The 71,839-nt window shown below is 44.3% G+C and overlaps 2 long non-coding RNA genes and 1 pseudogene across 5 annotated transcripts, besides 2 other annotated features; 1 reads left to right on the forward strand and 2 right to left on the reverse strand.

Annotated features, from left to right (window-relative positions):
• Positions 1 to 2,838: 2,838 nt before the first annotated feature.
• LOC105372661 (uncharacterized) lies at positions 2,839 to 28,471 on the forward strand. 4 transcript variants are annotated; one of them, XR_007067649.1, is made up of 4 exons: positions 2,839 to 2,927; positions 15,344 to 15,444; positions 21,474 to 21,704; positions 28,022 to 28,471. It is a non-coding gene; the product is annotated as an uncharacterized LOC105372661 (long non-coding RNA). The 4 variants fall into 4 exon arrangements; XR_001754665.2 differs by lacking the exon at positions 2,839 to 2,927 and adding an exon at positions 26,138 to 26,363 and having other exon boundaries at positions 15,158 to 15,444; XR_936845.3 differs by lacking the exon at positions 2,839 to 2,927 and having other exon boundaries at positions 15,158 to 15,444.
• Positions 4,402 to 5,237: an enhancer, noted in NCBI's record as "OCT4-NANOG-H3K4me1 hESC enhancer chr20:49735490-49736325 (GRCh37/hg19 assembly coordinates)". NCBI's record gives its function as "activates a minimal SCP1, AML or CMV promoter by ChIP-STARR-seq in naive and primed H9 embryonic stem cells {active_cell/tissue: H9 hESC(naive and primed)}" and the evidence as "EXISTENCE:reporter gene assay evidence [ECO:0000049][PMID:30033119]".
• On the reverse strand, positions 5,091 to 10,325 carry LOC105372662 (uncharacterized). Its single transcript, XR_001754668.2, has 3 exons — positions 10,242 to 10,325; positions 8,075 to 8,228; positions 5,091 to 5,383 (listed from the first exon to the last, which is right to left on the reverse strand). It is a non-coding gene; the product is annotated as an uncharacterized LOC105372662 (long non-coding RNA).
• Positions 6,419 to 6,924: an enhancer, noted in NCBI's record as "H3K4me1 hESC enhancer chr20:49737507-49738012 (GRCh37/hg19 assembly coordinates)". NCBI's record gives its function as "activates a minimal SCP1, AML or CMV promoter by ChIP-STARR-seq in primed H9 embryonic stem cells {active_cell/tissue: H9 hESC(primed)}" and the evidence as "EXISTENCE:reporter gene assay evidence [ECO:0000049][PMID:30033119]".
• RPSAP1 (ribosomal protein SA pseudogene 1) lies at positions 16,153 to 17,192 on the reverse strand (annotated as a pseudogene).
• Positions 28,472 to 71,839: the final 43,368 nt, after the last annotated feature.

Below are 71,839 nucleotides of genomic sequence, written 5' to 3' on the forward strand. Positions count from 1 at the left end.
GGACACTGTGCTAAACATAAACGTTCCCTGGGGAGCTTGTTAAGTGCATGCTCTCAGGTGCCTCCTGAGAATTCTAATTGGACGTGTCTGGGGGAGGCCCAGAAATCTGCATTTTATTTTATTTTATTTATTTTATTTTTTATTTTTTATTTTATTTTAATTTTATTTTTTCTGAGACGGAGTCTCACTCTGTCGCCCAGGCTGGAATGCAGTGGCACGATCTCAGCTCACTGCAACCTCCGCCTCCCGGGTTCAAGCGATTCCCCTGCCTCAGCCTCCCAAGTAGCTGGGATTACAGGTGCCTGCCACCACGCCCGGCTAATTTTTGTATTTTTAGTAGAGACAGGGTTTCCCCATGTTGGTCAGACTGGTCTCGAACTCCTGACCTCATGTGATCTGCCCGCCTTGGCCTCCCAAAGTGCTGGGATTAGTGGCGTGAGCCACCACGCCCAGCCAGAAATCTGCATTTTAAACAAGCACACCAGGTGATTCTGCTTCAGATGCAGGTGGTCTGAGAATGACAGGTGGAGAAATGCTGATGTTAGGGGGTGGGTGATGCATGTTTAATTACTAGACAGTGGTGGTGGAAAAAAATTCTGGCCTCATACTCCATTTGAGGCAGACACAATTGAAATAACTACATATACATTTGCAAGAAGTCTCAGGTTGGCCAGGTGTGGTGGGTCACACCTGTAATCCCAGCACTTTGGGAGGCTGAGGTGGAGGATCACTTGAGCCCAGGAGTTAGAGACCAGTCAGGGCACATGGTAAAACCCCATCTCTACAAAAAATACAAAAATTAGGCTGGGCACGGTGGCTCATGCCTGTAATCTCAGTACTTTGGGAGGCTGAGGTGGGCAGATCACTTGAGGTCAGGAGTTCGAGACCAGCCTGACCAACATGGTGAAACCCCGTCTCTACTAAAAGTACAAAACTTAGCTGGGCATGGTGGTGGGCACCTGTAATCCCAGCTACTCGGGAGGCTGAGGCAGGAAAATCACTTGAACCCAGGAGGCAGAGGTTGCAGTGAGCTGAGATTGTGTTCACTGTACTCCAGCCTGGGCAACAGAGTGAGACTCCATCTCAAAAACAAAACAAAACAAAAAAAACAAACAAAAAGTAGCCAAGCATGGTGACATGTGCCTGTAGCCCCAGCTACTTGGGAGGCTGAGGTAGGAGGATCACTTAAGCCTGGGAGGTCAAGGTTGCAGTGAGCCATGATTGTGCCACTGCACTCCAGCCTGGGCAACAGAGTGAGACCCTGTCTCATAAACAAACAAACAAATAAAGCTCCGGTTGCCTGGAATAATCTTGTACAATATGGAGCCCTCAACTGGCGGGATGAATCCTATGTAGGCTTCATAAGGTTGGAGAGGGCTTTGGGGAAGTGACCCAGTGCAGGCGCCCTGGGTTAGGAGTCTGAAACGCTCAGGCTCTCATTTCCACTCTCAGCTTACTGGACCTGGGGTCTTGGGCAGGCCACTCTGCTCTTTGAGCCTCAGCTTCCCCCTCTGTGAACAGGGTTGTCCGGATTTGCCTTACCCAGTTCACAAACATGCCTTGAAGGGTCATTGTCACTGTTTAGCAGTTACAAATCCCAAGAGTGTCTAGACTTTTCTCCTCTCTGAGAGCTGCTGAGTGAGGGTGAATGGGTGTTTTTCAAAGGCTGTCACATTGGTGGTATGCTGGAGGGGCCCCAAGACCACCCTCAGGATTTACGGTTCAGTAGGAAGCCTCACCAGGCCTCAGCATACGGTCATCCTCCTGGCTGTGACTTATGATGAAAAGATAACAACTGAAATCAGCAAAGGAAGAGGCTCATAGGTGAAGGCGGAAACCAGGCACAAGCTTCCAAGAGTCTCTCCCACTGCATCACACAGGATACCTAATTCCCCCGTCAATGAGTTGTGACCGCACTTGTGAGATGTTGTCCACCAGGGAAGCTCACTAGAGACTTGGGGCCTGGGATTTTTATTGGAGGCAGATCATGTGGCAACCTCAGCCTGGCAGGTACCAAAATTCCAGACTCCCAGAAGGAGCTCAGGTGTTCATCACAAACACTATTCTTTGTATAGGTATTTTAGGCACAGAAGCCACTCTTACCAGTTAACGGTGGGTAGGACCCTCATGAAATCTGAGTTCCCAGACTCTAGCCAAGGGTCAACCTCATAGGGACTTTTTCTTGCCTTCCAAAGGATGGTGGCCGGGTTTGCTGTGTTAACTCTGTTTGGCACAGGTGGTGCATGTAATGGTCGTCTCTCATTTTTTTTCTGACATTTGGGTATTCAACCTCCCTTCCCATGCCTGGGGAATCTCCCATATTTTGAGACAAAAATCTACCTCTCATGATAGAAGCTGAAAATGTCACTCGTTTTCCCAGCCAGCTTTGCAGCTAGAGGACAGTCACATGATCCCAGTCCTGCCAATCAGATGAAGCACTCAGATTTTGAATTAGAAGCTAGTAACATAAAGAAGGTGGAGCCTGGGCAACATGGCAAAACCCTGTCTCTATAGAAAACACAACGATTAGCCCAAGTGATGGCTCACGCCTGTAGTCCCAGCTACTTGGGAAGCTGAGGTGGGAGGATTCATTGAGCACAGGAGATCCAGGCTGCAGTGAGCCATGATTACATCACTGCACTCCAGCCTGGGCTACAAATCAAGACAATTGTCTCAAAAAAAAAAAAAAAAAAAAAAAAAGAAGTTGGGAGCACACTTGTAGTGAGGGGTTGCAGCAGCTACATTCTGTTTCTAGGGGTGGTGGCAATGGCAGCAGTTCTGCTGTCAGAGGCTGGTGAGCAGTCCTGATGGTGGTGGTGACACCTGTGCCCAGCACGAGCTTCCAGGAACCTTCCCTGGGCCAGTTCTGCAAGATGCTTTGAGCCCCACCCCTGAGTCTCTGGCCCTCCGGGAGTCTCGGAGTCTCGGTGAGCTCCCTGTTCACTTCTTTACAGCCTCTTGTCTTTCCTTAAGTCAGACAGGCTTGGGCTTTGTTTCATTTTGTTTGGGTTTAGGTTTTGTTTGGTTTTGTTAGGAAGATAATTTTAAGATATACTCATACATGATGTTAAACAAAATTGAGTCACGGGGTGAAATGGTCCTTTTTTCATTCTCTCTCAGACTTTCTTCTTATTTAGGAGAAAGTCTCTGTTTGCTTCTAGAGTCCTTAACTCCTTTAAGCCATTTCTAGCACTTGCAAATTTCCATTTTAAACAAAGACAGAGCACGCCTGAGGCTAGGATGCTATCTAGCTAGAATTTGATAACATGGATATTGCAGAATGTTTATTTCATGGTTACTTTGTATTTATGGCAAGTATTACATAGCAATGGTACAATGTTTCCCTTTAAAATAAGATCATTTAAGAAAAAGTCCTAATCCGATTCCTGACCCTGAAGTAAATAACAGCACAATAGTGTAAGGATAAGGCAGTATCAGGAACATGGTTCTTGAATGAGAGAAGTGGGGGGAATGATGTGGCTGGAACTCACATTTGGGGTCTGCAAAAAGTGGTAGCAGATTCTCAGAAAGAGTAGACAAGCTCCCTGAAAGCTGAGGGCTGTGCTGGGGAGCTGGGAACCCCTCAACCCCAGCATGGGAAGATATGGTGGCTGCCCCCTCCACCCCAGCATTGTATCCATAGCATGTGGACAAGAGAAACCCCCCAGGGCTGTCCCAACTTGGCTGCAGCTGGAAGGGATGGTGAACATTGTCCAGCCAGCCCTTCTCATTGCAGAGATCCCGCTGGGGAGGATCTGGGTTTCAGGACCAGCCTCAGGCCTTGCAGTGAATCTGGGCAAGGTCAGACCATGAGCTGGTGGGTAGGGGTTCTGGATCCTCCCCTCAAGCTGCACTGAATGGCCCCCTGCTTTGCTTAGGTCAGTGCCTTCTCACTCACTCTCCAAGCTGCAGCCACACTGACTCCTCCCTGTCCCTTCAGCTTAGCAAACACCCTCCTGCCCTAGGGACTCAGCCCTTGCTCTTCTCCTCCTGCCTGGAAGGTTCTCCCCACCCACCTCCCACCACTGCCTGGCTGCCTGGCTCCCTCTAGGCACCCGCTCAGGGAAGCCTTCCCTGACAGCCTTGGCCAGGCCACCCTCACTGGTTGGCACATACCACCTTGGTTCACTTTCTTCACAGCACTTCTCCTCTGCGGCTTGATGTTTAAGATTCACTGAGTGTCCGTTGTCTCCCAGTGGAATGTGAGCTCCCTGAGGGCAGGGACAGAGCAGCTATACAATCTGTGGGACCCAGCGCAGGATGAAAATCAGGGTCCTTGTCTAAAAACAGTTAAGAGTTTCCAGACAGCCACAGCAGAGCCTTAAAGCAAGCTCGGGCCCTCTTGAGGCCCGGCTGCTGTGCTTCTGCACGTCCCTACGGCCTGGCAACTGGCCCAGGCCAGGGACTTTGTCTTGCTGACCACTGTCCCCTGAACATCGGGGACACAGCCTGATGCATAGTGGGCCCTCAATGAATATTTGTTGACTGAATGAATCAATGAATGAATGAACTGATGGCTTCAGTTGCTACTTCATCTGCAAACCAGAAACAAAATACATGCATCTAACCATTGATGACTGAGATCAAGTTACCCATTAAGGTTGAAAGAGAGAGTCAGACGCCTAGGAGGGCCCTGCTGGGCTGGCTGTAAGAGCAGCTCTAAGGGCCTCAGGAGCCTTTGGGGCAAGGCCGTGACCAGTGGGGTTCTGCTGTACCATATCACCCGCGCAGCTTGTGTGCAGCACAGAGTGAAGGAGGTGCCAGAACAGAAGCAGGACCGGGAGCCAGGAGGCCTCCCCAGTGGTCTAATAAGCACAGTGGTGGCAGAGGAGGATGAGAGAGATGGGATGCGCTGATCCATGCTGGGAGGATCACGCCCAAATTGCACACATGCAGTGGGGGGAGATTGAAAGACTTCAGTGATGTTTTATGTCTCTAGGGTGATACCTTGTGGTGTAGGTTCCAATCATCTGGGTCTCAGAATCTGTCCTGGTGTTGTCACATGTGCACATGCTCCATGTTCCAGCCCTTCCCCTAGTCCTTTGGGACAGAGGAGATGGTTTATGCCGAGAGCACTGCATACCCCCATAAAAGTTAAGTGTATTTATATATAATAGGCAGGCCTAGAGAGCCCGCACTGGGATAGTTATGAGAAGAAATGTAGCCTTTGGAAGAAGCCTCTTAGAACCACTGACATGGAGCCACGGACTTCTACTGGAGGAAGACTTGCCCTCTCTGGAACCCAGCAGGTCACAGTCCAAGCTTGCGGTGGCTCTGAGGGGTGAGAGGAGATGGATATTTCAGATCCAGCTGGGGTCCTCGGTCATTAGTGGCAATGTCAGGCGGTCCAGAGAGCATCTTCCCACGGCAGAGATAGCTGGTTCTTTTGGAGATTACCAACATGTGAAGTGAGGAGAAAAACAATAATACCAGGAAAGACCTTGATGGAATTTTTTATATGCCAGGCACTGTTCCAAGGCATTTACATATACTCATTTGTTTACTTCTGATAGCAACCCTGGGAGGTATGTACTAATATTATGGCTGGGAAAACTAAGGCACAGAGAAGCTAATTACTTGCCCAAGGTCATGGGCCAGAAGGCAGCAGAGCCAGAGTTGGAACTGAACATCTGACTCCAAGTCCTTGCTCTTAACCACCGCTCAAGGTCAGGGACCAAGGGCGCCACTGTCTGGTATCCTGATGGCTGTGGCAATATAAAGTTGCTGCAATGGCCAAAATGCTTGGAGGCCTTTGCAGGCAGCCTAGACCTTATTTCATCCTTGAGGATGGACACCCAGAACCAGCCTGATGGTGGGATTTGGTGTGAATGATCACATTTGATTCTCATGCCCACCCTTTACAGCAAGGGCTGTGATTGTCCCCATTTTACAGATGAGGAAACAGGCACAGAGTGGTTATGCACCTTGTCCAAAGCCCCACAGCTACTAGGCTACCAAACTAGGCTGGACTCCGGGACTGACCAAAGCTGTTGCAGTTTCTTCACGTCAGCCACTGGGCTTTTCTGTTTTTCTGAAACCTTTAGGCTGTGGGGCTGTCTTTCTATGGCCTTCAAAGCCAGAGCATCCTTGTTCCTTCACTAGGCATTGAGACCAGAGAGGTTAAACACTCTGCCTGAGGTCACACAGCTGGTGAGTGGGAAAAGGGGATTCAAAACCAGGCTGGTGCATGTCCAGACTTCATGCTTGCTTTCCTTCCATGCTTCGTTTCTAAGCAGTTTAGACTGACCATGGTTTTAAATTCTAGGGCATCTTCCTTTTTAAAATGGACTTTCTCATGGGAGGGGGAGCTAGGGACCATCTATAGCCAGCCCAAAACTTGGACTGGGGAGTCAGAGAGGTCTGGGTTCCATTTCCAGATCTGCCTCTCACCAGCAGCATGGCCACAGCTGGTCATACTCCTCTCTCAGCCCCCGTAAGATGACAATAACAGCCCCACCCCAGGATGTCAAGATGAAGGCAGATAGTAACGAGGCTGCTAGAAGAGTTCAGACTCCACAATGTGCCTGCATGTTCCATTATCTAAATCAGTAGAACATCTCTGGAAGGAAGTGAGGGAAGGCGAGGAAGAGGGGAGGGAACCATTAACATGGTGGCTATTAATAGGCCCTCATCAATCTTCAGAACATCCTTCTAAAGTACAAAGAGCACAAAAAGCAAATCTAACCCCTTTGCAGGTGGAGAACTGAGAACCTGAATGTGCAAAGGGAAAGCCTTCCAGAACAAACTGTGCTCACTCACATAGATTTCTTTGCTTCTTTGTTCTTAATCATGATCTTTTAAAATTTCTTTCCACCATTAAAAATGTCAGAATTTCAAGATGACAAAGTTCAGGACAAACCCTGGGGAGGAGTGGCTCGGCTCACTCTGCCTCCCGCTGTGTCCTCCTGGCTGGGCTCCCCAGGACTGTCTGCCAAGATCCCCGCATCCTTGAGGCGGTGTGCCCTAGCACAGAACAGTCTCTCCAGGGCTGCCAGCAGCAATCCCCCGCAGATAACACGTTCTCTTCCTGAGTCCTGGGCTCACAGAACATGTAGCCCTCATAGGCTCAGGGGTTGATTCTGGAGGACTCTGCATCTCTTTGCAGAAATGCAAAATTGAAATGTCAGCCTGGACATCTTCCCAGGGAAGTCCAGGTCTTTGCAAGGGATGGGATACCTGTTGGACAAATTTCTAGCTAATTGATTTTCTTAAGTCTAGCCTTGCTTCCTAGAAGTTTAAAATCGAGTAGGGAGGCATCCTGAGGGGGCATGTGCTGTTTGGTTTTAATATTGCTGACAAATAGTGTCATCCTAAACCCCCAGAGTCCTCTGCCTCCACCCAGGCTGTTCACCTGGGATCCCTTGGACCTCACTGATATCCAGCAACTAAAGGGTTAATGCCTAGCCCAGCAGGGGATGCTGCCCAAAGCTGGAGTCACAGTTTGTTCTGATTTAGTCAATACTGGCCTCTCCCTCATGACACCGATGGTTAAATATTCAGAACATTACTCCAGAGGCAATGTATACAGTCATGAAACAAGCCACAGTAAAAAATGCTGCAGAATGTCTGTCATAAGGGCTAGAGCAAGTGGCAATGACCCCCCCACCACCCCATCTGATGGGCAGCAAGCTGCTTCTCTGGAAGATGTCCATCCTCTTTCTCAGGCCACCTCCACACTGAGCCAGTCCTCTTCCCGTCTCACCTGGATTCTTCCCTTAGCCTCCTCTCTGGCCTCCCTGCCTCTACCCTCACCCCTGAGCCAATCCATCCTCCATACAGCAGCCAGAAAAACAAGTTTGGTCACACCAACCCTCTGCTTAAAACCACCCCATGGTTTTCTGTGCTCACGGTCAGGCTAAAGCTCCCAGTTCCCTTTAGAGCAATCTCTGCAATGTGCAGTTATACATTTGTTTGTTTTGTTTATTTTTGGTCTCCATCCCGGAATGGCAGGCCCAACAAAGACTCTCTAGTGTTTATATCCAGTGTCTAGCGCAGTGTCTGGCACACAGTAGGTGCTCAATAGATGTTTGCTTAGTCAGAGAAAGAATAAATGAATGGATGACTGAGCACTCACCGTGAGGTCTGCAAGAGCCCAGAAGGAGCGGGATGTTTCCTCGGCAGGTTATAATTTGCAGAGGCAGAGAAGAGATTGCCATTCAAGGCAAAGGAACGGTCAGGGCAAAGGCTGGGAGGTGGTGTGTAGGTGGCTTCATCTGCCCTACAGGGCTCTGTCAGCAAGAAGACAATACAGGGAAGGGACTGAGAGCGTGGGGTTCTGAGTCAAAGGCCCTGGGTTCAAGTCCTGGCTCCACTATTATTAGCTGATGACCTTGGGAATGAGGTCACCTTTGTTTGACTCAGTTTTCTCATCTTACAAATGAGACGATGATGATCTCTACCTTATAGAACTGTTTTGAGGACTAAATGAGATAACATAAGTCTGGGTGAAAAAAAAAGGCTCAATAAATGTCAGTGAGTGTGTTTGATTCTGGGAAAGAAATAACACTTGCCAAGTATTTTCTGTGCAGGGCATGTACTGAGCCGCTCATTTAATCCTTTTAGCAACCCGGTGAGGTTTACTTTCGTATTTCAGTTTGACAGATGAATGTGACATTCTCCCCTGTCATGGGTATCCCAGCACCTGGTTTATTGTGGTTGATTCAGTGCGGTGATGTTTAACCCTTGCCTGGGCATTAGAATTACTTGGGGAGTTGCTGTAAAATACCCACACTTCCCACCACCGGCCAGCCAAATAAATCAGAATTTTTGGGGAAAGGCCCAGGTATCAGTATTTTTTAAAACTCCCTAGATGATCCTAATAGACCAGCCAAATGGTCTAAGTTTGGATGTGAAAGACTGTGTGGTTGTCACAGTGAGCCCCAGGACTGGGGCTAGGACTTGAGGATGGGGGCTGTGAGGCACTTCTTACTCTGACTACTGACAGCAAAGCCAGACAAGTCACTTCATAGAGGAGACTCGGAAATCTGTTACCACCCAGTGTGGGCATGCCTGGAGTGTGGCTTTCAAGTGCTCAGCAATATTGCTTGGTGGAGTCTTCAAATCACAAGCATCCCTCACTTTTATGGGGCTGTCTGCTCCAGGCATCCAATTTGTATTAGCGAAAGCTCCCTCTCCTTCATAGGAGGGTGTAACAAAAGGGAACCCAAGACATATAGATATTTTCTCTGTGCTTGTCTGGGGGCTGACTGTTCCCAGATCTTATTGAAAGAGGCCAGGCATGGTGGCTTACGTCTGTAATCCCAGCACTTTGGGAGGCTGAGGCAGGCGGATCACCTGAAGTTGGGAGTTCGAGACCAGCCTGGCCAACATGGAGAAACCTCATCTCTACAAAAAATACAAAATTAGCTGGGCATGGTGGTGCATGTCTGTAATCCCAGCTACTTGGGAGGCTGAGGTAGCAGAATCACTTGAACTTGGGAGGTGGAAGTTGCAGTGAGTCGAGATCATGCCATTGCACTGCAGCCTGGACAACAAGAGTGAAACTCTGTCTTAAATAAATAAATAAATAAATAAATAAATAAATAAATAAATAGCTAGCTAGCTTTGGGGCCTGAACCTGACTTCTCCTAAAACTGTTGGTCTGCTATGTTACTTTCAACCCCTTCCTATAGCAATTTGTGAAATAAGTCATTTCTCTAATTAAAAAACCAACCAACTAACCAACAGGATGCCTAGTTAAATTAGAAATGTAGCTACACAATGAATAACATTGCATGATACAGTAAAAAAAAAAAATTACTTATTGTGTACCTGAAATTCAAATTTACCTGAGTGTTCTGCAGTTTATCTGGCAACCCTACCTGGGTCTCACTTTCTGGGGCTACTTCAGAGTTAATAGCATGGACATTAACACCACAGACATCCTCCTTGGAACCCAGCTCTGTCCCTTAAGTGGTAACTGAGCTGCAGGCAAGACATTTAACTTTTGAATGGTAAATGCTTCTTTTCCCATAAGCAAATACAGATAATAATAGTACCTGTTTCTTGTGGTTATTGTAACTGTAAAATAGAATCATCTATCTAAAGTACATACTAAGTGCTCGATAAATGGTAACTGTTATTATATTTACTGTATCAGGAAACAATATCAGCAATGTATTTTTGGTTTATAATGATAAGAATTATAAATTCCTTTTATTCTGTCTATAAGAAGAATGTATGTATATTATGGAAAATTAGAAAATGCAGATAGATACGAGAAAGAAAGAAAATCTACTCACATTTTTAACGTTTGCTGATTACTCTTCCAGTATTTTTCCTTAAAAATATATCTGTATCTGGCCAGGCATGGTGGCTCATGCCTGTAATTCCAGCACTTTGACAGGCAGAGGCAGGCAGATCACCTGAGGTCAGGAGTTTGATACCAGCCTGATCAACATGGAGGAACCCCATCTCTACTAAAAATACAAAATTGGCTGGGCGTTGTGGCACATGGCTGTAATCCCAGCTACTCAGGAGGCTCAGGCAGGAGAATCGCTTGAACCTGGGAGGCAGAGGTTGTGGTGAGCCAAGATCGCGCCATTGCACTCTAGCCTGGGCAACAAGAGTGAAACTCCGTCTCAAAAAAAAAAAAACAATCTATATCTATATCTATGTATCTATCTATCTCTGTACAGAATAGTTTTGTGCTGTGGGTCCTGCTTTTTTTTTTTTTCACTTAACATTATATGACATTTGAACTTTGAACAACATGGGTTTGAAGTGCGCGGGTCCACTTATAGAAGGAGTTTTTTCAGTACAAGTGACACCCAGCGTGCCTGCCTTGCCTGCTTTCCCTTCCACCTCCTCCCCATCTTCTGCCTCTGCCACCCCCAAGACAGCAAGACCAACCTCTCCCTTTTCTCCTCCTTGTCAGCCTGTTCGACATGAAAAGAGGATAAAGATCTTTATAGTGATCCACTTCCCTTTGATGAATAGTAAATATATTTTCTCTTCCTCATGATTTTCTTAATAACAGTTTCTTTTCTCTAACTTACTTTATTGTAAGAATATAGCATATAACACACACAACATACAAAAATATGTATTACTCGGCTATTAGTAAGGTGTTAGTCAGTATTAGGCTATTAGTTAATGTTTTGGGGAAGTCCAGAGTTCTGTGAAAATTTTTGACTGCGTGGGGATCAGTGTCTCTGACTCCTGCATGGTTCAAGTGTCAACTGAATAAGTATTTCTCTAAGTTGTTAGATATTCTTTGAAAATCTAATTTTCACTGTAGAGATATAGACAAATGTATTTAGCCAATCTTATGCTGATCATCCAAGTTTTTGTTGCTATTATAAATAGTACTGCAATGAGCTCTTTATCTTTTATTAAACATTGCGCTAGAGCTCAGTCGGCCCCTCTGAAGCCTGTCTCAAAGCATGGTCTTCTGGTTTGTGTTTCTGGCTGCCTGGCCGCTGCTTTTGCCAGAGTGCCTTGCCAAAACCCAAGACAAATGGATTTCAGCCTTGATGGGTAGGCCCAGGGCTGCTCAGAGGCCCATTTTGTCACTCTCTGTCTTTTGGAAGTGGAGCTGGCTCTCTGCTGAAATGTACAAACACAGAATCCTTTTTGATCAAGGGGAGATCCTTTTCTAGCCTTGGGACTCAGTCCGTTCTGTTCCTGGCTGCATGCGTGCCATCTCCGTTGATTGTCGTTGTCTTTCTTGTTTCATGGAACTGGAAAAACAAAACCAAACCAAAAACCTTCCAAGGTTCTGAAGTCCTCATATCCTTAAAAATCCATCAGAAAGCCCCGAAGCTTCCGCTGCTGAGTTTGCCTTTTCCAGCCTTGCCTGATCTCACTTGGGAACATGACTACCCAATAACTCAGTTGCAGCAATGGTGGGAGAACAGAGCCACCAAATACAAGCAACGTCCTGGAGAGAAGGGCGCTTACAGGCAGAGGCGAGGCACACTGAAGCAATCAGTCCTGCTGTACAGGTTTTCTTAATGTTTTGACATTTTAAGTTCAGAGAACATAGCTTGGTTTTATAAAATAGTTTCAGTCCAGAGGACAGAGGGCACAAAAGTCTCCAAACAAGTTCTTCTGGGTGGAAGACACTATGAGTGGCTCTTTACCTGCTTTGCCATCATTTTTGCCCCAGAACCTTATGGAATATATTAAGTCACTGCATGGGTCCACTTATACAAGGATATTTTTCAACACAAGTTACACTCAGTGTGCCTGCCTCACCTGCCTTCCTTCCACCTCCTCTGCCTCTGCCACTGCTCAGACAGCAGGACCAACCCTTCCCTTTTCTCCTCCTAGTCAGCCTGTTCAACATGAAGAGAGGGTGAAGATCTTTTTAACGATCCACTTCCATTTGATGAATAGTAAATATATTTTCTCTTCCTTGCAATTTTCTTAAGTTTCTTCCCTAGCTTTTCTTCCTGCCATTACTTTTGCACCAACCTAATATCCAGTGCAGATTTGAGGCAATGAATTGATTTAATTGCAGGGCTCATTTGAGCCCCTAGCATGTCTTTGTGTATGCACAATTATTTTTTCTAAACTGGTTGAGTTTGAAAATGTAATAACTTTGCCCAGACCCACACAGCCATTTTCTTCCCAGAGAATCAATGTAATTTGCATGTGTTATTCGGCCACAGGACAATAGAGCAGTGCAGCTCTTGTTGATTTTGAAGAGCTGCTGATCGCCTTGTTTGAGAAGTCAGGGCCCAGGAAGGCAGCCAGGATGATGCAGGGCTTGTCAATTTCCAGGTGAATTCAGCAGGCAAGTGGGAGCGGCAGGTGCTGGTCAGCTTGGGTTTCAACCTCATCCTTCATACGTGCCAGCTTTGAGACTTTGGCAAGTTACTTCAGCTTTCTGTGCCTTATTTTCCTCATCTGTAAAATGGGATAATAAACGACTCTACCTCATAGAATTCTTTTGACTCATAAATGAATTATTACGCGTTAAGCACTCCAAATACTGCCTAGTTCATTGTTAGTATTATTTATTAAGCTCCAAGTGGTATTTGGACTTCTTAAATGAGAATCACCAAAAGCAGGGCTTCTCAAACTTTAATGTGCACATAAAACACCTAGAGATCTCCTTTAAGTACACATTCCGATTTAATAGGTTGAAGGGCAGGCCTGGGAGTTTGCATTGGCAGGTGCAGCGACTATCGGAGGTGATAGCCAAGATGCTGTTTGAAGACCATGCTTTGAGGTTCAAGGACTTTGAGAACTTAGGGTAAAATTGCAGATTCCCAGGCCCAAGCCCAGACTGTCGGTTTCAGGACCTCTAAGGGTTGGTCCCAGGATCCAAGTGTTTAACGAGCCTCCTAGGTGATTCAAACACACTGAAGCTTGACAGGCTAGAATGAGTTAATTTTAGTGTAAGGAAGATGTGGCTTGTTCATAACCTTTGTGGGAGAGAATGTGTCACTCTGTGTTTAGGACTTAGGTTTCTTCTTCTCTCCTTTCATTTTCCTTCTTCTCTTTCTTCATTCCTCCCAGGCCAGGCAGCACAGCTCAGTGGTTAGAGCATCTCCTCTGGATTTGCCTCGCGATCTCACCATTAGCAGTGATACCTTTATGGAAGCATGTGCTATGAGAGGACTGTGAAAGGGAACCCAAGGGTTGATTTGGGAAGCTGGCAGTCATCGGCCAAATCCTGACCATCTTGGGCTGACTGCTGCAGAGGGTGCAGGTCAGAGTGTATCATCATATATGTTCTGGCCACTGGCTTTGGACAGTAGTATATGTGGGTGTTTGTTCTCCTCTGGATGATAAACAGCTCAACAACAGTGCCCTTTTTTGCTCTTCTTGGGCCTTCCCCAGCGCAAGACTTGACATCTGAGCTCATCAGTGCTTCCTGAATGAGTGAATAAAAGACGTGCTGCAGCCACTGAGTCATGCACCACTGAGCTATTGCAAGCTGAAAGGAACTCAGCGGTTCATAAACACTGGCTTTGACCACCTTAGCTCAATTCAAGTCAGCAAATATTAGTGATCATGTATCTTGCATCAGGGCCCATACCCGAAGCCACAGAAAGTCCTGGGGGCAGCCAGATCCAATAATTATAATTTCTCTGTAAGTTTTCCTATGCCTCGCTTATATTTGAAGCATGATTACAATGGAATCCAACTGGCCATACAATCAGTATTTGTAAAATAAAAACGAAATCAGCTCTACATGCTGTCATTTCCAAGATGATGTTAATGGAGGTACTCTTGTTTTACCTTCACAACCACATTAGGAGGTAGGTATTCTTATTGTCCACATTTTACTGATGAGCAAACTGAGGCTCTGAGAAGATAACTCATCTGGCACCTGGCAGTGGGGAACTTGAACCGGGGTCTGGAACTCCGCCTGTTCCATAGGCTGGTGGTAGGGCATAGGAAGCGGGTCGTGGATGGACTTGGGCAAGAAGAATAGAGGTGCAGTTCCCCTGAGAAAGGGGGAGGGATGCTGGTCATCGGGACACAGCTGAGGTTGCCACGCCACATCCCCTCCTCCAGGCATGCACAGCATTGTGGGAGGGGGCTGGCCTGTCACACCCTCAACACTGAGACCCATCAATGAGAAGAATTTCCTGAGTTTATAAAACAGCAACAGGTTAGGCAGCATCATGAGTGAATTGATCACCAAGCTGAATCTTACTTAACTCCTAGCTTTAAAATAATCGGCAGGAAGGAGAACAAAAAGCCACACGTGTGTTTACACACAGGCACCCCGCCCTGCAGGCCCCAAGGAGAGGTTCAAATCAAGGCAGCCTTTCCTGTGGGCGTGGGTGAGGTGCCCCGCACAGGAGCCAGCTTTGCACTTAGTGCAGACTAGACAGCCATGTAGTTTAGCAGGGGCAGCATTGACAGAAACCAGAGAGCTGTAAATGCCACACTGGGGTGGCTGGGCCACATGTGCTATTAACCAGACAGTCTTGTTCCATGTCTGGAGTCTGAGCACATTTTAGGCCCTGGTGGCTGGGCAGCACCCTGTGGGGACCGTTAACCACTTAGCTGAGACCCGTTGAGCAGATGCCTCTGAAATCTATGCTGGTTTGAACCCCCCCTGGGGTATTTTGTGCTCTTAGGGACACCATAGTAATTGATGTAATATGCCTAAGATGGACTGAAACTGTCTGATATTGGAATAAATTTAGCCTCACTGGTAATAAAAGATAAGTGCATGAAAACAAGATGTCATTTTACTATAATTTTCCCTGGCCATTTTATTATAATTTTTAGATTGGCCAAGGTTAAGAAAGATGACAGCTCTGTGGGCTAGAGGGTGGAGAGACAAGCCCTCTCCTACACTGGTGAGGGGTGCCAGGATTCTGTAGCAACACCTTTGAGTGAGCATAACCTTGGACTCAAACAATTTTCCTTACAGGCAATAACCTACGAAATACTGGGATATACGCACAAAGATCCATGTGCCAGGATATGTGTTGGAGGATTTATATTTGGAGAAAATTAAATGCGCAATGAGAGGTGAGTAGTTAAATATATTTTGGTATATCCATAGAATGAAATTCCAGGCAGTCATAAAATGATGCTGGCTTTTATGTTATGGAAGGATGTTCCAGATATATAATTGAGTAGAAAATATAGGTTACAAAATAATATGTATAGTATGAGCTCATTTTTGTAAAAAAAAAAAAAACCCAAACTGTCTATATCTAGATGTGAAAAATGCATGGAAATATTAACAATAGTTATCTTTGGGTGATGGGGTTATGGATGAATCCTGTGCTTTCTAACATTTGTAAAAGGGAAAGTGATTACTTGAATAACACAAATGGACTGTCTTTAGAGGCGAGGGACCAGGCTAGTAAGGCCTGCAAGAGGGTGGCATGGCAGCTGAAAGGAGGGTGCTGGGGTTACTGTGGGCCTCGGTGTAGCTTCTGCTCAGACAGGAATTGTCTGTGGGGCTCTGGGCAGGTGGTGCAAGCTCTCTGAACCTTGGTGTCCTCATCTGAAGAAGGGGGTCGGATGATACTTACTTCACAGTTGTGTTGTGAGGATTAAGTGGGATAATTTCTGTAAAGTACTTGGCACATGATAAGCACCTAATAAATCTTAATTATATATAAATATTCTATCAATATTGAATGCTAGCACTATCTACCTCTCTAAACACACACACACACACGTTAATCCACATATCTAAAAGAGTGGACTGGTTTTCCTTTCCTTTTTAAAAAAATTTTTAGAAACCGATGTTTATTTTCTGTCAACCTTATTTCCATGTTGTTTAAGAGCCTGTGCAAGAACAGTGTAAGGCCATTCAGTGGTTGGTCCTACCCATTCGGTGGCCTGAGCAGGGGGAGCTGCAGACCAGTCTTCCGTGGCAGGCTGAGCACTCCAGTCTTGGGTAGGGAACTGCTGAATAGGCCCAGAGGGCACCTGCACACTGTCAGACCAGTCTGCAACCTCAGGCCAAGTAGCAGTGAACTCAGGAGCTGGAGCAGTGTTCATTCACCCTGAAATTCCTCCTTGGTCAAAGCCTTGTCAGCAGCAGCCTGCTCTTCTTTTTCAATCTCTTCAGGATCGCTGTAGAAGTAGAGATCAGGCATGACCTCCCACCAGTGTTTGCGGGCAATTGTGCCGCTGCATGGGCAGAATTTCCCGGGCCAGCATCCACATCAAGTCCACTGAGTGAGCTTCCTGTTGCATGGGATGGCAATGTCCACATGGTGCAGAGGAGAATCTGTGTGACACAGAGCAATGGTAGGTAGGTTATAACATAAGATGCCTCTGCGAGAGGCTGGTGGCCGGTCCTGCAATCAGTAACCACAAGAACCCGTGGATTCGGGAATGTTGCCTGGATCTGGTTAGTGAAGGTTCCAGGAGTGAAGTGGCCAGCAATAGGAGTGGCTCCAGTGGCAGCAGCACACTTCAGCATGGCCCTCTGGCCAGTGCTACTGGAGGATATGACACTGACATCAGCAGGGTTTTCAATGGCAACGATGGCAGGAGCCACCAGCAGAAGCTTCTCCCAGCTCCTCTTTAGATTTATGATGTAGATGCCACCACTTTTCCTCTTACAGATGTGCTGTTCCATTCGGAAGTCAAGGTCGGTGCCACCTAAGTGGGTTCCTGCTGCAAGGAACTTAAGGACATCCTCCTCTTTCATTTGCAGGACATCAAGGGCTGTGGACATTGTGAAAGTTTCCCTTTAAGTTATGACGGGAATCCAGAACCACACTGTATGGACCCCTCTGTGGGTAGCAGGGAAAGCGAGTAGACTTGTTTTCTAAAACTCCCGAGGATGGACTCCTTGGGACAGCATCACAGCATCACAGGGGACCAATGTCCACCCCAAATTAAGAAAAATCTTCTAGCTTTCCACAGGTAAAAATGGGAGCCCCATCCCTGGAAGTATTCCAGTAGCTTGTGGGTAAACAGATGGCAGAGGTATGGGAGGTGATATCTGAGAGTCAGATGATTGGGTTGACCTAGCCAGTGGCATCCCCTTCAGTCCCCACATTGAAGCCATTGGCAAAGGGGATGAGAAGCTGGCTCAGGATCAGGCAACCTGGGGCCTTGCAGCAGCTCTGCCGCTTTCCTAGCAGGTGGGATGCTGGCAGACCTCTCTCCTCTCAGTCCCAGTATTCACAGGGCTAAAATAATTTCTGCTGTACAGTTGTAAGAATTGGAAATAATGCAATCTAGCTCCCACTCTATTAGTGTTTTTGTTCTGAAAATAGCAGAGCTAGGACTTGAGCAAATATTCCTCCATTCATTCATCTGTGCCTGCATTCATTCACTAGACAAATATCTATGGAGCAGCGTGCCCAGCTTCTGTAACAGGCAGGGCCCCTGGAAGGCTCCCAAGCCCCACAGACCTGCTGTCGAGGGTCTGCAGAATCCTAATCCCACTGTCAGGCTTTATTGTCGTGTTCTGCACAGGCACCAAAGGGCAGTGCTCAGTGATGATGAAGCTAGGCTCCTTGCCAGAAAGACAGCAGGAAGTTTTGCTGCAACGTGCATGCTTCCTTGAACACAAGGAGGGAAATAAGAAAACCCCCATGGCCAGTTTCATGATGGGGGGAGTTATTCCGGCCATGCTAAGATAATGTGCCGGGATAAAGGGCATCTCAGCTCTCCCTGCCTCTTCCCTCCTCCCCCTCCAATTCCCGAGCTGTGAAGGTGGCAGGAGGAAGAGAGCTTGAAACCACGGGGACCCGGCTTGGGAGGGACTGTTCCTTCTGGACTTTCTGCCTCCCTAAGTCTACTTCTATCTCAGCTCCAGCTCAGCTTCAGGTCTCTGTCACAGATGTCCCCAACCTTGGCCCATTTTCCCCATCCAGCAAACACAGTCACACTTTGACCGGGGTCTTACCCCTGCGTTATGACTGTGTGCAGGTGTCAGCTTGGCCTCCGCCACACCCAGGGTCCTGTTCAAATTGGGGTGTGTGGAAAGACAGTAGCAGTGCTGGGGACCTTAGAACTTTGGTTTCACAGTCTTTTGCCTGTTTTATAATGTGCGGGATAGACTGGAAAAGTGGTATCCACAGCCGGGCACAGTGGCTCTCGCCTGTAATTCTAGCACTTTGGGAGGCTGAGGCAAGTGGAGCACTTGAGGTCAAGAGTTCAAGACCAGCTGGCCAACATGGTGAAACCCCATCTCTAGTAAAAATACAAAAATTAGCTAGGCCTGGTGGCAGACACCTGTAATCCCAGCTAGCTACTTGGGAGGCTGAGGCAGGAGAATCGCTTGAACCCAAGAGGCGGAGGTTGCAGTGAGCCGAGATCGTGCCATTGCACTCCAGCCTGGGCTTCAGAGAGAGACTCTGTGTCAAGAAAAAAAAGGTGGTATTCACATGCAATTTATAAATAAATACATATATAATTAATAATTCAATTATTAATTAGGAATAAAAAGGAATGATCATTGCTTCTGAGCTGCTCCTGGTTCATCACACCAGGGGCAGCTCAGGAGCTATGGTCATTTCTTCCTTTTTATTCCTAATTAATAAATACTATGTTGTTAATTATAATAACAGATGTTATATTTTATAATTATATTTTATATCTTGTAATAAAATATATTATTATGTGTAATTATGACTATATGGCTGGGTGCAGTGGCTCACACCTGTAATCCCAGCATTTTGGGAGGCTGAGGTGGGGTCACTTTGAGGTCAGGAATTCAAGACCAGCTTGGCCAAGATAGTGAAACCCCATCTCTACTAAAAATACAAAAATTAGCTGGGTGTGGTGGTAGATCCCTGTAATTCCAGCTACTCAGGAGACTGAGGCAGGAGAATTGCTTGAACCCAGGAGGCAGAGGTTGCAGTAAGCCAAGATCATGCCACTGCACTCCAGCCTGGGAGACAGACTGAGACTCTGTCTCCAAAAAAAAGGAAAAAGTTATGACTATATAATAACATAATTATTATTATATAATACCATAATAATAAATAATAATGAATACATATTAATAATTGATACATATTAAAGGTGAGTGTTTAGCAGTTTTTAAAGTTAGGAATGCATGATCAAAGAATTCAGAGCCAACCATCAAAGACCAGGAGCAATGGCTATTTATTCCTTGTCTCAGGGTTCTCTGAGCAGAGCTTGCTCCTGGCTGGGGTTCTTAAGTGTTTGTGAAATGAATGAATCAAGAAATCGGACTCCTAGTCTTTTGGCAGGCTGGAAGCAACTTGAAAGTTCATATGTGTTGTGTCAACTGAAAAAAAAATCACAAATTTATAAATTTAGAAGGGAGACTATTTCTTATAAAGGATTATAGCCTGGAAGGTGGCCATTCTGCCAGAATGGGAAGCATCGCCTCTGGAGGAGGCCGTTAGTAGGCACTTTGAGGGAGGGAAAGATGAGACAGGAATTCATGAATGGGTTGGCCAAGTAGATATATTCAATGGGTTACAGGAGGAGCTATGAATATTCATGAAAGGGGTTCTGATGTATGCAGGAACAAACGTGTGTTACGTGTGGCCTGTGTTCTCTTTGGGAAGGAGACATTGTTTAAATGCATTCTAGTTAGGCTCTATAGGTCAAAAGGTGAAGCAGGGCCGTGAAGGCACTCAGTGTGCAGCCTCTATAAACTGGCCAGAACCTGTTTACGGCTGTCAGTCTCTTATCAGGAGGAAGTTAATGAAATCAGTTTCTGTCCCATTAAAGCTGAAGATGTGGCTTGTGGAACAGGGGGCAGTTAGTCAGCATAAGGCGTAAGTTGCAATTGTTTAGTGTTGCTGATCTTGAGGTCAGTGCTTGTTTAGATGCTAGAGAAAAAGAGAAACCTTGTGGTCGTTACCTGACAACAGTAGTTTCTTTAAGGATGGGGATGTGTGACTTAACCCTTGTTTGGCATGGCCTTAGATCCTGTTTAAAATTTGGTATCTTATTGCCACAAAGAGTCCATTCTATCAGTCTTATGATCTCTATGTTCACATTAGTGTTGGTCAGTTATTGTGTCTGAGCCACAAAAGGGAAGGGGTTTATAACAGGGTGAGTCTGACCTCCTGTCCCGTGTTGGCCCAGAACTCAGTTTTTATGGTTTCTCTGAGGTTCTCTTGGCCAAGAGGGGGTCCATTCAGTTGGTTGGGGGGCTTAGGATTTTATTTTTAGTTCTCAGTTGAGATGGAATAATACATCTTACCTCAATTCAAAAAACAACGATCAGTGGTCATTGTCTGTGGGCTATGTTCCACATCTGAGGATTAGGGGTTCAGAAGCCATGTGTCCCTTCCTTCTAGGAGCTCGTGGTATAGCAGGGACGGGAAGACAATGTACACACATGACTCTAACAGTTAAAAGTCACAGACAAGGGAATGTACTCGAATTCTCTTTTATTTATTTTTTAAATTTATTTATTTTATTAAAAAAAATTTTTTTGAGACAGAGTCTCACTCTGTATGTAGCCCAAGCTGGAGTGCAGTGGTGCCATCTCGGCTCACTGTAACCTCTGCCTCCAGGGCTCAAGCAATTCTCCTGCCTCAGCCTCTCGAGTAACTGGGATTACAGGTGTCCACCATCACGCCTGGCTAATTGTTTGTATTTTAGTAGAGACAGGGTTTCACCATGTTGCCCAGGGTGGTCTCAAACTCCTGAGCTCAGGCGATCTGCCTGCCTTGGCCTCTTAAAGGGCTGAGAGGACAGGTGTGAACCACCGCACCTGGGCTAATTCTCCTTTTATATGAAGACTCTGTCTGATCATTAATATTTATTTCTCAACCTTGTATAGTGAAGGTAAGGAACTGGCAAAGTATTTCTGAACCTTTGGTCATTTGAGTGTTCCATTTATAATTTTTGCCCTATTTGCATAAGATTATTTGCATTCAAATGATATTTCCCTTTAAATTGACTTTTTACCTAAATAAGTTTAGGTAAAAAGGAAATTATATTATCACCATGGTTGAAAAATCAGTATTGCTTGCTCTAAAGAGAAAGTAAAAGTAAAAATAAACAATAACAAGAGCTAATATCGATTTAACACTGCATCCATGTAATGTTCTAAGCACTCACTTCATGCTCATAACAACCTGCTGAGGCAGGTGCTGTTATTATTCCCACTTTACAGAGGGGAAGGCTGAAGCTCAAAGAAGCAAGGCAACTCTCAGGGGTCACAGAAGTGATAAACTGAGGAGTTGGAATTCCAGAGTCCAAGCTGGTGACGAGCACCGTGAACTCCTCTTCTCTGGCCACCACTCTACTCTACAACAAAGTCTATAAATTATGGCCATGGCCAGATCCAGCTCGCCACCTGTTTCTCTGCTGTTCCCAAGGTAAGAAAGATGTTTTCATTTTTAAATGGTTGGGAAGAAAATCAAAGGAAGAATAATATTTCATGATATGTGAAGAATACTTCAAATTTCAGTACCCATAAATAAAGGTGTATTGCAACACAACCACACTCATACTTTATGACATTTTGTCTATAAACTTTATGACTTTTTGTCTATAAACTTTATGACTTTTTATCTATGGCTGCCTTTGCCTTTAATTGTGACAGAGACCACGCGGCATACAGAGTCTGAAATAGTCTCTCTCTGGCCCTTTGCAGGAAGTATTTGCTGACTCCTGATCTATAAGGAAAATTCTAGCCGGGCAGTGTGGCCACTGACCTAAGGCCTATTGTTTCAAAAGGAAGTGTTAAAGAACTAGTAACACCAAACAGAGACTCCTTCATTGATGTAATGGGAAAGATGAATTGAAAAGGGAATATCTTTCTCAATAGGTGGATTTAAAGATTTTGTTACTAATTGCTGGGCTCTTGTACTCTTAGAAACATCTCATGGTGGGCTGGGCGTGGTGGCTCGTGCCTATAATCCCAGCACTTTAGGAGGCTGAGGCTGTAGGATCACTTGAGTCCTGGAGCTCGAGACCAGCCTGGGCAATATAGCGAGAACTCGTCTCTACTAAAAACTGAAAAGTTAGCTGAGCATGGTGGTGTGTGCCTATAATCTCGGCTACTCGGGAGGCTGAGGCAAGATGATCACTTGAGGACAGGAGGTCAAGGCTGCAGTAAGTTATGATTGCACCACCACCACTGCACTCCAGCCTCGGCAACAGAGCAAAATATTGTTTCTTTGGGGTTTTTTTTTTTTGAGACAGAGTCTCGCTCTGTTGCCAGGCTGGAGTGCAGTGGCGCCATCTCGGCTCACTGCAATCTCCGACTCCCTGGTTCTAGCAATTCTCATGCCTCAGCCTCCTGAGTAGCTGGGATTACAGGCACGTGCCACTACGTCCGGCTAATTTTTGTATTTTTAGTAGAGACGGGGTTTCACCATGTTGGCCAGGTTGGTCTCGATCTCCTGACCTTGTGATCCGCCCACCTCGGCCTCCCAAAGTGCTGGGATTACAGGCGTGAGCCACCGTGCTTGGCCGTGTTTTATAAAAAAAAAAAAAAAAAAACAAAAAAAATCTTATGGTTCTTGTTTTATGGAATCTTAGTTGCTCTAGGTAACCTCTAAAAACTGTTCCAGCTCAAACTGTCTATATTCCTGAGAGCTGGGTCATTATTTCTTCCAGCACAGTAAGATACTGTGAATGAAGTAGTTCAAGGGCCTGGCTAAAACCTTCTCCATCCTGCCTAGTGCTAAAGGGTCTATTTTCTTTCCTGGCTTCATTTAAACTGTGAGTTTCAGATTTTACTCTTCAATGTGGCCAGGAAATAGCGCCTTTGGTGCAACAAGTTGAATCTGCCCAGCTGTGGCATGTATTGAAATGCATCTTCATTACTGAAAATCTAATTTGTTTCTCAAAATCTTCGCTGGAAATATTGAACTGGAGCAGAGAATTAAATTAGCTCAAATTCAAATGTGGTTTGCTGTCATTCGAGCAAAATTGGTCTCTCTCCTGAATTTCTACAACTTCCTGTCCATTATTTTGGTGGACTTTCCTGAGGAAAGTGGTAATTTGCTGAAATCAAAACATAATAAAAATGGCCCCCATTTTCTAGGATCTTAAGCAGGTGGAACTGACTTTATTCAAATCCCAGAGGAAAGATGAGACACAGACTTCCGTTCTCTGAGCTGGCCACTGTGTTGGACAGGGGACACTATCAGGAGTTATACTGTTTTCTTACAACAGTTTTTTTTTTCTTTATTGTTTTCTTTCCTCTTCCTCCTTTCTTTTTCTTCTTTCTTCTGCTTCTTCTCCAAGAAAGTGTCTGGCCGGGCGCAGTGGCTCACGCCTGTAATCCCAGCACTTTGGGAGGCTGAGGCGGGCGGATCACGAGGTCAGGAGATTGAGACCATCCTGGCTAACATGGTGAAACCCCGTCTCTACTAAAAATACAAAAAATTAGCCGGGCGTGGTGGTGGGCACCTGTAGTCCCAGCTACTTGGGAGGCTGAAGCAGAAGAATGGCATGAACCCGGGAGGTGGAGCTTGCAGTGAGCCGAGATTGTGCCACTGCACTCCAGCCTAGGCAACAGAGCCAGACTCTGTCTCAAAAAAAAAAAAAAAAAAAAAAAAAAAAAAAAAAAAAAAAGCGTCTGGCTCTGTCACCCAGGCTAGCTGGAGTGCAGTGGCATGACCACAGCTCACTGCAGCTGTGATCCTCCTGCTTCAGCCTCCCAAGTAGCTGGGACCACAGGCACACATCGCCATGCCCAGCTAATTGTTAATTTTTTGTAGAGACAGGATCTCACTACATTGCCCAGGTTTGTCCTGAACTCCTGGGCTCAAGCAATCTTCCTGCCTTGGCCTCCCGAAGTTCTGGGATTTTGAATGTGAGCCACTGTGCCTGTCCTCCTCCTTGTCTTTTAAACAAGCACAAATCGAACTTAACATCTGTGCTGCCTGTTTCTCCTCACATGTCCCCCAAGGCCCTGAAAAGTTGGCCTGCCCATCTCTCTAGCCACAGAAAAGTTTAGCAACTTGCTTAAGGTCACTCAGTAGGACATGTGAGAAGCTGGAATTTGAATACAGGTTTAGCTGACTCCTGAGCCTGGGCTCTGGGGACGTTAGAGCCCCTGGATCACTAATGTGAGCATGGACAGGGCAGGGCTTGCATGCTCACAGGCGTTTGCAGTAGGTGACCTTATCCTCGCAGAGGAGATGACCAGGGGACAGGATGAGGCACTGATGGCATCTGCTGCAGGGGCTGTGTTTCCCCTCCTTCTAACCTTCCAGGGGCTCCCTATCACCTTCTGGGCAAAGTCTGAACTTCTGAGCGTGGACTTTCCTTCAGAAAGTCTTCCTCTCTACTCTCTGCAGGGGTTTGTACTTTTTTTTGTTTTTTTGTTTTTTTGTTTTGAGATGGGGTCTCACTCTGTTACCCAGGCTGGAGTGCAGTGGCACGATCTCAGCTCACTGCAATCTCCGCCTCCCTGGTTCAAGCAATTCTCCTGCCTCAGCCTCCTGAGCAGCTGGGATTACAGGCCCATGCCACCACGCCCGGCTAATTTTTGTATTGTTAGTGGAGACGGGGTTTCACCATGTTGGCCAGGCTGGTCTCAAATTCCTGACCTCCGATGATCTGCCTGCCTCGGCCTCCCAAAGTGCTGGGATTACAGGCATGAGCCATGTTTTCTTAAAGGGCCTGAAAGAAATTTTCACCTTAGCTGGCTACCTACAGTTTCTGTTGCGACTTACCCCACGATTCAGCTCTACCCTTGCAGCAGGAAAGCAGCCCGAGGCAATAAGTAAATGGAATGAATATGGCAGTGCTCTAAAAAATGTATTTACGAAAAAATGAGCATTGGCCGGATTTGGCTCAGAGCCTAGAGTTTGCTGATTCTTTTACGGTAGATGGGAATTGGACAGGTAAGTAGGAATGGGAGTATTATGAGGATGTTGCTAATAATAATTATAAATAATTATCATCAAACAAAATAACTTAAACATGCCCTGGGGAATAGGGAGAGCCCACCTGATCTCTAATTACACAACACACGCAGACGAGATCCAAATTCATTTCCTGAGTATTGTGTTTTCTCTCCAAAAATCTCAAAGCAGCATTTGTACTAGACGAAATTTAATTTGAACCACAAAGAGATCTATGCTTATACAACTAACTGCCTGGTTTAGCCCACGGTTAATTGAAATCATTGGAGAATTGTTTGAAAGTGGATTTTGTTCTCCTCCAATCTGGGGCCCAGACCCTATTCTTGTCATTGTAATCAAGTCCTATGGTTCTATTGCTTCGGAGAGCATCTGTCAGTAACTGAGTGGATATTTAATTCCATTTGCCATTTGGGGTAATTTTCTTGAGAGCTGAGATCAGCCATTCTATCACCAAGGGTAATTGTCTTTAATTAAAGGTCTCAGTAAAAATAGGTTAGCCTGCCATCCAGAAAACCTCTTTGCTTTTCTTTATTGAAAGTATCCCAAATGTGAATAGAAATATTTGGTTTTTTCCTTGCCTTTAGTACCTGCTTCAAAATAATACTCTCCTTTCTAGAGCAGATTTTGGAATGGGATAGATCCAGGTTTAAATTCAAATTTAGTTATTTACCTATTATTTGGGTGACTTGAGGACAATCCGTTTTAACCCCTCAAAGTTTTAGGTTCCTTACCCACAAAATGGGAATGCTGGTGCCTAACTCCTTCTCACTTACTCCATCTCCCCACCTCCATAATAAAGATAATCACAAACATTTACAGAATGCGCCTATGTGGCAGGCACCTTGGAGAAAATGTTACAGTTATCATTTTGTTCAATTACCACACAACACTACAAGGATGACATTATTATTATCTCCATTTTAAAGATGGGAAAACTGACACACAGAAAGGCAAAGGACCCCATTAAAGTCACACGGCGAGTGAATGTCAAAGCCAGGACCTGCAGAGGCTATGGTGGGGGAGAGCACTTGGAGGAGATGGGAAGGAATCGTTGCAGGGACAGGTCTCACCCTCACTAGTGCTCACTCCATTACTTGCCGAATACACTGGGAGAAACACGCCCCTTCTCTTGACCCGGCTCTTTTCCACAAGGTGAGCTTCTGGCTCCTCAGCCAATTGATATTTCTCTGTTTTGTTCACTTCCATGTGGCCGACATGGTGAGACTGGGCCTGTGTGTGCCTCATGCTTGGGAGGTGCCTCCTAAACCTTGGAAGTCCCTACAGGATCAGGGGAGGGCTCAGACAGAAGGAAAATAGGGCATGGGCTGCTCTAGACTTTATAGGAAAAGCAAAGGTGTTCTCAAGGGTCCCACGGCATATCAGTTAGGATATGTTTAGCTGCAAGTTACAATGTAATGAACTAACAGTGACCTAAGCAATCAGTAAAGGAGTTTGGAGGTGGGTTACTCCAGGGTTGGCTTGGTGGCTTCACTGTGTCACCAAGGACCAAAGCTCTTTCTGTCCCTCGGGCCCACCCTGCTGAATCTGTTGACTTTTCATCCTTAGGTTTGTGCCTTGGTCACAGAATGGCTGCCACAGCTCCGAGCATCCCATCCTTAAACAACCTCATTCAAGGCAGAATATAGGAGAAGGTCTCCTCCCTATTGCTACTTTTATCAGGGAGTGCAAACCTTCCAAGGAACAAAAACCTCACCACATCTCCTCTTAATGTCTCCTTGTTCAGAACAGGGCCATAAATCTTAAACCAATCAAACCAAGCTAAGGGGAGTAAAATGACTATGCTGGGGACCATCTAGTGTCATTCTTTTGGGTTGGGTTGGGGAGGGGCTCACCTTCCCTGTACATGATGGGCCCAGGACAAAATTGAGGCCCTGTAATCTTAAGCAAGAAGAGGAGGGACCACATGTTGAGTGGGTAGGAACCACCTCTGCCACCAAGAGGGCCATGGTGATAAGCAGATTAGAAGCAGATCAGTCAGTTTCCTCCTCTTGCATGGACCTAAAATAAGATGCCCTGACTCCCTGGATTAGACCCCACCCAGGGAAAGAGACTGAAGTCCCAACTTATAGCTGAGTCCTCTAGGCTACATATACTTCAGCTGACTGTGCCTCAGTTTCTCACCTGTAAAACTGGGATGACATAGTACCTGCCTCATAGAGTTGCTGCAAGGATTAAATAAGTTAACCCACTTACAATGCTTAGAGCTGTGCTTAGCAGGAGATGCATACAGTATGAATATTGTCCACTATGTTTATCGGGGCCAGGTTGGCATCCAAGATAACTGACCGTCTCAGTTCATCTGGGACCGAGAGGGCTCCCAGGACATGAGACTTTCAGTGTTAAGGCCAGAACCACCTGGGGCCAACCCAAGATGAGTTGGTTACTCCATGGGAAACACACATGAGCAAAGCAGGGGTAGGGATTGAGGCAAACTGCAGAGCCTGTGCCCCAGTCATTTGGTTCCATCTGGTTGTTGCCATATTGTCGGCCCAGTGTGTTCAGATCTGATTTTTCCAGGAGAAGCCTGACAGCTGGATTTTTATGTTAAATCTCTGAATTTTTACATATTTTTAACATTAAAAAGCAAAACAACAAAACACTGCGTGATCCAAACAAAACACTTATGCCGACCAGTGTGGGCCCTCGGGCTGCCATTTTACAACTTTTTCCTCACTCTTCTCAGCCCCTCTCACTTACATAATGGATGGGATGTTTCTTGGTTTGGATACATACATTATTTCCTGCCTTCCCAGAGTGGCTCCCTAATTCAATCTTATTTGTTTCTGCAGGAAGTACGGGACGGAAATTAAAGAAGAAAGTGGTTCCACAGGTTTGGTGGCTACAAAAAGATTTCCTCGATAAACACTGCCCACAGTCACTCATTTGTGAAAGCTGCATGATGTGAAATTAAACTCGGGCAGAGGTGCTGTGGGTGATGATGTCTCGGTGGCTTGGGGAAATGAAAGCCATTCATCTCAGGCAAATGTGACAGGCAGGACCATTGGCTTTCCGTCACCTATGGGCTGCCTTCTCATGGCAGTGGCCTATGCAGGCCTTACGTTTTTGCAGCAAATTTGTAATGAACCAATCAGTGGCCTTCATGTCAGGCAATCTAGGAAGGTTTTGGAAGTGGGACTACTTGCCCCACTGTTGGTGAGTATTAGATATCCCTTTAGGAAGGTTCAAGAGCCCATGCTGGCCAGGCGCGGTGGCTCATGCCTGTAATCCCAGCACTTTGGGAGGTCGAGGTGGGCAGATCACTTGAGGTTAGGAATTCAAGACCAGCCTGGACAACACAGCAAGACCCCATCTCTACTAAAAATACAAAAATTAGCTGGATATGGTGGTGGGCGTCTGTAGTCCCAGCTACATGGGAGGTTGAGGCAGGAGAATCTCTTGAACCGGGGAGGTGGAGGTTCCAGTAGAGCCAAGATTGCACCACTGCATGCCAGCCTGGCAGCAGAGTGAGACTGTGTCTCACAACACACACACACACACACAGAGAGAAAGAGAGAGAGAGAGAGAGAGAGAGAGAGAGAGAGAGAGAGAGAGAGAGAGAAACAGAGCCCATAGAAAACGTCTTGTGAATGCTTAAACGCACCTGGCTCCTTTTACAAACTTCTTTCCACTTCTCTTGAGTCCCATGTGAAAGTTTTCACTGCCCCCACCGGCTCCTCACCTTCTCCTTCAGAGTCTCACATGCATCTCTTTCAGTCTCAAGAGGTGCTAGAAAAAATGCTGGATTCCTTAAAGGAGTGTTTATGTTGGAAACCAGCATCACTAGGAAATGGCTGGTCCTGACCCCAAGCAACTTATCTCTGGCGGAGGTCGGAGAGGCTGGTACCCGTCTGCTCCCGACTGACCCTCATTCCTTCCTGGTTGGGTGGTAGGAACTAACAGGCCAGGCCCCTTGGTGTGGGTTTCTGGCTTCCTAGGTTCCCTGAGGTCACATCTTTTGTTCTCATCATCATCTGTCTGTTCCCAGTGAAGGAGAACTGCTTCAGGACACTGTTTCTCAAATTTCACTTCTTTGCACACAACCTTCATGGTTTTTGCTCCAGCTATGTACAATTAAAGCTACTATTAACTTAATATTTTTGTTGACATAAAAGTTTACTTAAACTTATGTCACTAAGGTAAATGGAAAGCCAATATAATGTTCTATAAATAGACTTTACAAGTAAAGAGAAATACAGTGAATCATGTTATTGTCTGCTAGCTGATACTTGTGCCTAAGAAGGCTCTTAACCCGAGAACTGCCCGTCTTTTGTTAAAAAGGAAGATGGACATGTGTTGGAGAAGGGTTAAGGACCTCCTAGCACCATCCTGAGCCTTTCTCCTTGATTTAATTGAATGGACTGAATGAGGATAGAAAAAGAGTCACTTACTCTGGGATTCAATGCTGTTTCAAGCGGTGGCCCCTCTACCATCCAAAGTCACTTGGGGTCACACGCTTTGGGAGACACCATTCCAGTAGATATTGTATCTTCAGGCCCAGCTTGTTCTGGCCTGGAGATCCTCTATAAGGGGTCCCCAAATTGGGCCACCCTTGAACTAGGAATTCCAGGTCTTGGGCAATTATTAGTGCTGGAGCCATTGTTGCTTAGTGCATATTTTCCCAGTAGACATTGGCCTTAGAGTTAAATTAAAACTCCAGGATGGGATCTAGAAATGAGCTCATATCAGTCTTCTCCCAGGGGGTCTTATGAGTGTTAAAGTCTGTGGGACCTTTCATCCCCACCTTAGCTTCTTGTCAGCCCCACACGGACTTTGAAGGAAGAGGATGGTCTTCCCAACCCCCACAGCATCCTCCGTGGACACAGCAAGCAACTCTGCAGGGTGTGCATTCACTTAACACATATTAAGTGTGTGCCAGGTGCCAGACATTGTGACAGCTATGGCAGGGCCGGGGGCAGGGGTCCTAGAAAGAGGAGGAGAGCATGGATGCAAAGCCCAACCCAGACTTTGAGGCGATTGTTTTTTAAGGCTGTTTTTAGCACTTGAAGGTACATGTCTACCTCCAAAAACTTTTCATAAACAAATGGGAAGGTTTTGCTTTCGGCAATGGCAGCTAACTTGTTTTGGACAAATCTTCCTGCTGAGAACAACTAGAAAACCTGGGCGTAAAAAACAAAATCTGATCAAAGGCTTTGGAAAGCTACCAAAGGCAACCAGGATTCAAGGGGCCAAGATCCCAGAAAGAAAAGAAACCGTTAACGCTGAGTCTGATATTTCAAACCACTTTTCCCCCTAAGGCATTCATTGATTTGAAGGCAGATTTATGGAGCTAGGGCAAAAAATACGGGCATTCAGAGACAGCCACAGAAGGAGGGCCCTGGTAAACACCCTAGGATTGATTTAGGACCCCGGAGAGCTGCTCCTTAGCAGTAAGGGAGAGCTAGAAACAGACCGTCCTTCAGAAGGACTGAAGCTCGGCTCTGAGCCATTAAAATCCATGATTGAATCAGGTTCATCTTTTCCTAACCTAACTGCCTGTTAGAAGCAAAATATACCCTCTTTGGAAAGAGACTGGAAGTTTTTTCCATCCCTCCTCATATTTTACTGCTCTGTATTTTATTCCAGCCACTGTTGCCGCAACTAATTTTGTGCAGCTGTAACTCAACATCACCTGCCTCAGCCTTTGCTATCTCTAACTTCCCATGTCAGGGCTACTCTGACGCCTCTGTCCATGGGAATCTACCTTTCCATCACGCACATGCATCCTGGAAGTGAAATGGAATTAACCACCCATAAGCAACCCTTGACCAATGGGGAATGTGAGCTGGGGAATAAATGCTTCTTTCTTCCATTCTTTAGGCAGGACATTTTGAGACGCAATTAGATTTTTGTTGTTGTTGTTTACGAGGTCTTAGCTTGGATCAACCCCCAGTTACCCCCAGTAATGACCGATTCAAGAGTGTACTCATGAATTGGCTTTCTCTCTTTCCCTGTCACATTCTTCTCAGAATCCCACTCCTGTGTGCTTGGATTACTAACAAAATTAACCTGCACACAAATCAAGGTCTCAGGTTCTCCTTTCTGGAGGAATCCAGGCTAAGACTAATACAATATAGGGGGTTAAAATATTCTACACTTTTAATCTACAAGGTCTAGCACACAATTACAAAAATGCTGGGAAGACAAAAAGGCAAGATTAGAACAAAAACCAAGAAAAAATACAGTCAACAGAAATAGAACTACAGGGAATTCAGATATTGGCATTATTTGACAGGGACTTTAAAATAATAATTATTAAAACACTCAAAGCACTAGGTGACAGGATGAGGAATTTTGGCAGGGAATAACAAACTGTAGGAGAGAATCAAATAAAATTTCTACTGAGAAATGCTTGAAAATGAGAGCTCAGTGGATGTGTTTTTGATAGTAGATTAGATGCAGCTGAAAAGAAAATTAGTAATCTGAAAAATAAATTAGAAGAACATATGTAAATGAAGCAAAGAAAGATAAAAGGTGGAAAATGAAAGAACATGAGACACATAATAAGATGCAACAGTCTAAAACATGGAATTGGAATCACAGAGGAGAGAGAGAATATGGAAGAAATACGATTAAAGATATTTGATGAGAATTATTCAAAAATGATAAAAGACATTCATCCATATATTAAAGAAGCTATAAGAACCTTATGCAGTAAATACAAAGAAAATCATCCCTAGTCATATCATAGTCAAACTGCTTAAAGCTAAAGACAAAGAGAAAACCTTATAAAGCATCCAGAGAGAAGATATGTTACTTTCAAAGAAACAAAGATAACAGCTAAAAATAATGGAAGCCAAAAGGCAATAAAATGATAGCTTCAAAGTGCAGGAAAAAAAAACTATCAACCTAGATTCTCTATCCAGAATACTACTTTTAAAAATTAAGGAAAAATGGAGACATTCTTTGACAAAAGCCAAGATAATTTCTCACCAGAAGATTAATGCTAAAGAAGATAATAAGTAGTATTCTCCAGGTAGAAGAAAAGTGATCCTTCATGGCAATTTAGGAATTCAGGATGAAATAAAGAACAATGTAGAGGATAAATAATAAATGGATAGATCTAAATGAATACTGATTGCATAAATTAATATGTTTATCTTTTTATATGATAGGGTTTGTAATGATAATAGGTTTATTATTGTGGTAACATGTTTATAATTATTACATTAAGATAATATACAGTTGACTCTTAAACAACACTGGGGTTAGTGGTGGTGACCTGCTGCACAGTTAAAAATCCATGTATAACTTTTTATTGATTTATTTTTAATTACAATTTTTTAAATTTAAGAGATAGGTTTTGCTATGTTGCCCAGGCTGGTCTCAAACTCATGGGCTCAAGTGATCAACCCACCTCAGCCTCCAAAACTGCTGGGATTACAGGTATGAGCTACTGCACCTGGCCAAAAATCCATGTATAACTTTTGACTCCTCAAAAACTTAACTACTAATAGCCTATTGCTGATCAGAAGCCTTACTGAAAACACAAATAGTTAGTTAACACATATTTTATAAGTTACATGGATTGTATGCCATATTCTTATAATAAAGTAAGCTAGGGAACCTGCACATTGTGCACATGTACCCTAAAACTTAAAGTATAATAATAATAAAATTAAAAAAAATCATAAGGAAGAGAAAATATATTTACTATTTGTTAAGTGGTGTGTGGATCATCATAAAGGTCTTCATCCTTGCCGTCTTCATACTGAGTAGGCTGAGGAGCAAGAGGAAGAGGAGGGGTTGGTCTTGGCTGTCTCAGTGGTGGCAGAAGTGAAAGGAAATCTATGTGTAAGTAGACCTATGCAGTTCAAACCCACGTTGTTCAAGGGTCAACTATACATAGAATTGAAACACATGACAATAAAAACATTTAAATTAGGAGGTAGTAAGTGGAGTTAAAGTGTTCCAAGGACCTTTTGTTTTCTGACAAATGGTAAAAGCACACACACACACGCACATATATATGCATATGTGCGTGTGTGTGTGTGTGTGTGTGTGTAGATGGAAACTTAGGGATTCAGAATGAAATAAATGTGTGTAGGGGTGTGTGTGTGTTTATGTGTGTGTGTGTGTGTGTGTGTGTGTGTGTGTGTGTATACTATTTTTTGAGATAGGGTCTTGCTCTGTTGCCCAGGCTGGAGTGCAGTGGCACAAATATGGCTCGCTGCAGCCTCGGCCTCTTGGGCTCAAGCAGTGCTTCTTCCAACTCAGCCTCCTAAGTAGCTGGGACCACAGATGCATGCCACCACATCCAGCAAATTTTAAAATTTTTTCGTAGAGACAGGATCTCACATGCTGCCCAGGCTAGACTTATTTTTTCTGGTACATCAGGGATGTATGTTGCAATCTCTAGGTAAATCCATAAGACAGTAAAAGAATGTATAAATAATAAGATAATTGAGAGTGTTATGTAATAATACATATTGAATATTTTCAAAAAGAAAATAATGAAGATGGGAAAAAGGGAGCCTATACTAGATGATGCAAAAGAAAGGTAACAAGATGATAATATATTTAAAATCGAATGAATTACATATTTTAATTAAGGGATGAAGATTATTAGACTGTTTAGAAAAACAAAGTCAACAATATGCTGCTTACAAGGGACTATCATAAACAGGAGGATAGATTGAAAATAAATGGATAGAAAAAGATAGATGAAAAGAAAGCTGAAATAGCTTTGCTAATATCAGACAAAGTATAATTTCAGGCAAAAATATTACTAGAGGTAAAGAGGGATATTTCTTTTTTTTTTTTTGAGATGGAGTTTTGTTCTTGTTGCCCAGCCTAGAGTGCAATGGCGTGATCTCAGCTCACCGCAACCTCTGCCTCCCAGGTTCAAGGGATTCTCCTGCCTCAGCCTCCTGAGTAGCTGGATTACAGGTATGTGCCACCACACCCAACTAATTTTTTGTATTTTTAGTAGAGACGGGGTTTCTCCATGTTGGCCAGGCTGGTCTCGAACTCCCGACCTCAGGTGATCTGCCCACCTCGGCCTCCCAAAGGCCTGGGATTACAGGCATGAGCCACAGTGCCTGGTAAAAGAGATATTTCATAATGATAAAAAGTGTAATTCATAAGGAAGATTTGGAAATTTAAAATTCATTTATATCAAATAATGTAATCTCAAAGTCAACAAAACTAAAAGAAAATAGATAAGCCCACAATCACATTAAGGGATTTTAATATGATCCGATGAAATAAAAAGGTATAGGTTTACAATATTTGATCAACATGATTAATAAGTTGGCCTAATTGACATACCTACAACATTGCACCCAACAACTACAGAATACACATTATTTTCAAGAGCTTATGGAACATTTAACAAAGCAGACCATATGTTAGGCCATAAGGCAAGTCTCAACAAATTTCAAAGAACTGAAATCACACAGAATATGTTATCTGGCTATAGTAGATTTAAGCGAGAAATTAATCCAAAGATAACTAGAAAATTGCCCATGTGTTTGGAAAATAAACCATACATTTTTAAATAACTGATGAGTCAAAGAAGAAATTACAGTGGAAACTAGAAAATATTTTCAACCAAATGATAATGAAAAGATTACCTATAAAAACTTGTCGGAATTTTTACTCTGATCAAGATGAAGTACAGGGGCTGGATTTACCCTTCTGCTTTAAGCTACTAAAAAGTAGACAGACAAATGAAACAACATATATGATCACATATAATGGTGATTATATGAATAATTAAATTTCTATAACAGAAACAAGTGCACCAAAATGAGAACTCAGTGGATAGGTTTGATAGCCGCTTAGATGCAGCTGAAGAGAAAATTATTGTCCTGTATATAGGGGCATAAGGTTATTTTTGGGAAGTGACAGAGCTCTTCTCTGTCTTCACCATGGTGGTAGTTACACAACTGTATACATCTGTCAAAACTTGGAGCTGAACACTAAAAAGTGGAATTATTTTATGTAGATTATACCTTCATAAAAAATGGGAAAAAGGCCGGGTGCGGTGGCTCATGCCTGTAATCCCAGCACTCTGGGAGGCCGAGATGGGCAGATCACCTGAGGTCAGGAGTTCAAGACCAGCCTGATCAACATGGAGAACCCCTCCCCGTAACTAAAAAAAATACAAAATTAGCTGGGCATGGTGGCGCATGCCTGTAATCCCAACTACTCAGGAGGCTGAGGCAGGAGAATTGCTTGAACCTGGGAGGCAGAAGTTGCGGTGAGCCAAGATTGCGCCATTGCATTACAGCCTGGGCAACAAGAGCGAAAGTCCATCTCAAAAAAAAAAAAAAAAAAAAAAAGAAAAGTCTTATTAGAGATAACTAAAGCTGTGCTTAGAAGGAAATATACAGCTTTAAATACATATATTAAGAAAATAATAAAAAGTAGAAATCAGATCTAAGCATCTGTTTTCATAAATTTGAGAAAGTACAGCAAATTAAACACAAAATAAAAAGAAGGAAATAATAATGTTAGGAGTAACAAATAATGAAATTGAAAACAAATATATGAAGGAAAGGCTCACAAAGCCCAAAGCTTGTTGAAAAGATGAATAACATTTTTACTCATTTTTGATCCTTAGCAATTGATCAGGAAAAACAGAGAAGGCCTAAAATGATCAGGATCAAGAATTTAAAAAGGGCATCACTATAGGTCAAATGAACATGAAAAAACATAATAAGAGGATATTATGAACAACTTTATGACAGTAAATTTAGATAAAATGAACAAATTCCTTTAAAAAACACATCATAAATCTGATACAAGAAAAAAGTAAAAATATAGAGTCCTTTATCTATTAAGAAAATTGAATCTAATTTAAAACCATTTAACAAGGAAAACTTCAAGCAGGTCTAGATGGTTTCTCTGGCAAAAAATTTTTAAACATCTGTGGAAGAAATAATACAAATAGACAAATCCTTCCAGTGGATAATAAGGACTCCTTTCTCACTCATTTTAGGAAGCTATTATAACCCCGATAACAACATCTGACAGGAACATTGTAAGAAAGGAAAATTTTAGACCAATCCCTCTTTTAAGTATAGGCGCAAATATTCTAAACATATTAGCACACTTTAAAATCTGGTATATATTAAGAGTAATATGTTAATTTGTGCAAGAAATTAAGAAAAAGTAATACGTCATGACCAGTTGGATATATTTTAGAAATGCAAAGATAGTTTAACATTTAAAATTCATCAATGCAATTTCCCATATTAATATAATAAAGGCATAAAATTATTTGATTATCTCAATATAAACAGAACAAGCTTTTGATAAATTCCAACATTCGTTAGTATAAAAATTCTTAGCAAACTAGGAGTAGAAGGGGAACGTTCTTAGCAAACCAGGAGTAGAGGGGAACTTTCTTAGTCTAAAAGGGTATATTTGTAAAAACCTTGGTAAAATGTTGAAAGAATGGATGCCTGCTAAATATGACTGGTACAAAACGTTGTACTGAAGGTCCTAGTCAGTGCAATAAAACAGACAAAAAATGTATAAAGGTTAGAAAGGAAGAAATAAAATGATCAACAGATGACATATTTGAGTAATTAGAACATCTGGAAGAATCTGCCAATAAATTATGGGAATAATAAATTAATTTTATCAAAGTCCCTAGATACAAGTTTAACATTAAAAAAGTTGATCTCATTTCTATATAACAAAGGGAAACAATTATAGAATGAGGTTTTAAAAGCAATGCTATTTACAATAGTATCAAAAATCAAATAGCTAGGAATGAATCCACTGAAAGATATGTAAGAGTCTCTGCAGAAAACTCTAAAATATTAGGGAGAGAAATGTTAAAAGACATAAATAAATGCAGAGAGATACTATATTCATGAATTGGAAGGTTCGATATTGTAAAGCTATCAGTTCTCACGAAATCTACAGGTACGGTGCAATCCTCACAATCTCAACAGGTTTCTTTTTTGTGTTTGGAAATTGATAAACTGATTCTTAAATTTATACAAAAATGTAAAAGTCCAGGGACAACCAAGACAACCACAGAAAGGACAAAGTTGGAGGAAAGACTTAGTAACAGATGACAATAACGAGGAGAGTGTAATATTTGTGCAAGGATACACAAGCAGACCAGCAAAAAAGAATAGCAGTTTCTAGAAACAGACCCACAAATATAAAGTAACATGATTTATGACAAAGGTGGCCTTTCTGAGTAATGGGGAAAGAGTGGTCCTTTCAACAGATATAGCTGGGTCAATCAGCTATCCATAAGGAAAAGTGGTGAAACTTGACTCCTACGTGAGAATAATCAGTTCCAGGTGGATTTTTTTTCTTTTTCTTTTTTTTTGAGACAGTCTTACTCTGTTGCCAGGCTGTAGTGCAGTGGCATGATCTCAGCTCACTGCAAACTCCGCCTCCCGGGTTCTAGCGATTCTCCTGCCTCAGCCTCCCGAGTAGCTGGGACTACCAGTGCCTGCCACCACGCCCAGCTAACTTTTGTATTTTTAGTAGAGACAGGGTTTTACCATGTTGTCCAGGTTGTCTCGATCTCTGGACCTTGTGATCCGCCCGCTTTGGCCTCCCAAAGTGCTGGGATTACACGCATGAACCACTGCGCCCAGCCCCAGGTGGATTTTAAATCTAAATATGAAAGGTAAAACAATAAAGCCACTGGAGGATAGGAGAATATCTTTACGACTTTGGGGCAAGAAAAGATTTCTTAAGTAAGGCACGAATAGCACTTACCATAAATGAAAGACCTATACATTGGATTACATTAAAATTAAGAACTTTTGTTCATCAAGTCACGTTAAGAAAATGACAATCAGAATGAGTGAGGTGTTTGCAATACAAATTACTGAAAAAAGGGTCATATTCACAATATGTCATGAATTTTTACAAAGCAATAAGAAAAGGAATAGGAAAAAAATATAAATAAACTTCACGAAAGAAGATATTCAATGAACTAGTGCTCAGCCTCAATGTTTGTCAGGGAAATGCAAATGAAATTTGCAATGAGATGCTACTACAGATCCACCAGAATGGCTGAAATTAAAAGGACCAACAATACTAACGATGTAAAACAGCTGGAACTCTCACCCACTGCCGTTGGGAGTCTAAACAACCACTTTTGAAAACTGGCTAAAGTATCTGCTAAAGATAAACATACACATGTTTTCTGGCCCATTGTTTCCTTTCCTAGTATGTAGTCAACAGAATTGTGTATATCTGCACACCAAAGACATAAATATCCTCAAACTAGAATGTATCCAAATGGCCAGCAATAGTATAATGGATTAAAAATCATAGTACATTCCCACAGTGAAATATTGTACAGTCAAAAAAAGAACAACTTACAACTACTGCAACAATATAAGTAAATCTCAGAAACAATGTTAAGCGAACAAACCAGACGTGAAAGAGTCCTATTGCGTTCATATAATGTTAATATGTAAACATATAAATTTGAAGTTATTAATATAAAGTTTTAAAACTGGGAAAACAATTGTTGTCTTAGAAGTCAATAATGTGATTACCTTTGGAAGAGGGGGCAGGAAAGAATGATTGCTAGCAGGCCCAGCAAGTCTTTTGGGATCCTTTGATGTTCCAGTTTTGACCCGGGTTGGGGTTGCACAGGTAAGCTTGCTTTGTGATCATTCAGTAAGCTGTACACTTAGGACTTCCACACTTTTCTATATGTGCATTATGCATCAACAAAAAGTTTAAAAGTGCAAACTAGAAATAATAAATATTTGGAAAAGTAATTTCATTTAGCAAACAATTAGCGGATGGCTCTGATGTGCCAAGCACTGTGCTGAGGAAGCAGTGAACAAGTTGGTCAAGGTCCCTTCCCATAAGGTGCTTACCCCATGTGTGTGTGTGTGTTCTGCAGCAAATCAAGAATTATAATTTACTCTTGACTGGGAAAGAGCAGGGTGCTATGGGAGCCTGTGGAAAGGGCACCTGACGTTTCTGCAGGCAGTGGTTTCTCTGATGGGAACTGAAGGATGACTAAGAGTTGAGCAGGTATTGATCTGCAGTAGCTGAAAAAGAAATAGGAAAAAAGGAGAGTTAAGCAGGTAAAGGAAGTGAAGGAACAGCACTCCAGGCAGAGGGAATAGCATATGCAAAGGCTCCATAGAGGTAAAAGAACATACATCACTTTTAAAGAACCCAAAGAAGTTCATTGTGAGAAAGTAACAGAAAGGTAGAAGAGTTAGGCAGTGGCTGAATCATGAAGGTTCCTCTAAACCATGCCAAGGAGGCTGGGAGGCTGGAGTTTTTTTCTGAGGGCAATAGGGAGCTGTCCAAGGATAATAATGGGTGAAAGGAGTGGATAATAAGGTCAGATGATCCTTGAAGGGATAATGATGGCTTCTGGATGGTCAAGGGTGGAGGAACAGAGAATGGTGAGATGGATGCTCAGAGGAGGCAAAGGAATGGTAGCAGAGAAAAGAATGGGTGAGAAAAAGATGGAGTTTGAGAAAGGTTTAGGAAGAAGAATAGACAGGACCAGGTGCTGGCTTGGCTTGAGAGGTGGTGGGGCTGACTGTCAATACTTGGGCAGTAGCAAGTCATTTCCAACAAGATTTGCTGGAGATGAGCAGGTGACGGAGGTGGCCCAGCCGAGAGAGACCCTCAAGCCTCATCTTGCATTCACCACACAGCAGCTTCGGCTGCTGCACCGTTGCAGTCCTGCTGCTTCTGGCTAATCTACATCCAACCTTCTGTTCAGAACCAAGCCCTAGGGAGGCTGCTGGGGGAAAGCAAAGCCTGGCACTAAAGAAGCATCCTGACAAAATAATTACAGTGTCAGCAAGACAGCCGTGAGTTGCAAATAAAATTTAAATAATCCGAGTGCTGCATCCAACCTGGGGGGCTAATTCAAATACTCTATGCTTCAACTGGGGATCTTTGAATCACCTGCTGACCTGGACTCCCCCCTTCCAGAAGCTGGGAATTGAGGGTTAAGTGGTCTGGGTAATTTGGGACCACCAGGGGACCCATGATCTGATATTGGCAGCAGGTCAGCACAGTCCTGTGAACCTCCTGATGGCAATGTCTGTGATGACCATCTGTTGTTTTGACCAACCTAGCTCACATTCCTTCTTCTGGAAGCAGCACCTTGTTTTTTGTTTTTTTGTTTTTTTTGTTTTGGTGTGTGTGTGGGGAACCTCCCCTTCCTCACTCTTAGTCCACTTGGCTCAGATGGATCTGACACCACTCTCCCGCTCCACTGCACTGCAGATGGTAGGTGGGGGCTTCCTGCAGAAAGAGGGGTCTTCCCATGAAGTTCCTGCGAGGATTGGATTGGTCCCGCCTGGGCTATGTGCCCATCCATGACCCAGTTTCTGTGGCTTCGAGGTGGGGCACTCTGATTGGTGATTGGATGGACAGGGGCCATATGCCACCCTTCCGATGGAGAGGGTGCGTTGAGTCACTCACAGCTGCACGAGGGCAACAGGGCAGCTATCGAATGATATCTTTTTCAGAAATGGGTTCCTCCGAGCAATGACAGGGGAAAGGAGGGCGGATGACCTCTATCCCTGCCCCAGTTCACATCTCCAGCTTCCTTCCCCACAAATTCGTATATTTTTGTCTTCCCAGCCGCTGTCTCCCTTCTTTTGACAACAAAATATGAATCTTCCCATCTCTCTTCTCTTGTGCAGCTTGGAGAGACCGTTGGTCCAGGCTTCCTGCCCTCTTCTGTCAGGAGCTGGGCCTGGGACTGAGGTTTGTGTGGGTCTTTGACTCAAGGATTAAAAATGGCGGGTGCTGCCTGGGGCAGGATGACGCCTAGCCGACTTTCCACCCACGCTACCCAGACCCACGGGGTTGCCCTGGTTCCTGCCCTTTCCCAAACCCGGCTTTTTAGCTTTCCTTTTATCTTTTGGGCCAGCCCATATTCCTTTTATTTTTTTAAAAAAATCTTAACCCTTTGATCTTTCTTTTTGTGAAAAATTATGGTAAAATTCACATTACACTAACCATTGTAAAGCGTACAATTCAGTGGCGTTTAGTATATTCACAATGCTGTGCAACCAGCCCTTCTATCCCGTTCCAAAACATTATCATCGCCCGGAAAGGAAACCCCTTACCCGGGAAACAATCGCTTCCTCTTCCTGTCTCTCCCCAGACCCTGGCAACCAAAACTGCTTTCTGTCTCTGGATGTACCTATTCTGGATATTACATGTAAATGGAGTCATACAATACATGAATTTTTGCGCCTGGCTTCTTTTGGTTAACAAATGGTGTTTGAGGGTCACTTGCATTGTAGCCTGTGTTAATGCCTCATTCCTTTCTAAGGCTGGAGAATATTCCCTTGTATGGATAGACCATATTTTACGTAACCATTCGTCAGCTGATGGCCATTTGGGTTGTTTCCACCTTTTGGCTGTTGTGAATAGTGCTGCTAGGCTCACGTTCTCTCAGTACATTTTTTTTTCTCTTACGTTTTCCAGAATTGGCTTCTGTTCATGGCTATTGAGAAATCCTTACTGATGGAATGCCAAAAAGGCTTTATTTTCAGGGCTCCAGAACACATAGTCCGAGGAAGGTGAAAATGTAAAAAACATCTCCGATGAATTAGACTCAGCAGGGAACGGTCCCAGTTCCGGGAGGACTTTTGTGAATGATCACTGAACGCCGTGGTTGGTGCCTCAGCTCGGGGCCCTCTGAGAGGTGCCATTTGCTGAGAATGCTTTGGAGAAAGGAAGCCAAGAAGGCACTCCTCAAAGGATGGCAGCTGGGATCATTTTAAGTTTTTATCCATCCCCTTTGGAATGGAGAGGAGCTAGGGAAGCGAGCCTTTGGGGACTCAATGATTGCAGCCCTTCCCCCAGCTGGTCCAACAGTAAAGCGACAGATACATGCTGAGAGAGCAGAAGCTTTTAGGTGCTGATTATAACTTGGGTGACAAGTGACAAGATGCAGGCAGGCCTGGGTAAGATAAAAAGATCGCAGCAGCTGACAGCTATTGATGCTTCCTGCACACCCTGCTCTGTGCTGAACCCTCTGCAGGCATCGTCTCATTTACCCCTCACAGCAGCCTACGGGGAAGGCACTAGTGCTAGCCTCACTCTGCAGAGAAGAAGGGGGTGCACAGAGTGGCTTAGGCACTCGTCCCAGATCACAGCAGGAAGTGGCAGAGTGGTGCTCTTAAAACAGTGAAGAGGAGGCTGTAAAAGGCAGCTCAGCATCTGGCTACATGTGTATCTGTGTCCTGTTTCACAGATGCCTTAATTCTCTTCCAGGGAATCATGGAGGTTCCTCTCCAGGGGAGAAGTGGGGCTTACTGAGTGGGAAGTTTGGGGGTTCAGTTCCATGAGGTTCCTGGGAGGTTTGGATTGGTCCTGTCTGGGCCATGTACCTGTCCATGCCCCAGTCTCTGTGGCTGGGAGATGGGGCACTCTGACTGGTAATTGGGTGGACACGGGACATATGCCACCTCTCTGACAGAGAGGGTGGGTTGAGTTACTCACAGTTGCACAAACTCAGAAATGGGTTCCTCTCAGCAATGACAGGGGGAAAGAATGGCAGATGACCTCTGTCCCTGCCTCAGCTCACACCTCCAGCTCCACAAAGAGCAATGGTCCTGGAGTCACTTGCTGGCTGGGTGAATTAGGCAAATGACTTAGTATTTCTGAACCTGTTTTTCTCATCTGCATAAAGGAAACAATAGCAGGCTCTCTCTCATAGGATGATTGTGAGGATTAAATGAGCTAATGTTTGCAGAAGTCCTTTATCAACTGTGATAGCCCCATGGATTTGCTTTATCTTCTACTTGGTACCCCTCCCTGTCTCCCTTATTATTAAGGTGTGTCTGTGGCCCAGTCACCCCAGGGCAGGAGTGGTCTGCTCCTTGCAAAGTGAGCGCTCATCTAATAAGCATGTTGGGTGCCGATGGGTTAAGAGCATCCTTGTGAAACTGAGGATAGCTAATAATGATCATCTGTGATATGTTTCAAGCACTGAGCCACGGGCTTGCCATACAGCCATGTGACCCTCACGCGATTCCTCCCAGGTAGGGTCTGGTATTATGCTCACTTTATTGAATAAGGACACTGAGGCTCAGAGAGGGAGGGAATGTGCAGAAGGACCCTCAGCTAATGAGGTTCAGAGCTGGAACTCGAACCTAGGTCTTTCAGATTCAACCTGTGGCCTTACCAATGGTGCAATAGCCCTTTGTGCAGCTAAAGTTGGCCTTCCCACACAGCAGAGAGTGCTTGGGAGAGCAGCTTTTGGCCAGCATTCGACAGGGGCATTTCTTGACTCACTAGAGCAATCCAAATGTGTAACTTGCTGCCTTTCCTACCCGTGGGCTGCTCCAGTATCTTGCAGAGAGCGTGGGGTGGGAGTGGGGAAAGATGAAGAGACACAGGGCAGTCCTTGGGGATGGCAGCATAAGTGTACAGCACCAGTGCTAATAATCAGCAGCTCAGTGAGTGCTTATTCAACACACATTCATTCATTCGTACATATGTGGGAGTCAGGTATGTTTTGTTTTTAGGGTTTACAGGGACCTATGGGGGAAATGAAGGGATGCTAAGGTACATTCCTTACTGTGGTGGGCATCTGATGTTGTAAATCCCTCTTTCCCGCCTCTTCTGATAACAGCACCAGTGCTCTTTTGGAGGACGTACCCACTCCGGTTCAGGTGGCTGAGGAGGGGCTGAGCACCGCGTCCTCTGACCAAGGTTAGCAGTTCCGGGGTGGGTCAGCCTGTGTGGAAGGCAGCAGAGCTTGGAGATGCAACATCCAGAGGGGATCTCTTAGCCTACTGGATCCAGTTAGATGTGTCCCTAGAGTTTTCACTTATGAGAGGCAGTAAGCCCCTTTAAATAATCAACCCCGTTTGAATAGAGTTTCTACCATATGCACACTTGACCACAAGGAGTTTATGATCTCACCGAAAAAAACAAGAAGGAATAGCCTTCTACTTGATTGTTATACTTGCATGTGCATATAGGTATATACATCTGTTTATGTTTAAGAGATTATTCTATGTTTAAGAGATTATCCTATACTCACGAAGAGCTGGATTTTAGTTCTGGCTTTGACTCTAAGTCATAGTGTGAACATGGGCCAACACCACTTCCTCTCTGAGCCTCAGTCTTCCCATCTGTGAAATGAATGCCCTGGGCTCTCTGCTCCCTAAAGCCAAGTCCCTTCCACTCTTTTTTTTTTTTGAGACACAGTTTCGCTCTTGTTGCCCAGGTTGGAGTGCAGTGGCACGATCTTGGCTCACTGCAACCTCCGCCTCCTGGGTTCAAGCTGTTCTCCTGCCTCAGCCTCCTGAGTAGCTGGGATTACAGGCACGTGCCACCACAGCCAGCTAATTTTTTGTATTTTTAGTAGAGATGGGGTTTCCCCATGTTGGCTAGGCTGGTCTTGAACTCCTGACCTCAGGTGATCCACCCGCCTCGGCCTCCCAAAGTGCTGGGATTACAGGCATGAGCCCCTGCATCCAGCCCCTTTCACTGTTATATACTAGGAATTTAAGATTAGTATCTGTGGGATGGCTGGAGACAAAATAATGAGAAACCAAGAAAACATTGATGTGCCCTCCGCTAGCCTCAGCATTCTGCTTGTTGATGCAGAAATGAGAAGGACCTAGGACCTGACTGGAAGGAGGAGCCGGGATTTGTGTATGGGAGGCCGCAGCAGCCTGGCCATGGGTTCTGCTGCCTCCTGCAGATGCGTAAAACATTGATAAGGATGATGCCTGCAAAGCGCCCTTCACAGATGGCTGTGGGCTGTACCCGGAGCGCGGGGAAGGAGATGAGAAAAGTAAGAGCAGTTGGCTTCAGATCAGCCCCAGATAGTGGCATGGGGATTGAAGCTTTTAACACAGACCTTGAATGCCCGTGACCCACAGGAACAGTGGCCAATGTTCTAAACTAAGGAGATGCAAAAACATCCAGCTCAGTCTCCTCTGCCTCTCAGACTCCAGACATGTCAGAGGAGGATATGACAACAAGCTTAGAGAGGCAACTGGCTTTTTCCCCTGAATCTCTGGTGGAACCGATCCTCCTGAGCTGAGATAACCATTTACACTATTGATTGACTGATTGATTTCTAAAGGTGAAAAGCATATTTGTTAGGGTCTGTTTGGCTCCAAAACCCCTGAGTAACAGCAGCTAAAAGGATAAGAATATCACTCCTGTCTTAACAAGGTGTCTGGGCAGAAGTACCAAGATACCGCACGTCATAAAAATGTCATCAGGGAATTAGGCCCTTTCCCAGTCTCCTTTCTGGGTTGACCCTCTGTCCTTGAATTTGTTATCTCCAACCCTAAGATGGTTGCCACAGCTCCAGGTGTTGTGTCTCTGATCCTCTTCTGCATCCTAGGGAGGAGGCAGGGCATAGGTGAGAGGCTCTCTTTGTAAGCCGAAGCCTTTTGATCTGAAACATTCACTTTCTAGTAGCCTTTGAAGAGACCTGCTTATACAACTCATCGGCCAGAATGGAGGGACACATCCCACTCCAGGCTGTAAAGAGCCTGGGATAAGTGTTAGTGCATAGAGGCAGAGGAGAAATGGGCTGATCAGGTGGTTGATGGTGGACCAAGGCAGAACAGGGATGAACATAAGCCCTAGGAGGGGCCTCCCATATGTTTCTCCACTGGGGGCTGAGTCTGAGGTTGGCTTACAGATTGTCTGGTCCCCGATTCTTCTCTTGGTTTGACCACTTGCTCACCATGTACCCACAAAGTACAAGACAGAGGTTTCAGTTTGTGGAGCAGAGGCTAGAATTGAATCCCAGTGGGAATGAACTAATTTGCAGACGCTATCTCCAAACTTAAATATTTGATACCCATTAAGCCTGTCTAACCAAAGCATCTCCCCAGGCATGAGTCACCAAACTTGACCTGCTCTCCACCCTCGGATCTAGTCAGGCTAGACAACACTGCTGTCAACAAATTTTAGGATCTCTGTGGCTGAACCTGGATGTTTACTTTTCATGCACACAGAGGCTACTGTGGATCTAGAGCCTCTCCATGGAAGCTCCCTGCAGATGGGTGGCTCCAGTCTCCAAGGGCTTCCATCTTATAGCTATACGTGGCTCCAGGGTCCCTGTGGCAGGGGAGGAGACCCACAGGCTTATGTACTGGCTCTTAAATGCTTCAGCCGGGAAGGGACACAGCTCCCTTCTGCTCACAGCCCATTGGCCAGAAGTAGTTACATGGCCCCACCTAACTCCAAGGGACCAGCCCACGAGGAGGAGTGCATGGATGGATGGGAGTGGGAACCGTGGCTCCACACCTGCCCTGTATGGCTCCCCGCCACCCTCAAGGTCAAGTCCTTACCCCAACCTCTCAGGCTTCCCCAATCCCCACTGCACAGCCCATGGTTCAGGGACACAGAGGCACTTCAGTACTCACAGCAGGCTTTCCGCAAGCTTCGCTCCTTGCCTTCACACATGCTGTCCCTCTGTCCCTTCCCCTTCTCCTGGGTGATTCCTGCTCATTCTTCATGTCATGGTTATTTATGTGTCAACTTGACTGGGCTAAGGGAAGCCCAGATTGCTGGTTAAACATGACTTCTAGGTGTATCTGTGAGGGAGTTTCTGGAAGAGCTGAGCATTGGAATCCATAGACTGTGTAAAGAAGACCACCCTGCCCAATGTAGGCATGCATCATCCAGTCCTCTGACAGCCCCAGTAGAACAAAAAGGTGGAAGAAGCATGAATCTGTTTCCTCCATTGGAGGTGGGACCTCCATCTTCTCCCACTCTCAGACACTGGTGCTCCTGGTTCTCAGGCCTCCAGACTCAGACTGGGAATTGCACCCCAGGCTATGAACTTGAACTGAATTACATCACTGGCTTTTCTGGATCTCCAGCTTGCAGAGGGCACATCACGGGACTTATTGGCCTTCAGAATCACGTGAGCAAATTCTCATAATGAATCTCCTCTTATAAATCTGTCTGCATCCTGTTGGCTCCATTTCTCTGGTGAACGCCAACTCCAACACTTCATGGCTCATCTTGGGTTCTGTGTTTTCCCTTCCGTTCAGGGGATCGGGTGTGTTCGGTGGGCTCCCCTCACCCCCTCCATGTACACCATTGACGCCTCATCACCCGGTATTTTATCTATCTGTTTCCTTGGCTCTCCCGCACTAGCCCACAAGGTATGCCTTGGTGCTGTTAACCGTGTATGCCCAGCATCCAGGGCAGTGTCTCACACAGAGTAGGAACCCAATGACCATCAGTTGATTAAAAAAAAAAAAAAAGCAGTGAATAAATGTTTATTTCAGTTGCTTTAAATCCGTATCTTGGAAAATATGGAATGAAGAGAGGTAAATAAGTTTCATTAGAGATCCGTCTGTAAAAAAAAAAACATAGCTTCCTGATGACACGTGGCTGTTTCCTGAGGACAGAGAAGGAAGCTGCATCCCTGCCTGTCCTTTAGAGTAACGCAGGCTGAGACTCCAAGTCCAGCCCTGTCACCAGGAAGCCACAGGACCCTGGGAGAGTCACTTCCCCATTTTGAACCTTGCTGATCAGATGGGGATGATAACAGTATCTGCTTCGAAGTCTCATCGAAGAGGGCATGTGAAGCCCTCAGCACCCGGCAGGTAGACTGCATGCTCTCAGTGAGCATCAGTTCTTGGTATGATGGTTTATTATTTCTAATGATCAAACCATATTAGTATTGGGGCTTAAAGAATCCTTTAAAGAATGCAGCTTGTGCTGGCATTTAGAGATGGGAGTGCGTTCTGATTCCACAGCTAGCTGGTGGGGGGCCCTCAGTTCCTTCACCTCCACAATGACCCTCTCTTTATTTCACAAGTTTGTTCTCGAGGTCCTGTGAAGTAACTACAAAATCTCGTTTCTTTACTCAAGCACACCGCGAGCTTGGTGTGCTTGAATGCTTGGTGTGCAGGCTGTGAGGGTAGCTCTGGCGCTGGGTTGCTAGAGTTGGACTCCCAGCTGTGCCACTGGCTGTGTGGCTGGAGCTGCTAACCCAGCCTTTCTGTGCCTCAGTTTCTTCATCTGTAAAATGGGGATCCCAGCAGTACTTATGACTCGCGGGGTTGTTGTGGGAATTGTGTTAAACACATCAAACATTTAGAAAGTCCTTGGAATATAATAAGTGCTCAATAAATGTTGGTTGATATGATTCTTGTTATTGTCAGATGCTAACGACAGGTGTGGAGGATGGAGTGGTTCCTCCCCCCGTGGAGCACACGGGGAGCAGAGGAGCAGGAGAGGTAAATGAGCAATCAAAGCCCGGGTAGAAAGTTCTACACGCAGGAGATTAAGAGGGAGCCAGCACAAATGTGGGCCGAGGAGCCAGACTGGCTTGGCTCAGAATTCTCGCCTCACCCTTATTAGCTGTAAAAACGGGACTGGCACCAGGAATTACCCACCTCACCCAATGTCGGGAGGAGGAACTGAACACCAGCATGCTTAGAGCAATACCACTCCGCATTGCCAGAGGGGTTAGGCATTCTTTTCACTGCCAACCCCCCAGGTGGAAGACAAGGGAAGGCTGAGATAAGGATGAGTTGGGGGAAGGCACAGGGGTGGGGTGGGGTGGGCTGGAGCCAGGTGATGGTGGAGAAAGAAAGAAGCTCTGCATGGCCCCCGCGGGATACGTGAGGCAGCACAATAAGCACCAAGGCTGCAGATGGCTGGGACCATCTTCTTATGTGTTCTTTCAACAGAGGTTTACCGAGCACCTTCTACAACCAGGCCCTGGGGGGACACTAGTGCACAGGACTCAGCTAAGGGCTTAGCTCAGGGTAATGGGGAGCCAAGGGGGGGATATTGTGCAGGGAACAAAAGGAAAAAATATGCCTTTGAGAAAGATGTGGAGGGCCAGGCACGATCATGCCTTTAATTCCCGCACTTTGGGAGGCCAAGGTGGGAGGATTGCTTGAGACCAGAAGTTCAAGACCAGCCTGGGAAACATAGTGAGACCCCACCCCCCACCATCTCTACAAATAATAATAATAATAATAATAATAATAATAATAATAATAATTAGCCGGGTGTGGTGGTGCATGCCTGTACTCTCAGCTACTTGTGAGGCTGAAATAGGAGGATCACTTGAGCCAGGAGGTCAAGGCTGCAGTGAGCTATGATCACACCACTGCACTCTAGCCTGGGCAATAGAACAAGACAGCTTCTTAAAAAATAAAAATAAAAAAAAAAAGATGTGAAGGCTGAATCAGAGAGGATCCCAGATCCCAGATCCCAGCACAGATGTGAAGGGTGTCATCCTGGCCTAGTCCTAATAGAGTTGTCCTGATAAAGGCCAAAACTGCAGCCCTCAGCCCTTTTCCTCCCTCACTCTCAGACCTCCAGGGCCCATCGGAAGGGTTGCCATATAAGATACAGGATACCCAGTTAGATTTGGACTTCAAATAAACAACAAATAATTTTTTAGTATGAGGCTGTCCCAAATATTGCACAAGACATGCTTATATAAAACACCTGCTAACGCTGGTCAGCCTACCTCCATGGGGTCGCATCCGAGAGCTGACGGGCAGCATTTGGTGGAGTGCCAGTTACTTCAGAGTGTTCACCTGAGCTCAGCCTACAGCCGGATGAGGACAGGGCTAACACCAGGGACGTTTTCTTTGCAAGATGAGTCAGAGAGAAGACAGAGGAGCTCTGCCGGCCTCCTCGGGCCCCCAGGTTTACTTCTTTCCTCTTTTCCAGCTGACCAGGGTCTTTCTCCCCTGCCTGGGAGGACTTAAGCCAGGCAGCTTCCTTGAGTCAGTTCAGATGCTGAACAGATAAGACACAGCTCTTTGTGCCCTGGGAGCTGAAGGATGCCAGCTGCACGCGAGATTCTTCAACTGTCTTACGAGGGCAGTCTTTGCAAAGCGCCCCCTCCATGGGCAGGAATAGCAAACACTACCATCGTTTAGGTCTGTTTTTTATGGCAGGCTTTTGGGAGTCAAATGTCTTTTGGTTTGAGTCTCAGTTTTGCCACCTACCATGTGCATGACCTTGGGCAAGCTGCTTCTCCCTCTTGGGTTCAGTGGCCAATCTCATGGGCTTGTGGGGAGTTGAAATGAGCAGATGTGGATAAAATGCTTAGCTCCATAGTGCCTGACACCTGGTCAGGCACCCAGAAAAACTACGGTGACACAACCCAAGAGATATCATCTCCATGTTACCAACAAGGAACCAGGCTCCCAGGGGCAAAGTCCAAGGGTGGGTATCCAGTAACCAGCTGAGCCAGACCTTGCCCCTGGCCCCTATGCTGAGGTTCACCTTCCTGAAACTTCACATCAGATCATGAAATGCCAACCCAGAAGGGTTCTCCAACTCCCAGAGCCCATGGACTTCTTGGAAAAGCTGAAACTTATTTGATTACGAGACTAATGCATATTCATTGAAGATAATTTAGAAAATGCAATTTTGCCAAAAGAAGAAAATAAAACTCACCAGCACTCTCACCACCCAGAGATAGTCACGGCTGACGTGCTGTGGTGTGTATTTTAAGGCCTTGAGGGAAATTTTAAAAACTTAAAACTGAGATTTCCTGCACTGCCTTTGATCACAGCCTGGGGCTTCGGCAGGGTGTCTCAGCCTCAGCACGGCTGACATTCTGAGCCGGATGGTTCTCTGTCGTGGCAATGTCCTGTGCACTGTGGGATGTTTAGCGGCATCCGTGACCTCCACCCACCAGATGCCAGTGGCGCCCCTCATAGGACAACCAAAAATGTCTCTGGATATTGCCAAGAGCTAAGTGCAAAATTGGCCCTGTGGGCCATCATTGGGTTTAGGTGTAGAGGCTCTGAAATCAGCCAGACCTGGTTTTAATCCCAGATTAGGCATAGACTCAGGCAAATTAGTTAATGACCATGAACCTCTCCGTCTCCATCTATGAAATAGGGCCAATACTTCCCATCTGGCACCATTGGTGTGAGGGTTAGAGGAGACGGTGTTTGGGACATGGAAAGCTTCAATACGAGAAAGCTGCTATTGATTTTGGCATCCTCATAGCCCGTGGCTTCTCTGATGAGGACTGACTTCAAAAAAACTCAAACAAATCAACAGCGGAAACTCACCTGCCTTTGGAAGACCCTTCACTCCTGAGTGAGATATGCAGCTTGTCTTAGAATGGTGGCAAGAGTTAAGATTGAGAGGGTGGCTATAGAGCCAGCCCCTCTGCTTTTGTGTCTCATCTCTGTCCCCCACTGCATGTGTAAGTGGCCTTGGGCAGATGACTGAACACTTCTGTGTCTCAGTTTCCTCATCTGTATCATGAAGGCAATGGCAGTACCCACCTCTTGGGGTTGCAAGGACTAAATGAGTTCACCCAATAAATGGCTTTATTAATAAATATTATTTGGTCAGTGCAAAAGTAATTGCTGTTTCTGCCACTACTTTTAATATTACACATGGCCAGTCTGGTGTAGGAGGGAAAGGGTACCTTAGAAACTACCAAAATGAAATTGTGCCTTGGAGAAACATTGAGTGAGAGGGAGGCTCTGGATGGACGAATTGACCACATGTGCCTGGCTATGCCTCTCTTCTTTCTAGACCCCAGGCACAATTGCTGTCCCTACTGCTCCAAGGCTTGTGAGTGACATTGGACTGGCCTCCATACCTGGAACATTGGAGTCTACACCCCAGGGAAATTTCAGTTTAAAAAATCCATTGTGTCCCAGGGGCTTCCAGGTGATTTTTTAAAAGTTAAAAAAATTATGGTGAAATATACACAAAATTGACCACTTTAAGTGTGTAATTCATTAAGTACATTTACACCCTTGTGCACAACACAAAATTAACCATTTTAAGTGTACAATGCATTAAGTATAATTGTATTGTTGTGCAACCATTACCACTATCCGTCTCTAGAGCCTTTTCATTTTCCCAAACTGAAACTCTGTACCCATGAACTCCCTCCTCTCAGCCCCTGGAAACCACCATTCAGCTTTCTGTCTATGAATTTGACTACTTTCAGTACTCCATATAAATGGAATTACGCAATATGTGTCCTTTTGTGACGGCCTTATTTTACTTAGCATAATGTCCTTAAGGTTCATCCATGTTGTAGCATGTGTTACAATTTCCTTCCTTTTTAAGGCTGCATAATATTCCACTGTGTTGATGTAGCACATTTTGTTTATACATTCATCTCCTGATGGGCATTTGGGTTGCTTCTGCCTTTTGACTATTGTGAATAATGCTGCTATCAACACTAGTGTCTATGTATCTGTTTGAGACCCTGCTTTCAGTTCTGTTGGGTGGATACCTAGCATCAGAATTGCTGGGTCATATGGTAACTCTATGCTTAGTTTTTTTGCGAAACCACTGTACTGTTTTCCACAGTGGGTGCACCATTCTACATTCCCATCAGCAGTGCATAAGGGTTGCAATTTCTTCACATCTTCACCAGTCCGAAGTGTTTTTAACCCAGCTGTCCTTTGGATTTTTACACACTGAAAACAGTATAGCGTATGTATGGGAGGGGCCCTTCTTCATAAAAATTCTTTGTATTTCTAAAGATCTTCAAACATTTCCAGTGAGCTGATGCATGTTTGAACTTCACAACAGTACAGCAGGGTAGAAAAGGTTGAGACCACTGTTTTTTTCTCTCAATCAATCTCTCCTTTTTGAGAAAGAGAGGCTGAAGAACAGCTCAGTGAGTCTGGGAGATTCCAAACTAGAACTCAGGTCTCCTGACCTCCTCGAGCCTTTTCCTAGAGCAAGCAGGTTGCCACCTACGGGTTCCCTGTTCCCAGTTGTGTTGCCTTGGGCTTGGGCTCAGGAGACTATTTTTTCTCGCTCTGTCGCCCAGGCTGGAGTGCAGTGGCACGATCTCGGCTCACTGCAAGCTCCGCCTCCCGGGTTCACGCCATTCTCCTGCCTCAGCCTCCTGAGTAGCTGGGACTACAGGCACCCGCCACAGCGTGCGGCTAATTTTTTGTATTTTTAGTAGAGACGGGGTTTCACCGTGTTAGCCAGGATGGTCTCGATCTCCTGACCTCGTGATCCACCCGCCTCGGTCTCCCAAAGTGCTGGGATTACAGGCGTGAGCCACCGCGCCCGGCCGAGACTATTTTTACTTTTTTCTTTTTTTTTTTTTTAAAGACAGGGTCTTGCTCTGTTGCCCAGGCTGAGTGCAGTAGTATAATCTTGGTTCACTGTAGCCGCAATCTCTTGGACTCCAGTGATCCTCTCACCTCAGCCTCCCAAAGTGCTGGGATTACAGGCATGAGCCACCACTGCACCACCATGCCTGGCTACTTTTTGTATTTTTTGTAGAGATGGGGTTTCACCATGTTGCCCAGGCTGATCTTGAACTCCTAGGCTCAAGTGATCCACCTGCCTCAGCCTCCCAAAGTGCTGGGATTACAGATGTGAGCTACTGCGCCCAGCCGAGATTTTCGACCTGCTTGTAAGCACAGAGGCAGCAGGATCTGTGAAACTTCCCAAGCCAGCCTCACCCCCAGTGCTCAGGGGCTATGGACATGCCAGGTGAGTCTTCAGCATGGCCTAGATTACAAAACCTCAGGGTTTGCCCCTCAAAACTTTTCTGCAGGGACCAAAAAGTGAAGGGAGAGGAAAAGACCCTCATAGGATTCTCTCCCCTGTCCTGGAGCACGCCACTGCCTTCACACCTGGGAGGCAGACATCAGAGATGTTTAAAGCTCTACTGTTTGAGGGACAAGATTTCACATGCGTGCCTCTTTTATCTGGTTTCTCTTTCACATATTTCATGAGATGATGGAGCAATTTGAAACATATGCTGTTTTTGGTGATTGTCATTTCTTCCTGTAGGTTAATTACCATTTGATATCATTTCTCTTCAGAATGAAAAGCTTTCTATAGCTGTTCTTATAGTAGAAGATTATGGTGATGAATTTGCTCCATCTTTTTTTATTTGAAATATCTTTATTTTGCTTTCTCTTTTCTTTTCCTTTCTCTTTTCTTTTCCCTCCCTCCCTCCCTTCCTTCCTTCCCTCCTTCCTTCCTTTCTCTCTCTCTTTCTTTCTTTCATTTTCTCTCTCTCTCTTTCTTTCTTTCTTTCTTTCTTCTTTCTTTCTTTCTTTCTTTGTTTCCTTCTTTCTTTCTTTCCTTTCTTTTTTTTTTTGAGACAGGGTCTTGCCCTGTCACCTAGGCTGGAGTGCAGTGGCTCAATCGTAGCTTGCTATAACCTCTAACTTCTGGGCTCAAGCGATACTCCTGCTTCAGCTTCCCAAGAAGCCAGGACTGCAGGCATGTACCACCATGCCCAGCTAGTTTTTATTTATTTATTTATTTTTATAGAGACAGGGTCTCCCTACATTGCCAAGGCTGGTCTCAAACTCCGGGGCTCAAGTGATTCTCCTGCCTTGGCCTCCCAGAGTGTTGAGATTACAGGCATGAACCACTGTGCCCAGCCTTGTTTTCATTTCTGAAGGATAGTTTCATTTGATAAAGAATTATGGATTCTTCTTTTTTTTCTTTGAACATCATGAAGATGTTACTCCCTCCTCTTCTGGCCTTCATTGGTTCTAATGAGAAGTCAGCCATAATTCTTATCATTATCTTCCAGTATATAATATGCTGCTTTTCTTTGACTACTTTCAAGGTTTTTTTCTTTATATTTGGATTTCAGGAATTTGACTGTAATGTGCCTCTGTAGAGCTTTAATCGTATTTATCTTATTTAAGGTTTGCTGAACTTCTTGGACTTGTAAGTTGATGTCTCTTACCAAATTTGGGAAGCATTTGGCCATTAATTCTTCAAATTTTTTCCTGCCCATGCAATCTCTCCTCTTCTTCTGAGACTCCAGTTACATTTATATTAGGTGACATTAAGTCTCTGAACTTGTTTATAATAGCTGCCTTAAATTTCTTGCCTGAAATTATTGCAGCATCTGGGATCATTTTCCATTAAATGCTTTTTTTTTCTTGATGATGACCCACCTTTTCCTGCTTCTTTGTATGTTTAGTGACTTACGATTCGCTACTAGACTTCATGAATGATATGTTGTAGAGATTCTGGGTTCTGTTGTGCTCCTTTGAAGAGTTATCATTTTTTTCTAGCAGGCAGTTAATTTGGATAGGCTCATCCTCCAAACTCTGCCTCCCTCAACGTCAGCAGGAACTCTGACTCAGTTCTTTAGTTTCTCGCTGCTGCTGCTTTTTCACTGCAGTTCCTAGGTTTTCCCTGACCAGTGTAGTTTTGTAGTCAGCTAAGAATTTGGGTGCATTTTATATAGAGATGTCACAGCTAATTCCAGTGGCAGTTCCTCCTCTCCCAGGATTGACCACCCAACATTCCAGCTGCTTTCCAGTGCTCTACCTTTGACACCTCCAGCCAGTAAACTGCAGCTTTTTGTCACTCTTATCTGCTTGTGGATTGGCGAGTACCCTCAGGCAAAAAGTCACTAATATGCAAATCCCACACTTAGCTTCCTGTCTTTAAGGGTAGAGTCTCCTCTCTACCCTTAAACAGTTTCTCTGTTTCTGGTTGTTCTCCAGAGCCTTCAAGTAGTTGTTTTTAAAAATATGTGGCGCAGATTTTATAATTATGTGTAGGTTGGTTAGGCCAACCCCTCGACTCCCATCTCATTCCTATAGCATTTTACAATAACTTGGAATTTGAGGCCAACATAAAAAGTTGAAATATTTCACAAAAATATGATTTGGAGGCTGCAAAAAATCAAATTTTTCCAATGTGACAAATTGATTGGAATCAAACACAGCCCCCTGGCCTCCCCCAGCATCACCCCACCAGGAAAAGCATGGCTTTTCCAGTTTGATGCCCTGTTGTCTACCCTAGCTAAGGCCAACTGTCAATTTCTTTGTATCATTTTCAATGTGGTTTTATGGGCCACTGTTTCCAATCAAAGCCTATTTCAGAGTTTTTTCTTGTACCCCCACTCAAGTGTGGGCCCAGTGGCTTATTCTGTGACCTACTTGCCTATCCCCTTTCCCCATAATGCTGTCTGTCCTCAGAGCTTCTTTTTCTTCATGCTCTTAAACATTCTTTGACATTTTCTCCCCTTCCTCCAACCCTCTTTCTTTCTCCTTCCTCCAACATTAACTGGGCATCTCAATGTGCTCAGTTATGTGCTTAGCACTGTCCTAGGAGCTGAGGAAATAGCACTGAAGAAAACAGGAAAAAAAGGCCGGGCAAAGTGGCTCACACCTATAATCCCAGCACTTTGGGAGGCCAAGGTGGGCTGATTGCTTGAGGCCAGGAGTTCGAGACCAGTCTGGCCAACATGATGAAACCCCACCTCTACTAAAAATACAAAAATTAGCTGGGCATGGTGGTGCACGCCTGTAATCCCAGCTGCTTGGGAGGCTGAGGCACGAGACTCACTTGAGCCTGGGAGGTGGAGGTTGCAGTTAGCCGAGACTGCGCCACTGCATTCCAGCCTAGGTGTCAGAGCAAGACTCTGTCAAAAAAATAAAAAATAAAAAGAAAAGAAAAGAAAACAGGAAAAAAAATATTGCCTTCATGGAGTTGATATGTGAAGGTAGGATCATGACCATGAACAATTCATATTATAGTGGTAAGTTCTGAGAAAGATAAGGCTGGGTAAGAGGATGTAGTCATGGGTGTGCAAATGTTTCTATGTCTTACTCGCTCAGCCCCAAGCTAATTTTTCACTGAATGAACAGTTCTGTACTTGTTCATGTTTTACGCCCCTCAGGTGGCAGGAAGTGCTTTGTATGGGTCAGTCTTGACTTTATCCACCTCCTAGCTTTGTGATTGAGAAATTCCCCCACTGCTATGCCCCAGTTTCCTCATCAGTAACATAGGGATAAGAATAGTACCTACCTTTTAGGGCTATTGAGAGGATTAAATGAGTTAATACATGCAAAATGTGTGTTTAACAAGGGTCTGGCATATAGTAAATACTTCATAAACATTAGCCAATAAAGATATCAATTACCCAACACAATGACTGACACATTGTGAGCAATAAATAAATAGTAATGTAATGGTTACCATTACAGATGGCCCCTGATTTATGACCACTTGACTTATGACTTTATGATGTTTCAAAAGCAATTTACATTCAGAAGAAACCATACCCATACAACGATTCCGTTTTTCACTTTCAGTACAGTATTTGATAAATTGCATGAGATATTCAAGATGTTGTTATAAAATAGGCTTTGTGTTAGATGACTTTGCCCAACTGTAGGTTAATGTAAGTGTTCTGAGCACATTTAAGATAGGCTAGGCTAAGCTATGATGTTCAGTTGCTTAGGTGTGTTAAATGCATTTTAGACTTACAGTATTTTCAACTTACAGTGGGTTTATCACGATGTAACCCCATCCTAAGTCAAACAGCATAGGTATTTCCCCAGTTCTGAATACTGATATCCAGTAGATTGCTTTTCTTTCTACCAGGTCACCAGTCTCATCTCCCTTGTTGGAGCTAATGGAAAATGGCAGTGAGAATCAATAATATAGAAATCACATATTGGCAGCATCATGGAAAGCTGCCTGGGAGGAATTCAGTGGGGATCTGGGACTAGAGGTGGCTGCTATTGGGAAGGATTCCACATCCAGTTGTTGTTGATGTGCGAAATAACAACTTGAGAAGTGAGAAAATGCCACAGTAGAACTCCAGGGGCTGGACCAGCTCTACAGACCCAATAAAGTTGAGTCAACGTTGAAGGTCCTTCAAGAAACGTCCATTCTTTCCTTCCTCTATCCAACATCAACTTCCATGCCTGTCCAACATGTTCCTGCCAAAAATGACTCCCTGTCTCCCTGCCATCTCTGGGGGGCATTATTTGGCTTGGGCTCATTTTCCCTCCATCCCCTAATGAAGTTTCAATTGCTCTTTATTATTGTCATGTACTATTTCCCAAATTCTCAGGCAAGCTCAGGGAAGGAGGTATCAGAATTCTGCCAGCCTCACTGGCTTTGATAGATATTTGCCAGTGCCTGGTTGGGCTGCTTTGATTTTGTGTTTCTGAGTTCCTGGTGAGGAGCTGGCTTGCAGGAAACACATCATTAAGAGGAGCTGTCAGAACAAACTGCTTTGTGGCCCCAGATTGCTTGTAGGTGGCAGGTGCTGAAGCCTTGGGTCCAGGCTCTACCTGAGTGGGTAAATGTTTACCGAGTGCCATCGGGGGGTCCTGACTCAAGTCACCTCTCTTCTCCCACAGTCCCACTGTGGGGCAGGTGTTCTGTTTCAAAGAAAAAAGGGACTTGTTCCGTAAAATGGGGACATTGAAACTTTGGCATTTTCCTTCCTCATTACGACTTTATATTTGTTATGAAAAGGTCTGGCTGTGAATAACAGAGACCCAGATAACAGTAGCTGAAATAAGGTAGAAGTTTATCTCACTCTCTTGTAACAGTCCAGAGGGAGGCAGTGTAGGGCTGGCAGGGCAGTTCTGCTCCACAAAGTCTCCAGGTGGCCTGTTGCTTCCCTGTGCATATCTTCCATTTCCCAAGGTCACCTCATTGTCCAAGAGGGCTGTTACAGCTCCTGCCATCATGGCTGCATTCCAGCCATCAGGAAGGAGAAAGGACAAAGACAGATCACTCACTTGAAGGACTCTTCCCAGAAGTTGCAGGCATCTCTTCCACTCACATCCCTATTGGCCAGCATTGAGTCACATGACCACTCCTAGCTACAAAGAAAGCTGAGAAATGCAGTCTTTATTCCTAGTGGCCATGTGCTCAGCCACAACGCATAGCTGCTAGGAATGTGAGCTCTGTCACTAAGAAAGAAAGAAAAATGGTCGCTGGTGGAGAACTAGCAGGTTGTTTGGAAAGAGTGATGATGCTGTGGAAAACATTGCCGAATGGAATCAGAGGACCTATAAGTTTGCACTTCAGTCTGTCCTATAACTTTCTCAAGTTTCAATTTCCTTACCTATGAGGTGGGGATGATGGTGACTACCTCACAATTTGTGAAGATTAAATGACATGGCATATTGGAAGATACCTTCTAAGTTTCTCAAAACGTCTGCATACACTTGAGGACACGTTGCGAAAATTAATTTCCGATGCTGATAATGTGTGTATCAAATGTATGGAGGTCTCTTTATGAAAAAGCATGCACCTGTCTGCAGGCTCCCCACTTACCTGGGTCCTGGACCTTATAGATTCTCTGTAGCTGCTTGGCAACAGAAATCATTTGTAAGGTACCTGAGGCTGTTAGTGTAGGATGTAGGGTCATGAAGTCCAGGTGTGGTATGGGAAATAATTGTAAAGTGTGGTGTGGGTACAATCAGTGCACACAATTTTAGAGACAACACTTAAAACTTTTTAAATAGTGATATGTTTATTTGAGCATATTAAAAAAAGGAAAATTTGACGATCAAACTTGGCAATTTAATGGATATTATTGCTTAGGGCAAGACTGAGTTTTATAAAAAGTGAGTTTATTAATGAAAAATTTAAGTAAATAATAATCTAAGTGGTACTTGGCTTTAGCAGAAACTCAGATGGGAATTGCAACTTCAGCTAACACCTTGATTTCAGCCTGGGAAGCCCCAGAGCAGAGGATCCAATTAACCCTTTTTTCCTGGACCCAAGACCTGTGGAAACTATAAGATATTAAATATGTGTTGTTCTAAGTTGTTGAGTTTGTGGTAATTTGTTATGTAGAAATAGAAAACTGATATATATATAGTTAAAGGTTAAGACTTGAGGAATGTCACTCACCTGGCAAATTTCTTAAACCATTTCCTCATTTGTAACATGGTAATACCCATTTGTCAGTTTGCTGGAGGAACAAGTGAGGAAATAAATGTAAATTCTTACCTAAAGTGAGGGAAATATTGGGCTTAGTAACTGTTGGTTAGAACACAAGGGTTATAGGATCATTCCCACCACTTTTCCCCAGTTTCACGATCCCAGGGATGGGCAAACCTTGACAAATTTCAATTAAGATTTACAGTATACAACTTGGCAGAACTTCTTTATCTTTTAAAGATGGGATCTCGCTATATTGCACAGGCCAGAGCTCAGTGGCTATTCACAGGGACCATCACAGCACAGCCTTAAACCCCGGGCTCAAGCAATCCTCCTGCTTCAGTCTCCTGAAGATCTGCAATTACAGACATCCACCACCACACCTGGCTGGCAGAACTTTTATTTAATAGCCTAGTTTCTTGACTTGGTTCTTTCTAACCATTTCAAAAGGGTCTGAGCTTGGACACAAGCCTGATGAGACATTGGAGCATGGAAAATTCTGGCCAACACACCATCTTTATTAGGGAAAACTGAGAGGCCAATGCTTTTGGGTGTGAGGTCAGATGGAAGGACAACCAGGTGACAAGGCCTCCACTGAGATTCCTGATACAACATCCTGCTCATGTCTGGGGGAGAAAAAGTGCTCTGCCCAGAATTTTGATGGAATAAGGATTTCAGATAAAAAGGCTTTCAAAAGGCCTTGGAAATGATTTCTTAGAGCAAAAACAAATGGGTGCCCAGTGAGTATCTTAATCCAACTTGAGTTTTGCTAATTAGGAAGATTTGATCATTATTCTAAAATAACTTCACTGTAGATAAGAAATCACCTGGGTCACTTATTCTAAAAACTTCCCAGATCCCCATTTCCCATGCCCAGAGAGTTGGATTCGGGAGTCTTAGGTAGATGCCAGCTGTCTGCACTTTTATCAAGCACCGCCGGTGATTGTGGTGTTTGTGGGTGATGAGGGCTGCAGGTGCACTGGTAAATGTCTAACAACCAGCTTTCTGGGGAAGTAAACCCTGATCCGTAGCGTCTGCAGTTTTCCGAGGCAGAAACGCTCCCACCAAGGCTGATGTCACTGACTGGGCGCAGAGTTGGGAAGAAAGACGAAGTAGCCCTTCCAGCACACAGGTACGCAAATAATCAAATAGACACAAATAACCTTAGGAGCATAGAAGGAGTGAAATGTAGTAAAATGATTAGGAAGTGCTGGGTTGTAATTATGTACTATCTTTCTTTTAAATATACCTTATTTAATTCTGTTTATATAATTTGATGGTTAATAGTGGTTCTGTTTATCAACTGGTTCACACAATTCCTAAAAATGTAACATTAGGCTTTCCCAAGCCAGCACAAGTCAGATTCAGCACATTGAGCAAGGGGACACTGGTTTGATTCTAAAACAATTGTATGATTCCTGGGGGCAGGGCCCCGGCAGCTTAGATCGAAGTGCTCCCCAGGTGATGCCAATATTTAGTCAGGGCTGAGAACCACTAACCTAAACCCTCACTACTCAATGTGTGGCCCCGGAATCTGCTGCATCAACAGAATTTCAGGCCCAGGCCCAGCCCCAGCCCTGCTGAACCAGAATCTCCATTTCAGTAAGAACTCCAGGTGATTCCTGCGTAGCACCAATGAGGTAAAGGACTCAGTGGTTCCCAAACGCCAGTGTATGTGCACCTGCTGGGGCAGAGTCCTTGATGTGAGTTAAAATGCAGATTCCTGGGCTCACCTTGAGGTCCCCACTCAGTGGATCTGGGGCTCCAGGGATCCGTATTGGGGTGTGATGGGGTTCCCCGTGTGCTCTGAGGCACTTCCTGGTCTGGGAAAGTGCTGGAGAGGGTTGGATTCAAACAGATTTATGGGATGGAAGGGAAAATCTAACACAAGGAAGACGAATTCTTAAATCTGCACCTAGTGAGTGTCACTAGGTAAAGGAGAATGCAAGGATACTGGGAAGAATGCAGAATGATTTCGGGGCCAGGAGGAGCTACTGTTAAGGGAGACCTCGTGCTTGGCCACTGGGGATGCTCAGGCGTGCATGTGCCCAGGTGTGGATGGAACAGCATGGGGAGTGGAGTGGCATGGACTTGAGAGTCAGGGTCCTGGATTTGTTTCCCACCCATCACTCACGAGCAGTTTCCTAATGGCTCTGAGCTTTGGTTCGTTCTTCTGTGAAATGGGGATTATAATCTTTCCCCTCATAGGGGTTGTTCTGAGAAAACAATGAGATGATGCGTGTAGACAGCCAGGCACTCAGTAGGCTCAGCCCATGGTTGCTGCGACTGATAGGATCTCTCTGCGCGTGCCTGTGCACATGTGGTCCTCACTATGGTGGTGCAAGAAGATCAGTAGGAGGCGAGCAAGATGCCACACGGGCTAACCCCAGAACTTGATGCTGAGTTCAAGGGCAAACCAGAATGCCAGGGGAAGTGGACAGAAACCTGGCTTTTGTTAGAAATGCTCCTAACTAAATAGCACTCCTCTGGGAGGGTAAATTAGAAAGGCCAAAGCTACAACCTGCAAAGGACAGAAAGAACACAAAAGCACATTGTTCCACGATGCTGGGTGGAGGAACAGAGGGAAGTGGGAGGAAAGACTGCTCCTCTGTGTCTGGAAGGGGAAACCACTAAGTGAAGAGTCTGAAGGAGTCTATTTTCTTTTCTTTAGTCTTTTCAGCAAAGATAAGCCACAAATAGCTGGCTGGAGCACTTCCCAGCTAGACGGCTGGCTGATAATGGGATCTGGTTAAAGATACAGGAGGTTGAAAGCATGAAGTCCATGGCGTCTCCAGGTTGCTCAATGAATTGGGCAGATCATCATGTGGCTTTCACTTTTTTTTTTTTTTTTTTTTAAATTGAGACAGAGTCTTGCTCTGTCACTCTGGCTGGAGTGCAACAGCACAATCACTGCTCACTGCAGCCTCTGCCTCCCTGGACTCAGGTGATCCTCCCCACTCAGCTTTTCAAGTAGCTAGGACTACAGGCCTGCACCACCACGCCTGGCTAATTTTTGAGTGTGTGTGTGTGTGTGTGTGTGTGCGCGCGCGCATATACGTATATGTATGTGTGTATATATATACACACACATATATGTACATATATGTATGTGCATATATATAAGTATAAATGTGTGTGTACATATATGTGTGTATATACATATGTATATGTGTGTGTATATGTGTGTGTGTATATATATACACACACATACACACATATATACAAAATATATATAATTTTGTACAGTTGAGCTTTCATCGTGTTGCGCAAGCTGGTCTTAAACTCCTGGACTCAAGCCATCCATCCACCTCGGCCTCCCAAAGTGCTGGGATTACAGGTGTGAGCCACCATGCCCAGGCCATCATGTGGCTTTTAGCCCTTTTAGAAAACGCACAAGAGCAGTCCTTGACTCAGAGGAGCAGATAGGAAGCAGTCTGCAGAGTGGCGGGCCTGGGAATTGAAGGCTACAGTGAACAGCCACGAGGCACAGGGAGTTCAGAGATGGGGACAAATCTTGGGGAGCATCTTACCAGGAAGGTGTTCTTCACGTCTAAGCCCCCGAGCTCTGTAAGTAGCTCCTGTTGGCCTGTGGGGATTTGCAAGGAGAATGGCAATGGATAGAAAAGGCTTTGAGCCAGGGACAGTGGTTCACGCCTGTAATCCCAGCACTTCGGGAGGTGGGTGGATCACCTGAAGTCAGGAGTTCGAGACCAGCCTGACCAACATGGTGAAATTCCGTCTCTACTAAAAGTACAAAAATTAGCCTGGTATGGTGGCACGTGCCTGTAGTCCCAGCTACTCAGGAGGCTGAGGCAGAAGAATTGCTTGAAGCTGGGAGGCGGAGATTACAGTAAGCTGAGATTGCGCCACTCCACTCCAGCCTGGGAAACAGAGTGAGACTCTGTCTCAAAATAAATAAATAAATAAATAAATAAATAAATAAATAAATAAATAAATAGAAAATGCTCTTGTTAGAGAAGTTCCTGCCCCACGTGGACTTCTGCTGATAACAGAGCATGGAGCTGGGTTAATGGTTGTGCTGCTGTCTGAGAGCTGGCAGAGATGCACACATTCACCTTACTTGTGCCAGCTACTTCCCCCATTCCCCTAGGCTTTATCAGTATTTACTGCAGGGGCATTCATTGATTTATTCAGACATTTATGGAGTGCCTGCTATGTGCCAGGATGGAGCTGGCTACATAATTAGTAGGGGCCAGTGTGAAATGAAAATATAAGACTCTTGATCAAAAAGCAAAAAAAGGTATCACTAAAGGTACGAAAACATTGTTTCTTTTTCTTTCATAGTCTCTCTTTTTGTCTCTCATCATAGAGTTTTTTGTTATTTAGTGTCCTTCCAAGTAAAGAAACAATGTTTAGCATGAATTTTACTGTTCATCTTTATATTATACGCCCGTTAAGAACGCAAATATAGAAGGAGTTAACTCATATATGGAATCATTGAAAACACACACTTCCTATTGTGTAGTCTGTACATGGATATATATTTCATTCCTAGCAGAAGAGTTAACACTTGTCCAAAACTAACAACTGCCTTTATTTCACTTCTTGCTGTGCTCACATGTTACCAACTCCCCATCTTCGGCTTGCTGATGATTAAGGAAGGACTGAGAGGAAAAGGAACCCTGGAGTGCCCTGTCTTTCCCTTCCCTTCTATAGGATCATTTTCAGCATAAATGGTTGGCTAATACAGGCGATTAACACAGCTTTGATTGTTCATGTTTCTTAGAATGGCATTGCTTTCTGAGTCTGAAGCAAGCTCTGACTTCAATAGGACGTGTGTCCTGCACTGATGCAAGTTGCAAGACTCACCTTGTGCTCACTTTGAGCCTCACTGGAGTCCCACGTTATTGTAGGTCCATTGTAGGTAGGTACAACCTAAGGAGCAGATACTGGTATTAACCCATTTTACAGATGAGAGTTCTGGGATACAGAGGTGAAGGGACATCTTTGAGGTCCCAAAGCTGGTGAAGGGTGGAGCTATTTTCTAGCTGAGATAACCCAGCCTCAGAGTTCAAACCACCCAGTTATTGTTTGAGAAGCAAAGTTAGAATAATTGGCATATCCCCTGAAAAAAAGTGAAATTTCCCACCTCATACCATATACTTCTACCAACCCCCACAAAAAATTCCAGTCTTAAACATATTAACACACATTAGAACTACCTGTGGTGAGTTTAATCCTTTTGTATTAAAATACAAAAGGACTCAAATTTTTGGAAAGCATTCATATAATTCTGGGCTGGGAAAGGCCATTTAAAAAACCACAAAATCCCAAATAATCCAAGATTGTCAAATTTGTTTACATAAAACTTCAATTTCCCTATGGAAAAAGGCATGAGGATCAAGTCAGAAGAAAAATCGCAGATCTGGGAAATATTTGCACCCTAATTGACAAAGTCTTAATATCCTTCAAGTAGAAAGCACTCTTAGAAATCTGTGAGGGAAAATCAGACACCGCTAGAGAAAAATGGCAAAGGTCACCAAACAGGCAATTCCCAAAAACAGATTATAAATGATCACGAAATGAGGAAAAAAATGTTTTACTTCAAATCATATGTATCTATTTTACCTCCAACTTCTGAAGATAGAGAAGTCACGACTATGGCCACGTTGGTGAGAGTTTTGGTAGAGAGCCTTGGCTTGTTTGGTGGGCATGCTTTCCATTTGTCTGGAATGTTCTTCCCCCAGATACCTGCATCTCTCCAGCCCCAGTTCCTTCACTTCTCAAGGAGGTATCCTGGCTCTTTCATCTGAATGGCCCCCACTCTCCCAGCTACTCCCCATCCCTTACTCTGCTTTTTTTCCATAGCTTCTATCATCATGTGACCTGTAGCTTCTGTATTTGTTCACTGTCCAGTTCCCTTCTCTAGACGACAAGCTCCACCAGGGCAGGGACTTCCTTTTGTTCGCAGCTGTTTTCCCCAGCACCAGGAAGAGAATCTGGCACACAGAAGGTACTCCATTGGTATTTCAATGCACATGAAAAGAATGGGGATCTAGGCTGGGCACAGTGGCTCACGCCTGGAATCCCAGCACTTTAGGAGGCATTTTAGCAGATCACTTGAGATCAGGAGTTTGAGACCAGCTTGGCAAACATGGTGAAACCCCGTATCTACTGAAAATACAAAAATTAGCTGGGCGTGGTGGCATGTGCCTATAATCCCAGTAACTCGGGAGGCTGAGCCAGGAGAATTGCTTGAGCCTGGGAGGCGGAGGTTGCAATGAGCCAAGATCATGCCACTACACTCCAGCCTGGGTGACAGCCAGAATCCATCTCAAAAAAAAAAAAAAAAAAAAAGGGACCTCACAGTGCAGTTTTTTTGGAGGGTGATTGATCAGTATCATCAATTGAAAAATGCACGTTAGAAATTACTTCTAGAAATGTATTTTACAGAAATACAAAAGGCAAAATTTATATGAGTATATGTGATTTATCGCCTCCTGTGGAAATGATCCATACAGAAGACTTGCTTGAATAAACTTGGGGTACAGGCATACAACAGAAATACAAGTTTTACAGAGCTTCCCAATGAAGGATGTATAAAGGAAAAACATGAGGTAGCTGTAGCTATGGCTGTAGATATAGATAGCTATAGTATAGATACGGATATAGTACAGATATATCTGTACTATAGACATGGATATGAATATGGATGTGATGCCTTCAATAAATGGTGAGAGTTTATTCCAGAATAGTGCGTATAGAATGGTTCCACTTTCACAACAGGAGAACTTACACAAATTGGGTACACATAGAAAGAAGTCTGGAAGGACATTTAACAAATGAAACAGGGTTTGCCTCTGAGAGATGGATGGGAAACTTTCACTTCATATTTGCTTGTTTAATTTTTATAATTTTAATTCAATGAGCATGTGTCACTTTTTAATTTTGAAATAATTATAGACTCCCAAGATTGCATTGTTTTTGTAATTATAAAATGCAAATTGGGTTTAGGAGAAATGTCGGGTGGGGAATGGAAAAGGCTGTGACTCTATTCCAGTAGAACAGACTTGACATTTTGAAAAGCAGAGGATGGTTCTAGAAATGATAGCTGGGTCTGCTCAGCATTGGCCTTCACCCTCCACATCCTTCCCCTGCAATTGGCACAGGGGCAGTGGCTGTTTGGAGGGGGGATTTCAAGGTCCTCTTTTGAGGGTATGAGGCTAGGGAGAACAGCAAGGACAACAGGTGTGGCCAGTGCTGGCTTGGGTCAGCACAGAACGGGAGTTGTGCCAGTCCATGTATTTTTACAAACATGCTTTGACTCTCTCACTTGCTTGTGCCATTTACACCCTGAGAATGTAGTATTGCATCCTGAATATAACAACCGCATTCAACAAATGTTGGTCAATGATTGTGTTCGAGGTCAAAATGCAAACCTTGTAAAATAAACTTCAAATTTTATTTGTATGTAAAAGTTTTATGTTGGCATAATCTTACACGACATCTGATGCATGAGGTATCTATGTGCCAAATTATTATAAACAAGATTTGCACGGTAGGGAGCAAAGCTTGAATGTAGGACTGTCCATAGAATACAATCTGAACAGACACAGTTCTGACAGTGGGCCAGATCGAGGGCAAAATTGAGCCATTCATTCAGCAGATATTGACTGCTCTGTCCCGGTTGCTGTTCTAGGGTTTGAAAATATAGCAGAGAATAGAAGACATGAAAATCCGTTGCCTCATAGAGCTTCCGTTCTAAGCTGGGGCAGGGAATGAAAACAAATAACATAAATGGCGGATTTCATAAATTCTGAAATGCAGCCCCATCCCCCATTGTAATATCTTTGAAACTGGGATAATTTTGCAGTCGATGGAACTGCTGCTGTCTCATGCCTGCTCATGGTGGGGGCAGTAGTCAAGTTATGGTTGTCATCGCATGTTCCTGTGAAATCATCATTAAGGTCATTCAGATGGCTGTTGCTTTTGTTGGGCTGAATGCACTGTTAGAATTATTATGTGTGGGAATTTTAATTTCCATTTAAGATATCTTAACGCTATACCCATCTGACTCAGCAATGGTACTATGTATGCAGAAGGGCAGGGGAACAGACAGCAGGGCATTTGTCTGATGTTAGTGAAGCCAATGTTTATCATTGGAGTGCCAATCATAATTCCATTTTTTTCTTGTAAACCAACACCTATGTACTTTGTAAGACATAAGCAAGGAAGGTACTCAAGGAAGATGCAACTGCGTTGCATTTGATTATTGAGATAAATAGTGCAGAACGCTCGCTTACCATTAGCCCATCAGCATGAGTAAAGACAAGGGAAATGATCAAATCCCTTGGAAAGATGAAAAAACTTTTAAAACATTGAGAGGCTGATGGAACTGATTCATTTGGATTCAGGACAATGCTACTATTGTTAAGGCTTCATGTCATTTAAATGGCATTTTTGTTTTCACTGTTAGTGGTACATAAAATAATGGTGTGTCTCACAGCAACAGGCATCTCAAGAGACAATGAAAAATGGTGATGTGACAGAGGTGGTAAGTGCTTTGGGGAAACACAGTGCAGGGATAACGGGGAAGCATTTGGGGGATTGCAATTTTAAAAGCGCGATCAGAGAAGACCTTGTTATCATTCTAATTGGTGATGTTGTTGTTATTACAATATTAAGGCCAAGGTTATGTGCCTTATAGGGAATCTTGCTACTCAAAATGTGGCTTGATTGGTCAAGATAATTTTAGAGACAGCTGACACTAATTTTGAATGCAAACGGAAATTCTCTGAAACATTGATGAATGCTTCTGCTCGCTTTAGGGAAATTGGCAGAAAGGATATCTTTGGTCCACATTTCATTGAATTGATATATTAAGTCTCAGCCCAGCTCACCTAAACACCATCTCACCAAAGTTTTATCTATCACACAGCTTTTACATTTTGTTGGGTTTTATATACTTAAAGTTTGTCAAGGTATTTAATTACCTTATGTATTTTACTTTTGTAATCTAATATTTTAACACTGGGATTTTACTTTCGACCATTGCTCAGTATTACAGGAGGTGCCTGCAAACATACCATATAAATAATACTGTTGCCTTAACATTTTTTTCTCCATGTTTCAAATGCTTGCAAAAATATCATAATGACTGTCTAACCTTCCATGAAATAGGCATACCATAGTTTACTAATTTGATATTTAGAGAGCTTACTATTATAGATAATGTTACAGTGAACATTTTTCCCTGTCATTTTTATTGGCCCTGTGGGCAAATGTGGTCCTAACCACACTGCATTGTGCAATTAGACTATGAGATTCTTGTAGCTGAGGGCTACTCCTGACACCTCCTAGCAGAGGCCCAGGAAGTGGTCAATAAATATTACAAAGTGATTGATAGGTTAGTGAACAAGTGGTTTGAAAATCTCAACCAAATAGTAATTGACTCTCCAAAAACTCCTGGGAACTCTTCCGCTTAATGTTCTTGCTGACAACCTGGATGAAGGATTTGAGAATCTGCTTCATTAAACATGTAGATGATATTTAAGAGGCAGCGTTAATATCCTGGAAGACAGAAATAGAATTCAAAGAGCTTTGAACAACTGAGGAAAATGATATTCTAAAAACAGAATGAGATGAATTTATAGTGTTTTATGAACAAAAACAGTGGTTTCCACGTGGAGTGGGAAGAACATGGGTTCAAACCCCGGCTCTGTCCCTCCCCAGCTGTGTGACCAATGACATGTCACAGCTCACTGAGCCCCAGTTTCTTCACCTAGGAAACAGATAATGTTACCCCCCACAGAGTTGTTGCTGGAAGGACCAAACGAGTTTATATACGTGAAGGGTGTGGCACAGTTCTTGCACATAGAAGGGACTCGATAAATGTCACTTAATTTTAATAATATCCCCAAGTGCCCAGAAAAGAGCCACAACAAAGCTCATGCAATCCGGAGGCAGGATAAAAGAGGATGGATCAGACAAAATCCCCCCAAATTGAAATTGGGGGTGATGGTCATTGGTGACTGTCCCTGAATGGAGTCAGCAAGATTCTGGGGGCGTGTTCCAAAGATCGTGATGAATAAAGCCATACCCTGCACCAGGCAGGCTTTCAGTGGAATTCCAAACCCTGCTTTGGTCACTTGTTTAAAAAAAAAAAAAAAATGCTAAGACATGGATAGGGGCCCAGGGAGGTGTGGCCAAGATGACTAAAGAGATTGAAAATGGTTCCTGTGGAGAAGAAAGGAGTTTGAAGAAGTTGGAGTAACTCAATCACTGAAGCCAATTTAAAAAATATTTTTAATGCATATATTAACACATATATTTAATACTTGTTGAATGTGCTTACCTCAACTGTCGGCCCCTGAGGTTATAAAGTAAATAAAGTATTTTTCTTCTTTTTCTTTTCTTTTTTTTTTTTTTTTTTGGAGACAGAGTCTTGTTGTTGCCCAGGCTGGAGTACAGTGGCGCGATCTCGGCTCACTGCAACCTTCCATTTCCTGGGTTCAAGCAATTCTCCTGCCTCAGCCTCCTGAGTAGCTGGGACTACAGGCTCCTGCCAGCATGCCTGGCTAATTTTTGTATTTTTAGTAGAGATAGGATTTCGCCATGTTGGTCAGGCTGGTCTTGAACTCCTGACCTCAGGTGATCCGACCACCTCAGCCTCCCAAAGTGCTGGGATTACAGGAGTGAGCCACTATGGGGGGCCAACTTTTTACTTGTAAATAAAGCCTTTAAGATCTTTGTGTGCCAGTATGCGAGGATTATCCTTATCTCTTTTAACCACTGAATAATTTTCTATTTAAGGGATTTATTTAATTCCCACCTTCTCACGCCTGAAGGGTATTTTGAAGTGCTTGGAGAGATTGTTTGGTTGAATGGGACCAAGGGACACTCCTAGGAATCAGGTGCTCCATCTCAGGAATGAAGGTCAGCAGAGCCTGTTATCTGTCTTTCCAGGGGGCTACATGGTTGCCCACTTCTGCTGCTACCTGCGGGCCTGCTCCTGTCTCTGGCTTGATTTCCCCAGACCGTGGGAATGCCCAGGGCCCAAGCCTACTCATCTCAATCTCAGGCCCACCTGGGTCTGACCAACAACATCCCTCTCCTCCTCTCCCAGAGTTGAACAAGAGACTCAATCTGATTGGCTCCAGGCCAGCCAATGGATTTTCTGGCTTTAAGTCAGGTGCCTACCTTTAGTCCAATCTGAAGGAGCTGTGAGGAGTCACATTGCTTAATCTGCTCAAAGCCCTCAGTGATCACTTCATTAATTTATTCCAGCTGCTTCTAGCCGCTGCAGACATATGAGTTTGCAACTTTGGCCTTCTGTGTCAGTGCTTCTTAAACTTGAACATGCACATGAATCACCTGGGGACCGTGTCAACATGCAGACGTGGGTTATAGAGAAAAGTCTTTAATGCCTTGTCTTACAGAGAAACAAGACGCAGTCCTTGGCCTTAATTCTGTAAATACTACTGACACCACCAATTAGGGCAATGACACCAATAATGACAGTTAACATTTATTGCATTTACTATGTACCAGGCTTCACTGATGCGTTAAGTCATATCATCTTTAGCTACCTTTTTAGAGAAAGCATTTGGATAGCTCCCTTTGAAACATGCTTAGAGCTGGATTCCAACCAGGTCTGCCTGACTCCAGAGCCTGTGGTCTTATCCAGGTAAGGGGTTGGGGAAGGGGGACATAAAAATTCCAGAAGACTGAGAGGCCCAGGCAGGAAAGGTTGTGGGAGTGCAAGAGAGGAAGTGTCCCTCTGGCCTCGGACCTGGAGTCCAGGAACAAACTTCCTAGGACCACTTTGAGGGCTCCGTGACATGATGTCTGTAAATAACAAACCACATGCTAAGCCAGCGCATGTTAACAAAGACTGGCTGCTTATTATTAGGAAAACACTTGCAGCTATTAATCTTTAAACTGGAGCAAAAGCTCATTTACCATCAACAAATATTAAACTCCAAATGGCTGTGTTTTCTGCTGGCAGGCATTGTAGGGGACAGAGGACTGTTACTGCTGATAAGGAATTGACAAGACAGTTGAAG

This window comes from Homo sapiens, chromosome 20 (genome assembly GCF_000001405.40).
Source record: "Homo sapiens chromosome 20, GRCh38.p14 Primary Assembly".
In the NCBI taxonomy this organism is placed as follows: domain Eukaryota; kingdom Metazoa; phylum Chordata; class Mammalia; order Primates; family Hominidae; genus Homo; species Homo sapiens.